The 72,089-nt window shown below is 43.2% G+C and overlaps 2 protein-coding genes across 2 annotated transcripts in view; both read left to right on the top strand.

Moving 5' to 3' along the window:
• The first annotated feature begins 29,703 nt into the window (after positions 1 to 29,703).
• ARIH1 (ariadne RBR E3 ubiquitin protein ligase 1) lies at positions 29,704 to 64,341 on the top strand. Its single transcript, XM_063449373.1, has 14 exons — positions 29,704 to 31,050; positions 38,955 to 39,022; positions 47,588 to 47,732; positions 48,445 to 48,537; positions 48,766 to 48,821; positions 51,062 to 51,128; positions 52,846 to 52,952; positions 53,748 to 53,790; positions 56,782 to 56,853; positions 57,032 to 57,162; positions 57,801 to 57,858; positions 59,036 to 59,296; positions 60,533 to 60,645; positions 62,158 to 64,341. The coding sequence occupies exons 1-14, from the start codon at positions 30,766 to 30,768 to the stop codon at positions 62,240 to 62,242; spliced, it is 1,584 nt and encodes a 527-aa protein (XP_063305443.1). The 5' UTR covers positions 29,704 to 30,765; the 3' UTR covers positions 62,243 to 64,341.
• Positions 64,342 to 70,037: 5,696 nt separating this feature from the next.
• BBS4 (Bardet-Biedl syndrome 4) overlaps positions 70,038 to 72,089 on the top strand; it is a 25,256-nt gene continuing 23,204 nt past the window's right edge. The window contains exon 1 of the mRNA XM_063449372.1: positions 70,038 to 70,163. Within this exon, the coding sequence (XP_063305442.1) occupies positions 70,140 to 70,163 (24 nt within the window). The 5' untranslated portion in view covers positions 70,038 to 70,139. The remainder of the gene's footprint in view (positions 70,164 to 72,089) is intronic.

Raw genomic sequence — 72,089 nt, 5'->3', positions numbered from 1 at the left:
ACAGGGGTTAGGGGGGTAGTGACAGGGGTTAGGGGGGTAGAGGGGTAGTGACAGGGGTTAGAGGGGTAGTGACAGGGGTTAGGGGTAGAGGGGTAGTGACAGGGGTTAGGGGGGTAGTGACAGGGGTTAGGGGGGTAGTGACAGGGGTTAGGGGGTAGAGGGGTAGTGACAGGGGTTAGAGGGGTAGTGACAGGGGTTAGGGGGGTAGTGACAGGGGTTAGGGGGTAGTGACAGGGGTTAGGGGGGTAGTGACAGGGGTTGGGGGGGTAGTGACAGGGGTTAGGAGGGGTATGGGGGCAGAGGCAGGGTGGGGGGGGCAGTGAGTGACAGGGGACAGAGGGGGGTTAAATACCTGCCCTGGTGGTCCAGTGGGCGCCCTCTCTCTTCAGTCTGCAGCTCCGCCGGGAGTGAGCTGCAGACCACATGGTGAGTCTCGCGATCTCCAAGCAGAGCGTTGCCGCGGCAACGCTCTGACAGGCTGGAGATCGCGAGACACCTCAGTCTGCAGCTCACTCCCGGCGGAGCTGCAGACTGAGGCCGGATCTCCATCTGGGCAGACGGACTAGAGGGGCCTCTCACCCGGCGGCATTGTGGGCAAGCCGCCGGGCCCCCTCCTGTGTCGGGTCCTCGGTCATAGACCGAGGACCCGACATGTCAGTCTGCCCAGAGGTAGTGCAGCACGGAGGTGTGATTAGGGTGTGCCCAGGCACACCCGGCACACCCCGTGCGCACGCCTATGTGGGGGACAGAGTTTTGCTTTCCACGCGGAATATTCGCCTCCGGGTGCCTTCTATGAAATTGGATCCCCGCTTCATTGGTCCTTATCGTATTATACATAAGGTTAATCCCGTTTCTTATGCCTTGGGTCTGCCTAAGAATCTGCGCATACCTAATGTTTTTCACACCTCGTTGTTGAAGCCTTACGTGCGCAACCGCTATACCCGGCATGCTCCTCCTCCTCCTCCTGTCTCTGTGGAGGGTCATGAGGAATTCGAAGTGTCTGCTGTTCTTGACTCTCATTTCCTTAGGGGTCGGCTTCAGTACTTGGTACATTGGAAGGGTTATGGGCCTGAGGAGCGCAGTTGGATTTCTTTTTTTTTTTTTTTTTCATTCTTTATTTTGATTGTGCAACAAGGTTAACACATGGGCCCGCAGTGCCACAACGGCAATTGCTGGCTATTCAATGCATACGATGTTGTAATATAAGCTTGAGATGCACATTTTGATAGTTTAACTGGTCATTTCAAAACATATTATAGGATAGATAATGGTTATTAGTGGGAAACAGCTACATATGGACTCGTTAACAGTAGTCTTCGTTATTTATAATGCAATGTTTTGAATTAATAAATCATAGCATGTAAGTAATATATTAAAAGTGTGAAGCTGGTGGGTATAATTATGGAACTTCCTTGAGTGTGGGCGACTTAAGGTCGGGATGTGAGTTGACCTCTGTCTGGGGGGTGAGCGGGAATACTGTCATGCTTTTCTTCAGCCTCGGAATGGCTGCCTGGGGATGGCAACTGTTACTGCCTTTCAAGCAGTCACTGCTCAGGATAATTATGTGACTTGTCGCTTAGCTTTACGCTGCTGCTGCGCGCCCAGGCTCATCATGCTCGGCAGACGTTATATTACGTCCGTTCGTATTGTACGACTCACTTTATGTCCCTTATTGTCTACTCCGTTACATCCACATTCTCGCATCCCTTCCCCCAGTGCAGTGGTCGCTCTCACTCCTTTATGCCCTGTCCCCATTTGTCACTAGTCCTCCCCCTGTCTGTGAGGTGGTGTTGTGCCTATTTACGTTCATGTGCCCTATTCTTTTTCTTTCATTTGGTCGCCTGTGTGTGAGTTGCTGTGCTATGAGCCCACTGCCCAGTGTAGTCTAAGGGGGATATTTTGTTCCCTCCTCCAGTGTTTCTCAGAAGGGCGGCCATGGTTCCCAGTGGAGTAGGCTATCTGTTTGGGTCTAGTGTGCATCTTTAGCTGCTTAGGGGCTGTCGTGCGCCCGGGTCTGCTGTCCCGTGTACCCTATTGGTATAGAGTCTGCTCACTCCCTCCCCGTGCTGTGTCCCTCTCATTTCTCCTCTCGCTGGTGAACTTGCCCGTCCCCGCCTTTCCCCACGTCTCCGTCAGGGGCCGTGTGGTGCAAGTGTTGGGTCTGAGGTGTCCGGTACAGTGTGGCTACCCTTGCAATGTCAATTGATGCGCCTCTGAACAAAATACATTTTAAATTGAGAGGGAGTAAACAAACAAGAAAGAGAGGTAAATAATAATAAAAAAAAAAAGAAAAAAAGGAAGAGTGATAACCAATTGGGGTAATTGTCAAGATAGACACCTGGGGGCCCGTAAAGAGCTTAGTGCACCCAAGCGTCTCCAACCTGCCAGGTAGGCTGGCGTATGTTCAGATCTCTAGCGTGTTAACAGTCCTATGGAGGGTTCTGTGGACGTGGCCTTCTCTGTGCCCCTGTTCCCTCTGAGCCTCTCTCCTGTGCTGCTTTGTCACTGGTGGTGCTGGGGGTCTTGCCTCTCTCCTGTCCAGGGAGTCCGGGCTGAGGGAGTCGGAGCTCCTGAAGGAAGTTTGTGGGGTCTTCCTCTGCTGAAAGCGAAAGAACTCCGTGTGGCACTACCAGCGTGCCAGACGCCCCCCATCTGTATCTAATGCCGCGGTCTCTCAGCTGTCGTGTGATTGGCATGAATCTTCTTCTTTCTAGCAGCGTTGCAAAAGGTAAGTCATCAAATACCTTGATGTGAAGGTTATCTACCGTGGTGGTGGGCGTCTTCCTCGTTTGGGCCATTATTGCCGCTTTTACCGCTATGTCTCGGGTAAGTGCGATAATGTCCCTGGGGGCGTCCGCGGGGGCGGCCACGGCCTTCCGGATCCTGAATGCCGCTGTAATTGGCCATGTTTCGCCATTTTTCTTTGCTCCCATCGCGGTCGCCATCTTGTTGGTAAACTCTAGTAAGGCTTCTGGGCCTATTGTTTCTGGTGCGCCGCGGATTCGAACATTTCTTTTGCAGTGCCTGGCTTCCATCGCGGTCACCGTGCGGGTAAGTCGTAGGAGTTGCTGGTTCAGGGAGGCGACTTGGGTTTGGGTCTCTGCAATGAGAGTGTCTCTGTCCCCTTCCCTAGACTCCACTGCTCCCAGGCGCGCTGTGACTCCGGTTATCTCAGACCGCACCACGTCTAGGTCCGACTTCCAGACCCTCCGTAGGTCTAGCAGCAGCTTTTTAATATCGCCTTTTGTAGAGGGCGAGTCATCAGAGTCGGAGTCTTCCATCTGGTACACTGCGTTGGTGGTCTGTGTGGTCGGGGGGCCCCTTTCTTGGTGCGATGCCTCTGAGTCACTGGAGTTTTGGTCGTCACCCTGCGCCATCTTAGGTTGTAACTGCTTTTGCGGCCTATTGAAAGACCGTCTGATGTCGGGCGTGTATGAGCCCTCCAGGCAGGTTATTTTCTTATTTTTTCGCCCCATCTTGACGTCGGGGTTATCTGGATCAGTATTAGCCTGGTTTTCTTGATCTTTTTCTGTAAATTCGTGGCAGTTTGTCGGTATAAACAGTGTGTTCAGCCGGAGCTTCACACCAACACGTCTTATCTCCAGTGTCTGCCAATTTCACAAGTCTGGATTTCTGCTGATGCTGTTCATGCTCCCCGCCTTGTGCGTTCTTTCCATTCACGTTTTCCTGCCCGACCTAGTCCTGCCCGCCCGGAGGGCGTGTCCTCAGGGGGGGTACTGTAGCGTTACTCACCTTTCCCAGGGGCTGGCCGCGGTCCTCTCTTCAAGCCGCGCGCGGTCCTGCGGCTGCATCCGACGCTTCAGACAGGAAGGCGGGCAGTGACCGCGAGATGCGGTCACATGTCCCGCCTGAATCTAAGAGCGCGCCGCGAGTCTCGGGTGCACTCTTAAAGAGACAGTGGGAGCCTAAATTGCCAAAAGGCTCCCATTGGCCCCTGTTATCCCACACACCCCATACACTTACCTTTTGGGGGTGTGGAAATGACAGGAGCCAATCACATTAGTTTTGAACCTATTTATACTTACCCTTTTCCCTTAGTTCCTTGCCCTATCGTGGTTTCTGCTACAGTTCCCTTTAGCGCTTGTTGTGTTCAGTTGTGTTCCTCCGTACTTGACCTTGGCTTTGTATTCTGACTTCGTTTTCGCTTTATCCTTGTCTGTTCTGTTTGCCGGCTTGCTGTTTCCTGTGTACCAGACCCCGGCTTGTCCTCGTTTACGCTGTCTCTTTGTGCCCTTGACCTCGGATTGTTCCTGACTCTGTACTTCTCCTATATACATCGAGTCCGGCCATTCTAAGGTCCGGTAGACGTATCTCTCCTCTGTTCTGCCTTCTGTTTAGCTGGATCCTGCGTGTAGGGGTATATTCTCGTTACAGCATTGAGGAAAGTTCAGTGTCTCCATGCAGAGGGTGGAGACACTGAAGCACCTCTAGTAGCCCAGGTAGCACCTCTAGTGGCCATCTGAAAAGTGGCCAGTGGAGGTATCCTTAGACTGTAATGTAAACAAGGCTTTTTCTCTGTTTACTGCAAAAAGCCTGAAGGTAATGATTCTACTCAACAGAACAAATACAATAAGCTGTTCTGGTGACTATAGTGTCCCTTTAAAGGAAATTTCAATTTACTTTATTGCTATAAAATATGTTGCAGTTGCGCTAAAAAATTGAGTCACTGCGGCACCGGTTGGCGGTAAGGAAATTTTACTATCAACAAAGATACAAAAGTGGTATATATCTTGATTTATGTGTTCCATAACACATGATTGAAATAAGTCTTGTATATATCTTTTTCTTTCTTCTTGTTGGGAGGCTGGCCGTGGTGTATATATATACGTCTATATTGTAATTCTTCTGTGCGTCAGTTACAAACATCAATACGCATCAGATATACTTTTTCTTCAGATTTATTCTTACAGTTACAGGATGTTCAACAGCAGATGGTAATTGCTGGACTCCTGAAGGAGAGTTAGATTATACATAGTCAGAGAACAGACAGACAACCAGAAGCCTCATGGTCCTTTGTCCACTGTTCTATATAGCTATGACCATAATGATGTCTGCCCTATTAAATATAACTTTGGCTATATAAGGACAAGACCCCCAATTACAACATTCCAGAGTTTTCATGGTACAGCATAGTAAAGTACCATCTGTTCTCTTTAACCCATCTATACCTATAGACATGTATACCTACTATGATTATAAATATGAACATAGAATAAGTAATATTCTGCAAGTGGGCAGTAGGTATTAAAATATTGACTATCCATGTGCTAGATGATGGACTGTACAAGAGCACTGTTTTTTCTTTATGAAATACTCCTACACTTAAAAAAAAGGTGAACCTACCTTTTATCAAGCCTTAACAAACCCCCATACGTCACTAATGAAGGATGAGGGGGAAAGGCTCTGTGTATTGAGGATCCAGTGGTCTCGAGTGACCCAGTGCCGATCCTCCACCGCTGACATCACTCCCCCTTGATGCTAATCATGCCCAATGATGGATCCAGAGGTGGAGTTACACCTCTGGCAGTAGAGGGTTTAAACTCTTCATAGAAAATGCTACATATACGAACTCCAGGTACCATGACCACTTTAAATCACTGAAGTAGTCATGGTGCTTGGAGTAACCCTTTAATGAGCTGTTTGAACACAGTCGCTATTGTCCCAAATTCGGATGGGAATTTCCATTTTTCGTTAATTCGTCAGAAAGACAAATGAATGAATAGCAATTTCAAAGAACGAATGAAGACCGAATTTTAATTCGGTCTTCATTCGTTCATTTAGTTTATTACAAGGAGAGAGATACCGGCTCGTGACTCCCTCCTTGTAAATCAGGTGATACTCGAAAAATTGGAATATCATGCAAAAGTTTGTTTATTTCAGTAATGCAACGTAAAAGGGGAAACTAATATATGAGATAGACGCATTACATGCAAAGCAAGATAGTTCAAGCCGTGATTTGTCATAAGTGCGATGATTATGGTTTACAGCTTATGAAAACCCCAAATCCACAATCTCAGTAAATTAGAATATTGTGAAAAGGTGCAATATTCCAGACTCACAGTGTCCCACTCTCATCAGCTGAGTAAGCCAAAACACCTGCAAAGGGTTTCTAAGTCTTTAAATGGTTTATCAGTCTGGTTCAGTAGGAATCACAATCATGGGGAAGACTGCTGACCTGACAGTAGTGCAGAAAACCATCATTGACACCCTCCATAAGGAGGGAAAGCATCAAAAGGTAATTGCAAAGGAAGTTGAATGTTCCCAAAGTGCTGTATCAAAGCACATTAATAGAAAGTTATGTGGAAGGGAAAAGTGATCCTGGTCAGATGTCGTATTCCTCTTGTCAAGCCGCTCCTGAACAACAAACAACGTCAGAAGCATCTTACCTGGGCTAAAGAAAAACAGATGTGTAGAAAAACAGGAAATAGGGATACAGCTACAAGCTGGTCTGTTGCTCAGTGGTCCAAAGTCCTCTTTTCTGATGAGAGCAGCTTTTGCATCTCATTTGGAAACCAAGGACCCAGAGTCTGGAGGAAGAATGGAGAGGCACACTGTAACGGATCACCTGGCACCCCGACTGGGTACCTCCGTTAAAGGATGCTCCTAGCGCTTCCTGAGGACTTCAAGCACTGCAGCAGACATCACAACCACCGAATCTGAGAAGCATTTGAATCCTCTCAAGCATATGAATGCTGTAGACAGTTGAATAGGAAACCATACGAATAGGTTTACACTCCTAGCAGTCAAACTGGAACAGCATACCATAAATCCTCCCCCAATAATGAGATGACACTTCACTTTGAGGTTTAAGCAGGAACTCTGGACTGGCACATCCAGCCTGGCTTTTATTGCAGTTGTTACAAATACAGGTCCGCCCACAGGGAGGTATAAAACAACCACTCACACATCAGTTACATCCCACATATTCCCTCCCCTTATCCTGAGAGGAAACTCAATTATACATAGAGTTAAAACATACTTTCTACCCAACTTTCATAACTCTAAAACCATACATCACATTCACATAAAAATACATATCCATAATCAATCCATTCAGGGGAACAACATATTAAAAAATGGCATGAATCAGACCAGGGGTTCAAAAGTTAGTAAAGTATCTTTTAAAACCCCTGCCAGCATAGCTTTCCGGCTCAGACCGGTTTTACAGAGCCCTCTCTCCTGGAGAAGTAATCCAATTACCTCCCAGGACAGAGACAGACTCCATTGAGCACATGGGGACACAAAGACAGTAAAACACTTTAAAATACATAAAGTCACCTTTTACACATAACACACAGACATTTCACATATCCCCAGATAGCTGGGATCTGAGCGCACAAAACTACCGAATAGCGCGCAGATCCTATTCACACAGTTCAATTGCCATGGAGCTGAACTTTAACTACACGAATGGGCTCCATGGCATAGCTATCTGGGTTAACACATTCACATAAAGTCTGGTCCATAGTCCAAAGGCAAGAGGCGGGCAAGCAGCCCCCTCCAAGGACACGTGGTGAGGTCGGTTTCGCCACACACACACTGCAAGATGCTTGAAGTCCAGTGTGAAGTTTCCACAGTCTGTGTTGATTTGGGGAGCCATGTCAATTGATGGTGTTGGTCCACTGTGCTTCATTAAGTCGAGGGTCAACGCAGCCATCTACCAGGAGTTTTTGGAGCACTTCATGCTTCCTTCCGCAGACGAGCTTTATGGGGATGCTGACTTCATTTTCCAGCAGGACTTGGCACCTGCCCACACTGCAAAAAGCACTAAAGCCTGGTTCAATGACCGTGGGATTACTGTGCTTGATTGGCCAGCAAACTCGCCTGACCTGAACCACATAGAGAATCTATGGGGCATTGCCAAGAGAAAGAGGAGAGACATGAGACCGAACAATGCAGAAGAGCTGAAGGCTGCTATTGAAGCATCCTGGTCTTCCATAACACCTCAGCAGTGCCACAGGCTGATAGCTTCCATGCCACGCCGCATTGAGGCAGTAATTTGCGCAAAAGGGGCCCAAACCAAGTACTGAGTCCATATGCATGCTTATACTTTTCAGAGGTCCGATATTGTTCTATGTACACTCCTTGTTTTATTGATTGCATGTAATATTCTAATTTACTGAGATTGTGGATTTGGGGTTTTCATGAGCTGTAAGCCATAATCATCGCACTTATGACAAATCACGGCTTGAACTATCTTGCTTTGCATGTTATGCGTATATCTCATATATTAATTTCCCCTTTTACATTGCGTTACTGAAATAAATTAACTTTTGCACGATATTCGGATTTTTCGAGTATCACCTGTAAAAGTGGCAGGAAGTTGTGCTCTCTACCACTTCCTAACCTCCCCATGTCCCCCATCATTCTAAGGAGGTTAATAGCATAAGGGAGATTAAAACCTCCCTAATGCCCCTACTCACTATGCCGTGAGTAGGGGCATGTCTACTAAACGGTGAAAAGCCAGTTGCTGCTCACTGTTGTAAACGCCCACCCCCCCCCCCCCCCCAGATCGAATAAAGTGGGACCTACTGCCCCCATGCCTCAATGGTGTGGTATCTATTAAAATAATAATAAAAATGTATTAAAAAAAAAACATAGTCCCCACCCGTGCCCTTCAAGTGGATACTATTCAGCTAAATGGGGGACCTAGGGTTCCCACCGCGGCCCCCACCCATGAGTGGAGGATGGTGGTCCTAAGTGGCAACAGGGTTGGACCTATTGCCTTCCCCGCCTCCCCGGCCCCCACCCATGAGTGGCTGGTAGAGGCCCTAAGTGACAAAAGGGGGGACCTACTGCCTCCCCATGGCTCCCACCCTAAGTATCAAAAGGGGGGAGGAACCTATTGCCTCCACCGGCCTCTGCCCATGAGTGGCGGGTGGGGGCCCTAAATGACAGCTTTGATTCCTCGCTGGGTGATGATAGATTATTATTTATCTTCTGGATTTATTTTATTTCCAGCATGCTTTTGTTTTTTTGCCGTCGGGTCTTTATTTCTTTTATTAGTACGACAGGATTTATAGACTTTTTGGAGGCTTAATAAAGAAGATTTCAGAAAAAAGAAGATGTCTAATGGTGAGTATGATTTTTTTTTCCATTTTCAGGTAATTTAGTTTATTGTTCGCTCCTCACAATTATTAGGGTTTAGGGGGTAGATAGGGTTTTATTTTATTGGGGTGTGACTAGGGGCTTGGGGACCCCTAGTCACTTGGGATGTGTTTATTCTTACATTTAGCCCCTAATGTCAGAAGGTTTACAACTCCTTTGAAGGTGTGAAATGTTACACATGAGTTGTCTCTGACACTAGGTCAAGATAAACTGACTAGCTTCTACCACATGTCGGTATCTCCCCTTAGATAGTGGGTTCTTTTTTTTTTTTTTTTTTTTTATTCTTTTTTTTGGTTGTGCATATAGGAAAGCGTACAAACTTACTATGCCACAATAAACACCTTTAAAGCATTAAGTGACATATGAGGAACATTCACATTTTTATAGTCATATATAAGAGAGACGTGAGGGTCAATTTAAACGGTAAAAAAAAGGGGTAAACTATGCTTGGTGCTCCAACAGGTTTATACTGAGCTTAGATCGATGAGTAAACAGCAGTAGCTGTATTTTGTGAGTATAGAAAACATGTCAGAATGACATGTCTGTCGCTGAGTGCCTGAATACATAAGATACAATAAGCTAATACATAGATCTCTGTTTATAGTGGGTTCTTTTAGTATGCTAATGACCATTAGTAGTGTATTGAAATTGCAGAGATATTGTGCTAAATTGTATTTAGTGGGTTTTTATTGGGTGACCAAGGCACCATATCTATAAATTGTCTTGGTTTATTATTATTATTATTATAATGATGTGTGGGTGGTGTTAAGGGGGATTTTTATCCTTATTTTCAGTCTAGTGCAGACAAATAGTGGATTTTAACCCTTTCACCACCAGAACCAAGTTGCGTGCACACTAGGAGACAAACCTTATGTTCGTTAATAGGAAATAGAGAATCCATCATAGCTACTTTACCAACAGCAAGATTGCACATAAGTTATCAATTTGCCAAATTGCAGGTTTATTAGCAGTCAGTAGAAGTAGTGAAAGTAGTGATAGGATTACAAGTAAAGGGGACCGTTAGCGACTGGATTTTTAGTAATGGCTGCCAGTGACTTCCTGTCGCACACACATAAAAAAGCATTTTTTTTTTATTCTTTCTTTTTGTAGTGCAGGAAGGTACAGGACAGTAACAAGCGCCACAACAGCGTGCGTATATATAAAGAGTTACAGACTTAACATTGGCAAGAGTATATGCACATTTTAGGATATAAAATGAAATACAAGAGGGGGCGGAGCCTGGCAGCCATCCTGTACAGACGCCATCAAACCTTGCTCCTCCAAAATCTACAACAATCTGCCAAAAATCAACCCCATCAACCCTCCAAAAACACCCAGCACCTACCAGCAAGCACCCTGCACCGTTTCATGCCTTTCTTCCAGGCACCCAAGCAACCCAGACGTAAACACAAAGCTGCGGCCTACCACGCCACTCCAATCCTGGGCCTAGAGGCCTTCCTCGGCGGGATCTACCCGGAACTCCCTCCTCTCAACGCGGCTGCAAGCAAAGCAGAAATGGGCCGCCGCTCACAAAAACCCGCAACCGGCCACTGCACACAAGGTAGAGATATCGGAGAGATGCTCCTACGGCCTACACACCCTGAACTGGCCCAGGCCGCTCAACTCCACGCCAGCAGCCCGACCTCCGACCCGCACGGAGCAGAGCCGATCACAGCGGCGACCCCCCTGGCAGACCAAACCACCACCACCAGAACTCCTAGATGATTCAGCCCCCACCACCAAAGAGGACTTAAAAGCACTATGGGCAAACATACAAAACTTACTAGCGGCGGATGTCGCAAGGGTTAAGGCAGACATAACACAAGTAACGGAACGTGTCGGAACGGCAGAGGCATACATCAAAGCCGTTCAGGATGAGGTCTCCAGCCTTAAAGACACAGTCCAACAAATACAAACGGAGCAACATGTCCTAGCTGCTCAACTCATGTCCCTTGAGGATAAACAACGCCAAACCCACATTAAAATCAGGGGAGTACCCACCACAGTCCCAACCGAGGAACTAGCACACTACGCGAGGCGACTCCTCACCATGATCCTACCTCAAGCTATCACCAAGAAACTAGTCCTAGACGGGATTTACCGGGTCACAAGCACGGTACGAATCCCCCCCAGCACACCCAGAGATGTAATCCTGCACTGGCACGTCGATACAGGACAAGATACAGATAATGACAGCCCTGAAGGGTAAAACGCCTACTAAGGCGTAAATCATTCGGGCCAGTCACAGCCTCACTACGCGCTGCTGGCATAGCCTACAGATGGGGACGCACTGGCTCACTGCCAGTACACCACTATGGGACTACTCACAACCCTGTCCGGAGCACCAGCCTTCCTATCTGCAATGGGACTGCAACCTTCGCATCTTAACCCCACACCTGCAAGTCAAGTAGAGAATCGGGAACCAGAGGACGATCCAACGCCGACCCAGATAACGATAAACCAACAATCTACAAACACCTAACCATGTTTAAAGGCTGAGCCTAAAAACAACACACATACCACGGGAACAATTTCCGATGCAGACCAAGACTTTACCGATACTCGGTTGAGATCCCCTCGAGTGCCTACACCATTGCATAACCCCTCACATGCACCCCTTCCTCCTCATGAGATGTATATGCACGTATTATTACTTTTTGTTTCCCTGTTAACACCTGTATAATTTTGTTCATAAACACTACCACTATTTACATGAGGTACCCATGCGCCCAACAATACCAAACAGACCTACACAACAGACAAATTGATGGCACCCACCTTAGACACACCCCTCCGTCTCCCCGCCACCCCCAAGGTAAGGGGAAATAGTCAAGATGCCACAGGTAGTACCCTGCAACGCGGAACCCCACACACACCTGATCAAACACAAACTAAAACCTAACGGGGGCCCATAGACAGGTACTCACTGACATCTGACACCACAAGCCTGACCCAAACCTGTAGCAAGCATGTATGCTCTTAGGCTCCCAACTAAAGCCACATTTGGTAACCACGAGCATTCACAGACACCCAAACCTGGAGTATCCCAGGGAACTAACACACAACCTACCACGCCTGTCTGAAATAGCACAACCCTGGGCGTGTCACCTAACTTGTCTAATATAAAAAAAAGTGCTTAGTTTAACTTGTGTACCAATCTTATAAACATGTACAATGTTTTCACATGCTTTGACACCGTATCTAGATGTATACTTGAGATTGCTTGTCACAGTTGTCGTGGCAAGACAAGCATGTATGTTATTAAGCCATGCACTAGGAAAATAAAGAATAAAAAAAAAAAAAAAATGAAATACAAGTGAGATCAACATAGCAGGTTTACAAGGGTGAAGCGTTACTGCAATGTAGGTCAGCATGTGTGTGAATTAGGGTGCTTTGCTGTGTGCTACTACTGCAGTATTTTGGGGTGCTGGAACATGCACGTCTGCCTGAAAAAGCGGGCCGAAGTGTCAGTCGTGAGGAGCCACAGGTCTGTAGAGTATCAGTTGAGTTGGTTAGGTACATAAGTGGATATTCTGGCTGAACTAAACATTTATAACAGCGAAGTGAATATTACAAATAGGTAAATAATTAAAACATATAATGCGTGACAACACTAGTCTATCTATATCATTATCTTTATTTTTATGTCACCTGCTGGACATGCAGTTTCTGTCGTTCTGGTCAGGAATGTGTGGGTTGTGTTGGCTTGAGGTAGGTTTCTAAGTAGTTCCGTATTAGTGGTGGTAGAAGAACAGCATAAGAGAATGATGATACTTGGTGTTGCATGATATGCCTATGCTAGCGCATATGCTGTTGCGGAACATTATGTGGAATCTTATATTGAGCCCACAGTTCTAGAGGCTCGTTGCAGCCTGTCGTTCCAGAGTTGTGTGGGAGGTTGTGTGTCATCGAGTATCATATCTCGTGTACTAGCTTAACAGTTAGTAATTTAGCTTAAGTAGTAGGAGCCTGGCAGTCCTGGCAGTGCGGTGAAGCTTCCCAGCGTCTGGACAGCCCTATGTACTTGCCGCTAGGCGAGTGCCTGGGCTTTAGGGTATTGCTAGCAGTGGTCGTGTTCCCTGAGATGCGTGAGGCAACCGTTATGGTCTCGGGCTGTGCGCCTGTAAGGATTCCCCTTTCAGTCTACACCTATCGAGTTGGTAGGGTAAGATTAGCGTGGCCGTGGTTACGGGTTACAGAGGTGCCTGTTGGCAAGATCCCCATGGGCATAAGGTTTTGCTAGTGAGTCGAGGTGGCCACGAACTTTACAAGTGAGAAACATGTTTGGTGGTCTCGATGGGTTTTCTCAATTGAGTGGGCAGTCAGTTTGTCTGGGCTCCTGACTGAGTGGATGGATAAGGCCCCTTCCTGAGTTGAGATGAGGGAGTATTCTATCCGTCTTGGCTGGGGAGGGGGGGGGAGGGGGTAGGGATGGTCTGAAATATGGACCCCTGTGTGGGCCCCAGTAGCTAAGGACGTATTATGGTCCCTTCGAGGGGCCTTAAAGAAACATGACCTGTTGGTGGCAGAGGAACATATGTAAACTATAAAGGAAGAGAAAGCAAATAACAATAACAACTTGCGGTAGCGTGTGTCTTAGTTCAGTGAACCGTGGGGTCCTCCCTTGGGTCTGACCCAAAAGTGAAAGTCCTGACACTAGGGCGACAAAGTTGAACCTGTGCCTGCTGCGGAACTGGGCACAAAAGGAGTAATGTTAGCGACGTCCCATGAGCTTCCAGCGCGGGTGCTGGGACGGGTGGTTTGCGCTAGCCCCAGGTTGTTCAGGAAGGCACCGGAGTCATCGGGCGAGGTGAGTTGGAAGGTGTTGTCTCCTTTGGTGGCAGTGAGGGAGTGGGTTGGCCCCCATCTGTACCTGATGCCGGCTTCCTGGAGGGTTAGTGTCACCCGGCGAACTGAGCGCCTCCAGTCCAGTGTGGCTTTGCATAAGTCCTGGAATACGGTGAGCTGCATCTCTTCGAATGTGAAGGGGCTCTGGGTATTGAATGCTTCCACAACCGCCATCTTGTCGCGGCAGGTTTGGAAGCGAAGAAGGACATCGCGGGAAGCTGCTGTTGGAGCCCTTGCGGATTTAGGGAGCTTGTGGTAGCCCTCTAGGGGGGTATGTTTTGCTTGCCTGGGCTGCAAAATCGTTGATAGTAGCCTTCAGAGCAAGTGGGGGAGCTCTTTGTCATCTATTGTTTCTGTTATGCCCCGTATTTTCACATTGTTCCGTCGCCGTGCGTCGTCCAGCATGTCCAGTCTGTCTTGCAGCGACTTGTGTGCTTGTGTCTGTTTGGCGTTGTATGACTGTGGATAGGTCCTCTTCTGTGACTCTTACCCGGTCAGTCACCGCCGTCACGTCTTCTCGCAGTATTGCCATATCGGCGTGGAACCAGGAGCGCACATTTTTCAATAGGTTTACTATGTCGCCTTTTGTGGCTGGAGCTCCCAGGTCGCCCATGGGGGCTGTCGCAAATGGATCCCTGGCCTCTGGTATGGTGTCAGGTGCGTCCAGTGTTGAGCCTTGGGAGTCTGTTGTGGCCGCCATCTTTGAGGTAGGCCTCACTGGAAAGAGGTCTCCAATCTTCCTGCTGCCATCTCCCGGGTGAGTCTTTAGCTTTTTAAGCTTCTTCCCCATGGTTATGCACGGGTCGGGAGTACTTGCGGGTGTCGGTATGTGCCGTATTTCGGGCTAGTTATGTTGGTTTTTCCGTTTAGTGTACGGAGCACTGCTGACATGCGACTGCTCGCTTCGCTTGTCCGGCCACGCCCCCTTATAAAAATGCATTTTTAAAAATATATATTTATTTATGGTGAGCAAGAGATATAAACGACAATACAGGTCATCTATAATGCATTACAATCAACGTTCAGGCACTCGGTAAAACAAAGCTCAAACGTGAGCAAAATACGATTGTGTACCTGCATGTAAATATTAAACTCAATCTTAGTTAATATAGGCAAAACAAGAAGGCGTAATCTGAATAACAGTGTATAGTAATATGATAAAAGGGAATCTATGTGAGATTGTGGTTAATTTATTCATTCCTACTTTGGGAAGTACATTATACAAAGGTGGAAGCAAGGACTTAAGGGCAGCGAGTAAATATACTATGAGTGATGTGCTGTATAAAACCAGAGCAGGGTGGGTGGAAGGGAGAGGAGGGGGCACGTAATATGCCTAATCATGCCAGCATCACGATGATAGCGAGAACAGACAAATTGACCAACAGAAATAAAAAGAGATATATATTCAACAGAACAACATTATGAACAATAGAAGTACGCAACCACTCTGATACAGTCCGCCCGGGACGTCCTGATCTCCTCAGCCCTCATTCGCTGCTGTATGAAGGGTGAAGAGGACTACCAGTGATACGTCCCAGGAGTGACTGGGGCCAGCTGAGGAGTGAGGCCTAGTGCTAGTAAGAAGGCAGCAGATTCAGCTATAGAGGAAATGTGATGAGAGCAGCCATCCTTGAGAGCTGTCAATGTGCAGGAGGGACCCCGTCTGTAAATGATATTTGCTGATCTAAGGGTCTTCGTGATCTGCGCGAAGGACCTTCTCCAGCTCAGGGTAGGTCGGCAGAAATCCTGTAACAATAGAAGCTGCATCTCCTCAAACTGATCTTGTCTTGCCCCTCAGAGCCTCTAAACCACCATCCTATCAAGAAACAGGGGAAAGCGGACCAGGACATCACGTGGGACAGCAGTTGGAGCTTAAGATAAGTTAGGCAGCCGGAAACAGTTATCAATTTGTATTCCTTTGGCTTGTCATTGGGGTAGAAGTGTTTCTAATAAGCGCCTAATAAAGTGTGGCAGTTCTTGCCCATCGATGGACTATCCCGCAAATTTTCAAGTTGTTGCGCTGCTGTCATTATTCAGGGCTTCCATTCTGACCTGCATGGCCTGATGGGAGGGTTGTAATTGGTTCATCATCTCCTTGGTGACTGTTTTCCTTTGGTCCATGGCGGAGACCTCTTCCCCCATCTTCTGAACTGTGGGGGTGACTGCCGAAAGCTCTTTCCTTATAACAGACAGGTCAGCATTAAAAAGTGCCCTGATGTTTGGCATTAACGCTTTAATGTTGCCCTTGTTTACTGGAGCCGTTAGATCCTCCTCCAGCAGTGGAGCACTAAGGCCCCCTGTGCCTGGTATGCCATCTGAAGCATCCAGTATTTCATCCTCAGAGGAGGAAAGACATGGATCTAGCTGCACCACCATTTTAGTTTTACACCATGATTGCAGAGGTCGCCGATGTATCGGGAACATTATCTCCCGAAGGCTTTGAGCTTCTTAGACCATTTCCCGATGTCGACCCAGAGAATCAGTAGTGGATCCTGGGGGTGTCTGCGGACGGAGAGGTGATAATTGCAGTGGAAATCAGGTAAGCAGTGGGAGCTCGGCAGACATGCGTCTATGCTCCTCTAGTGCAAAGCCCCACAATTAAAAAATGAAATTTTACATATTATAAGGCTACTTAATATCACTTTTCTCAGCAAACAAATATGGGGATTCAGTTCCACCCCATGGCCATGTAGAGCTAAGCCCACCACTACGTCACAGTACCCCAATATCAGCGGGTCCTACATATCCTACACTAATTCCAACATGGGATATAAATTAAATCAGGGGTCGGCCCTCCAGAATTTGTGGACTACATCTCCCTTGATGCTTTGATAGCATTATGGCTGTAAGAGCATCATGGGAAATGTAGTCAAAAACATCTGGAGGGCCGAAGGTTCCCGACCCCTAAATTAAATAATGCTAAATAAGATAAAGTGTATTTAAATAATTCGCATAATGGCTAAATCCATTGTGAATTAGGATTATTCTCAATATGGCCATACGGTGGAAATGAATCCCCATGTTGTTTGCCGAGATAGGTGATTTTCAAGTAATCTTGTAAAATGTAAAACTATATTTTTATGTGTGTGCTGTTCCTTAATCTGTATTATGTATATATTTTGGTCACTATGGCAGCTCCATTCCTGCAAGATGCATGGCCCGGATGTGTCCCCAATTCCCTCTTTGTCTTTGCTACTAATGAAATTAGAAGACAGTTAATGGCCACTACTTACTTAAAGAAGTGAGAGGTATTTTCACATGTAACTGCTGGCCAGTAAAAAGAAGCGACCGGTATGAGTTACGCCAGCCTTATACCTTCCTAGGTTAGGCTGTAACTGTCCCCATTTTCCGCATGTAAGTTGCTTAGTCTATCCAATAAATAAATACTATTCCCCATCACTATATCTTTGTTTCTCTGTAAGGGTTTTGCAACTTACTTGGGGAGTTGTCTATTCCAGAATAGCTAAAGCCTAAGGTAAAACGTCTCAAATTGCAAAACATTGCACGTTCAACAAAACTGAAGTGGGCCTCTTATTTGGCCCTGTAATTTGGCAATGGTAAACATTGGGGAGTTATCTCTTTGCTCAGAAGTAGTTTAGCATAATTCAGGGATTTTTACAATATAGGAAACATCTAGTATATGAATGCACAGCAAAAATGCAACGTGCGCGTCATAAATGCAGAACAAAAATGAATATGAATGAATGTCAACAGCAGCAGTAGTGACCCATTCAACTTCAGCTACCACTACTTCACCTATTTGATGACAGCTACAGTAGCCGCTATGAGTAGGCTGGCAAAGGGGCAAGGGGTAATTGCCCGCTGGGCCACTAACATGGAAAACTGGCAACGGGCTTGTGGACAGCAGCCTCAAACCATTCTCATGAAAATTAAAACATTGTGAGGTGTTTATGGGATGTCTGGTTGCAAAGTTCAATAGGAGTAATGCAACAGGCAGGAGTAGTGCATGTGTCCCGGTTCAGACTCAGGGCTGCGGCAGTCCAGGCATGTGCACACTTGACCACCAGGGGTAGACTGCAACCTCCGGCCTGTCTCTCAACCTCCAGCCTGTCTCCTGAGAATCCAAGACATGAGGGAGATATGTGCATTCAGAACAAGATGCAGAAAAGACCAGTGGATGTGGCCATATTTACAGTACCCTCCCCTGGCCCACATGACAAACCCAAGCTCCCATATGTCCTCAAAAGTACTTGGTAAGTACGGGGGGCATGGGGTGTCAGAAGGGGCATGACCTCAAGTAGGCACTAGGGTTTCCACCATTCTTGCAAACAAATACCGACCATGCTAATTTGCATAATTAATTGTATGTGTGTGATATCACAGGGACACCACCCTGGCATTTCCCTAAGTATATGCCACAAATGCTCATGTAGTTTTGAATATAGAAAATAATCCAGGCACTCCAACGAATTCCAAAGCAAAGGCAATTTTATTAGAACCAGGAACCAAAAGGCAACGTTTCGACCCCTTAGGGCCTTTGTCAAGCTTGAAATATCAAAAGGCAACGTTTCGACCCCTTAGGGCCTTTGTCAAGCTTGACAAAGGCCCTAAGGGGTCGAAACATTGCCTTTTGGTTCCTGGTTCTAATAAAATTGCCTTTGCTTTGGAATTCATTGGAGTGCCTGGATTATTTTCTATATTCAAAACTCCATGTTTGGTCCTTCCTGGTACTGGGACTTATCCATTAGAGCACCATGACGAAGGGTTGAGTGCACTTCCACTATCTACATAGGACAAATGCTCATGTAGGCAGCTTTAGAAGACAGGTATTCAAAGCACTTTTTTTGTTTTATAGTTCTAGGAATGGTTCTCCATCAGGATATTTGGTTTGATATACCCGGATCACAATGTCCCTCTGAGCAGGCGTCCTTGCGCACACATCCATAGACCTCATTTTAGCCCTGTGTCCTTCATGCCTGCGGTGTTCTGATTTCTCTGATCTGTAGCTTTTGCAAACTCTTTATTCATATACACCCTGTTCCAAATTATTAGGCAAATTCTATTTAAGTGTCACAAAGATTAAATATTTAGTTTTTCAGTTTAGCTCATGGATGGCATTGTGTCTCAGGGCTCTTTTGATCACTGAAAACAATCTCGGACACCTGTGATAATTAGATTGCCAGGTGAGCCCAATTTAAGGAAAAACTACTAAAGGAGGGTGTTCCACATTATTAAGCAGAGCACCATTTTCATGCAATATGGGGAAGTAAAAGGATCTCTCTGCTGCCGAAAAGAGTGAAATAGTTCAATGCCTTGCACGAGGTATGAAAACATTAGATATTTCACGAAAACGTAAGCGTGATCATCGCACTATTAAGAGATTTGTGGCTGATTCAGAGCACAGACGCGTTCGTGCAGATAAAGGCACATTGAGGAAGATTTCTGCCAGATCCATGCATCGGATCAAGAGAGTAGCTGCTAAAATATCATTACGTAGCAGCAAACAGATATTTGAAGCTGCTGGTGCCTCTGGAGTCCCATGGACATCAAGGTGTAGAGTCCTCCAGAGACTTGCAACTGTGCATAAACCTTCGATTCGGCCACCACTAACCAATGCTCACAAGCAGAAACGGCTGCATTGGGCAGAAAAATACATGAAGACTTTTCAAACAGTCCTGTTCACTGATGAGTGCCGTGTAACCCTGAATGGTCCAGATGGATGGAGTAGTGGATAGTTGTTTGTTTTCATTGGGGCTGTATAAACTAAATAGTGATTTAAAAAATTGGCCAATGGAGTCTTCCTTTAAAGTACAGTTGTATATATACCATATGTTTAGGACATATATGTACTTTTTCTGTACAGAGCAATTGCATTGCCGGTATTTATAATATACTACAGGCATGGCACCCTCAAATACTGACTGTGCCAATAAAATACCGGCCAGGTTGCAACCCTAGCAGGCACCCTATTTAAACACAGAACTCAGTTGTTCTGAGCTGTTTCCAGTAAACACATGGCTACTTGTGTACTACTAATCTGAATATTTCACTGAAACTGAAACTTTTCTCCCTGGATTCCTAAACCTTTGGGCTTGTCTTGACCTTGCCCTTTGCCTTGCCCCTTTCTGGATTGGTTGCTTTGGACTGTATTAGCCCATTATTCACCTCAGTGAGTACTACAATTTGGATTTCATACCTCAAGTATGAAAGTAGGGCCTTCGCTAGTCCACATTGTGATGGTTTGTGCATGAGCTGGTAGCTTGTGCCCTCACCCTTTCCAGGCCTAGACTGGCACACTGGCAAATGTCTTGGTAAACTGTTGTATCTGAGGCTGACTAGGCAGCCAGACTATGCTGAGTGAGTATGATGTCACTGGAGGTGCTTGCCAGAGTCCACAGGTTGAAATAAAATGGCGACCGTGAGTGTCATAATGCATGCCAGTTGTCGTTGGTGGAAATGGAGTCTGTGGAATGTTCTGTCATACTGTGCAGGTTTTATTGATGGGTGTTACAGGGATATATGGGGACACACCTTGCCACACCAGCAAACTCCATCTGTCAAATCTATATATATATATATTGTATATGCTCCATGTGAGCCATGTGAGTAAGACCATCCACACTGTGTGAAGAAAATAACAAAACAAAAACAAAAGAAAGCTGAAACACAAAACAGACAATCATTTGTACTCCCCACCCCGGCTTACAGTTGTCAGCCATTTCTAGTAATAGCCTTGATCTAGTCAGCTACACAAGCAGCAGGTGACCTGGGCCTTTGGATTACAACAGAAGCAGTCATCTAACGTAGACAATGGCAGAATGATGACCTTTATCTTAACCTTATGATTAATAGATACTTATTTTACTTCTATACTGTCTCAGTCACGTGTCAAGCATCGCAAAAATTACATTACATGAATCAAGTCCAACGATAGAAAAACAGAACATTCTTCTCTTTTGTTAATTGTGAATTTTTTTTTATTCTAAGGGATAAGCAAAAACCAGTTTGACTTGAAATGTCCAGGATCTTTTTCTATATATTCAGATTTATTGATGACCTACAAAAGTAGAAATTTTCTTAACCATATGATTGGTATTTTTTTGTTTTCTATGCTAGGAAAGAGTTAACCCCTTAAGGACCAAACTTCTGGAATAAAAGGGAATCATGACATGTCACACATGTCATGTGTCCTTAAGGGATTAATAAAAGGTGGGATTGTACTTTGTACTCAATGGGTAAGCCTCCTTTTAGAAGAAGGTAAGGCAGTCTGCTTTTATTTAACCTGTATGCTTTGGGAAACCTGAAGAAATGCATTGATAGAAATAAAGAAACCATTTCTATTTCTGTGATGGAAGCCCCTAATCTCGTGGAGGGGCATGGAGGCCAGCCTGCGGACCACAGACTATGAACCCTGTTCCGGGACCCTCCAAAGGATTGGAGATACCCTACATCGCTGTGATACTGCGTCGCAATCTGGTAAATCTTTGGTTGGATGTCACTCGGTCCCCAGATTACCAATTACAGCGCTTTTTGGATAGAATGACGTGGAGGCACGATTTGGGGGCACTAACTTCCTACAGACTATGAGAACCCCTCAAGAAAGACCGGGAGCAACCGGGAACTTTGTGGAACTCTTCCCCATATCAGATGACGCGGTGGAACTTTAAAGTATCGTAGCTTGGACTGGGAGCCTCAGATGGAGGTACTTTTTAGACAGTGGGTAGCTCAATTGGGGGTAGTTTGTGAGGATGCTTTGTTGGTAAAGGGAGATTTTGGGCTCTGCTTCCCTGACCCCGTCTATGGGAAGGAAGGACCCAGCACTGGGGCAATTTTGATTAGCTCTGGACTGATCATATTAACAGCCAGGGAGACACCAGGTAGGGGACTGTATAGAATTATTTTGGCTTGTATAGTTCACTCATCTGGGGTGTATAAATGCAGATGGCATGTGTTCAATAAAGCAGTTATGTTTTACCCTTACATTACGCCTCAGCTAACTGTTTGGGGGAAAGGACTATATCTCTCGGTGCGAAGATGATGATGGGATTCAAAGATAGCACAGAGAGAGCTGACCAGGAGCTCTGTCACAGTGCGTTTGTCCAAAACACACTAGCTGCCATCTTTTTAGTGACCTCATTAGTAGGTTCTCTTCTCTTTAATGTCTTTATTAATGACCTTGCATTTGGCAATGAAAGCTGTATGTTAATATGTTCAGATTGCAAAACATTAGGTAAAATATGAATTCAAAAATGTAGGTTACCAAACAGTGATGACATTATGATTGGCAGGAAGACACAAGTCTGTTATATCCCCATCCTCGTTACACTATCGCTGAAAACTGTGACATTAATTTCCACCCAGTGTAGCTACATCTGGTGATGCTTAGGAGAAAAAACACTTGGTAGAACATTTGCTCATAGAATGAAAAACACTAATGTTTTTAAAAGTATATGATAACATTCTATCAACATTTACAAAGCCAACTGAAACAACTCTAGCGACTGGCTCGTTAAAGAAAAACTGTTATTAAATTGTTATTGCTTTCATAATAAAAGTTTGCCATTTTATCCTATGTGTATTTTAAAAATAAATAAATATCTATAGATAAATATCTATATACACTTTGAGGAGGAGACTATATTTAAAAGAAGAAAAACTACCACAACAAGAGGACATAGTCTGAAATTAGAGGGGCAAAGGTTTAAAAATAATATCAGGAAGTATTACTTTACTGAGAGGGTAGTGGATGCATGGAATAGCCTTCCAGCTGAAGTGGTAGAGGTTAACACAGTAAAGGAGTTTAAGCATGCGTGGGATATGCATTAGGCTATCCTAACTATAAGATTAGGCCAGGAACTAATGAAAGTATTTTTAAAAAAATTGGGCAGACTAGATGGGCAGAATGGTTCTTACCTGCCGTCACATTCTATGTTTCTATGTTACAATCAAACCTGCTTTCATGCAGAGTCTTGGTGTCTATCACTCAGTGAGTGTGGCCCATTTACTCAACTAAAGATCATCCTCCTAGCTCAATCTCATTTTATTGTGCATTCACAGTGCAATGACATAAGGTGACATCCTTAGGGAGGCATGCGTAGTCTGCGTAAGTGAAACTGGCTCTGAGTTTGAAATTGGTGTCTGCCAATAATGCCCAAAATCACCTGGCATTTGTAGACAGGGGAAATGGAATCTTGTGGACAGGACCTGTGTGTCTCAGAACTCCTCCTGCCTGTTATGCTACCATTTTCACGTGTTGACACAGCATTATGCACATGAGCAATACCTTTATGGCTTGAAAGTCCCGAGTACCATTCTCACCGCATGAGGTTTCTCTCATGATGTTTTTTTCCTCTACCTTCTGCTATAAAACATCACACACTTTAACCCCTTAAGGACCAAACTTCTGGAATAAAAGGGAATCATGACGTGTCACACACGTCATGTGTCCTTAAGGGGTTAAAGGACCACTATAGTGCCAGGAAAACATACTTGTTTTCCTGGCACTCTATTGCCCTGAGGGTGCCCCCACCCTCAGGGACCCCCTCCCGCCGGGCTCTGGGATGAGGAAAGGGGTTAAAACTTACCTTTATTCCAGCGCTGGGCGGGGAGATCTTCTCCTCCGATCCTCCTCCTCCTCTCCTCTCATTCGGCTGAATGCGCACGCGCGGCAAGAGCTGCGCGCGCATTCAGCCGGTCTCATAGGAAAGCATTATCAATGCTTTCCTATGGACGCTTGCGTGCTCTCACTGTGATTTTCACAGTGAGAATCACGCAAGCGCCTCTAGCGGCTGTCAATGAGACAGCCACTAGAGGATTTGAGGGCTAGATTAACCCATTTATAAACATAGCAGTTTCTCTGAAACTGCTATGTTTATAAAAAAAATGGGTTAACCCTAGCTGGACCTGGCACCCAGACCACTTCATTAAGCTGAAGTGGTCTGGGTGCCTAGAGTGGTCATTAAATGGTGTAATATTAATAATGTATTATGGATTTCCCCTTAGACTTTGACATGGATACATCAATAGGTTCTACAAGTTCACCACTGGAATTATCCTTGGGAGACCGGTCAATATTTGACACACCTTCAAAGGGTAGATTGCTGCAGAATGACTCAACCTGACAATCATCAAATCCAGTCTCATATATGAAGGGGAAAGAGGAAAAAACCCTCCTTTCTCATTGCTTTCCTTTACAATAATAATGGAATGTAAGCATTGTCATCCTGAAGCTGTAGGAATCCCAGCAAAGCAAACAATTACATAACACTAAAATAATATATATAATATATATAACATATAAAGGTAAAGAGGGGTTGGTAAATTGTTACCTGTGCGTGCAACAATAGTTTTTTTTTATGTCTGACAGACAACAATGCGTATTAGCAAATGAAAAACCTCTTGAAAACAAGGTTGTTAAGTTCTCAGATGCCTCGGGCTCCTGTAGGCTGTGAATGCAAATATCATAGTGGTGCACCCGGTTCTTCGCTTGGAGTCTTATCACCAATAACAGCCTTATGTGTCCGAAGTTTACAGAGTTTGCTGTGGCTTGTTGATGAAAGCAGCACTGCTTTTCTATTTTTAACTATTTTTTCGTCAATCTGTCTTTTATTTGAGGCATTATTATTATTATTGTCATTTATATGGCACCAACAGATTCCGTAGCGCTTTACAATATTATGAGAGGGGGAATTTAACTATAAATAGGACAATTACAAAAATAAAAATCTTACAGGAACGATAGGTTGATGAGGACTTTGCTCATGAGCTTACAGTTAGTGATGTCGCAAACATAAAATTTTCTGTTCGCGAACGGCGAACGCGAACTTCCGCAAATGTTCGCGAACGGGCGAACCGCCATAGACTTCAATAGGCAGGCGAATTTTAAAACCCACAGGGACTCTTTCTGGCCACAATAGTGATGGAAAAGTTGTTTCAAGGGGACTAACACCTGGACTGTGGCATGCCGGAGGGGGATCCATGGCAAAACTCCCATGGAAAATTACATAGGTGATGCAGAGTCTGGTTTTAATCCATAAAGGGCATAAATCACCTAACATTCCTAAATTGTTTGGAATAACGTGCGTTAAAACATCAGGTATGATGTTGTATCGATCAGGTAGTGTAAGGGTTACGCCCGCTTCACAGTGACAGACCAAACTCCCTGTTTAACCCACCGCAAACAGTCCATTTGCACAACCGCAAACTCCCCATTTGCACAAGGTTGGATACCAAGCTAGCCATGTCCCGTTCCTTGTCCTCACTGATGTCATTGAAGGTCTCTTCCTCCACCCAGCCACGTACAACACCAAGGGTCCCCGAAAGGTGACAACAAGCCCCCTGTATTTTTTTTTTAAATGTACTGTTACACCAGATATGAGTTGCACTGGTGTGACACTGTGCCCTAGCAGGCCCTGAAACGCACACGTGTGAAGTAAACTGACTGCTATTATTTCACAGTCAAATTTCTAGTTTTTTTTTTTTTTTATGTACACTACTGTTACACCAGATATGAGTTGCACTGGTGTGACACTGTGCCCTGGCAGGCCCTGAAACGCACACGTGTGAAGGAAACTGACTGCTATTATATTACAGTCAAAAAAGGTTTTTTTTCTTTTTAAATGCAAGCTATTGTGACACCAGCTATGAGTGGTGGCACTGGGCAAGTGGGCACAGTATACACTGTGAGCCTGACACACACGCTGGCAGGCAGGCAACTGCAATTAGATTACACAGGAAAAAAAAGCAGACTGATGTTCTAGCCCTAAAAAGGGCTTTTTGGGGTGCTGTCCTTACAGCAGAGATCAGATGAGTCCTTCAGGACTTGAGTGGACACTGAATACACTAGTCTAGCTATCGATTTCCCTATTAAATCAGCAGCAGCTACACTATCCCTCCTCTCACTAAGAATGCAGCTTCCGGGGGGCAGGGCCTAGCTGTCATGGAGGAAAGATGCACTTCGTGTGAGCTCCCTCAATATCTCACTTTAAGCAGCTATCAACAAGCGAATTTCACCCCAGAAGGGGATGACTCGGCAATGTTGCTCCTACCTGACCGACCCGACATGCTCAATAGCGGTCAGCAACTCGAGAGAGTCTTACTTACCTCCGCGTGGCAAGTGTGGCCTGGTGCTCACCGGGCGGGAGAGGCGGACGATCTCCCGATCCTGGGATGCCCAGGAGCAGCTACTTCCCAGCAGGAGCTCCGTTACCCCCCCCCCCCCCCCCCCGGACTGGTCGGGATTATCCCGGTCCACCCTTGAGAGGCTGTCTGGAGCTAATGGATGCACAGAGCACAGCCGCCCAGACTGACATACTCATCTGCGACTCTCCCAATATGGCGGCAGCCGCGTGTCCTCCTGGTACCAGCAAAGCATGGCAGAATATTGAGTCTAAGCTAGACAGACTCTTTAATCAATTTTGGAAGCAAATAACAAGCAGGAAGCCCCAACAAGCTCCACCACAGCCCCAACAAGCTCCACCACAGCTAAGCGAAGCAGTCTCCATTAAAATCCACCAACGCAAAAGGCGTCGAAGACGGGACCGGAGGCACAAACAGAAATGCAGAGCCTGCCCCATGTTAAGCACTCGCCTCCACCTTAAGCCACCACAATCCCGCTCCGGACGTGAAGCACCACCGGGACAGATCCGACCACCCGACAAAACAAGCTTCCACCACCTCAAGCCACGAACCCAGCACTCAGCTGGACTTGCCTTTGTTGTTCCAGGTATCAGGTACTCCCAGGGTCTGCACCTGGCACCCAGAAAGGAATGGATGAGCACAAGCAGTAAACAGCAGCCTGCCAAGCATGTCCCACTATAGCCGATCCTCCACACCATGCCTTTGATCACATGAACTGCTCTCTGCACATTAACTAATCGTAAAGTAGCAAGCGTTTAAACATGTCATTATTTCACCTCCTAAAGAGTTTATTGTCGTAGTTCCTTACATGCCTTTACCTTAACCGTTCATGTATTATGTTATTCACTAGTCTCATCTCATGGGGCGACTCACACTTGATTTATAACTAGTGGTGGAGCTGCTGATATACATACACAGTTGATAACGTGCAAGCTACACCCTAAACATGACAGCCATCTTTCACAACAATGTACTGCTATATACTCATACCCTCAGTGCAACTAGCCATGATATACGCACGTTCAGCCTAGCATGCTCAAATATAACACACTTCTGTCTAAAAAAAAAAGAATGCAGCTTCCGAATGAATCTAAAATGGATGCTGTCCAGGAGGTGGGAGGATCTGGGAGGGAGGGTCTGCTGCTGATTGGCTGGAATGTGTCTGCTGACTGTGAGGTACAGGGTGAAAGTTTACTCAATGATGATGAATAGGGGGCGGACCGAACATCGCATATGTTCACCGTCCATGGCGAACGCGAACAAGCTATGTTCGCCAGGAACTATTCGCCAGCGAACTATTCTGGACATCTCTAGTCAGGATAGATGCCTCTGGAATGGGAGGTACGGGTTGAGATGGTACGCATACCAGTGTCTCAGGTGCCAAATAAGCATTTCTCGACAAAAGTGTCTGATGGGCCTGGGCAATCTGGTCCATATGGTGATCTTGTTCTTAAAATCTTGCCTCATAGGAGGCCATTTGCTGTCCTAAACCTGCAGGGCCCATGGTCCTATCATATGTCATGATGTAATACTCCAACACGCAGAGTTTAGGATAGCAAGGGACAAGACTAGGATATAACTTATTACCTGGACTTAGAATGGCCAGACTAAACGTCAGACAGAGATAAAGCGTAATCAGAAACGAGACGAGGTCATGGTAACAGAGAGACTACGAAAACGAGAACAAGCCAGAGTCAGGTAGATGGTAATCAGTCACACGGGCAAACAAGACAGGAAAGGGTTTCAGATAAATTCAGAGTCAAGAACAAAGCCATGGTCAATACCAAAATAAACAAAATAGATCAAGGAAAGCACTAAAGGGTACTGACACAGAAATCACGATAGGACAAAGTGGATAGGGCTAGGGAAGTTTAAATATCCTTTAACATTTGATTGGCCCACGTCATGCCTACGCCCCCAAAACGTTTGTGTGTGGGGGTGCTGGAATGACGTGGGCCAATGGGAGCCTGAATAAACTTTTGGCTCCCACTGCCCCTTTAAGAGGGAGCTTGTGGAGCTGTGTGGGCATCAGGCTTCATGTACTGAGATAGAAATATATCTATATCACTGTATGAGTGGAGCTGTGTGGGCATCAGACTTCATATACTGAGATAGAAATATTTCTATATCAGTGTGTGAGTGGAGCTTTGTGGGCATCAGACTTCATACACTCAGAAATATATCTATATCAGTATATGAAGTCTGATGCCCACACAGTTCCACTCACACACTGATATAGATATATTTTTATCTTAGTATATGAAGTCTGATTCCCACACACCTCTACTCACACACTGATATAGATATATTTCTGAGTGTGTGAAGCCCACACAGCTCCACTCACACACTGATATAGATATATTTCTGAGTGTGTGAAGACTGGTGCCCACACAGCTCCACTCACACACTGATATAGATATATTTCTATCTCAGTATATGAAGTCTGATGCCCACACACCTTCACTCACACACTGATATAGATATATTTCTGAGTGTGTGAAGCCTGATGCCCACAAAGCTCCACTCACACACTGATATAGATAGATTTCTATCTCAGTATATGAAGTCTGATGCCCACACAGCCCCACTCACACACTGATATAGATATATTTCTGAGTTTGTGAAGCCTGATGCCCACACACCTCCACTCACACACTGATATAGATATATTTCTTAGTATATGAAGTCTGATGCCCACACACCTCCACTCACACACTGATATAGATATATTTCTCAGTATATGAAATCTGATGCCCACACAGCTCCACTCACACACTGGACTCATTGCCAGTCTCTACGTCCAAGCTGGGCGACTCCTGGATGCGCCGGAAGCCGCGCGCCTGTCGCACAGCCGATGACGCGCCACGTTCCTCCTGTACGTGACGCTAGCCGCCCCTTTGTTGGCTCAGCGACGGGCGCTGCGCGGTGTCTCCCGGAGACCGGAACCGGGGGCGGGGGGGGAGCTGTCCGGGAGCCAGGAAGCCAGGACTGACCGACGGAAATCCCTGAGACGGACTGTCTGTGTGCGGCGGCAGGAGGGGAGCGGCCACCATTCACCCCCCGGGAGTGCGCAGTGACCGGAGCGCGCACAGGGGAGGGGCGGGGACTATCCAGGGGGGCCACAGGCCTTACAGCCCCGGGGATACCGGAGATACCGAGTGAGGGGGAGAGACAGGCCGCACAGGGCCCCAGGCACTCAGTATACAGACTGCAGCCCATAGACCACCCCAGTATACAGACTGCAGCCCATAGACCACCCTAGTATACAGACTGCAGCCCATAGACCACCCCAGTATACATACTGCAGCCCATAGACCACCCCAGTATACAGACTGCAGCCCATAGACAACCCCAGTATACAGACTGCAGCCCATAGAGCAGGCACTCAGTATACAGACTGCAGCCCATAGAGCAGGCACTCAGTATACAGACTGCAGCCCATAGAGCAGGCACTCAGTATACAGACTGCAGCCCATAGACCACCCCAGTATACCGACTGCAGCCCATAGACCACCCCAGTATACCGACTGCAGCCCATAGACCACCCCAGTATACATACTGCAGCCCATAGAGCAGGCACTCAGTATACAGACTGCAGCCCATAGACCACCCCAGTCACTCAGTGTACAGACTGCAGCCCATAGACCACCCAGTCACTCAGTGTACAGACTGCAGCCCATAGACCACCCCAGTCACTCAGTGTACAGACTGCAGCCCATAGAGCAGGCACTCAGTATACAGACTGCAGCCTGGTATCAGGGATCACAGAGAGCAGGGTACCCCCAGCCTGGTATTAGGGAACTCCAGCCTGGTATCAGGGATCACAGAGAGCAGGGTCCACCCCAGCCTGGTGTCGGGGATCACAGAGAGCAGGGTCCCCCCAGCCTGGTATTAGGGATCCCTGGTGCTATTCACCCTGTGACCACACATACATTGAATTAGGGGGGTTTCAGAAAGGGAGGGTGGGCCACCTTTCAGAACTATACTTTTGTATTAGTAGGTGGGGTGTGCTTCAAGTATTTTGGATCTTTCCACTCCATTGTTATAAGATTTCATTTACTGACCCCCCCCCCCTTTCCATTCCTGTCTATATGGAGACATGTGGAAAGGATATTTACACGTATTTATTGAGGTTGGCAAGTTCTAGGAATTCTAATCATTATAAGACATAAATCTGCTCACTACTGGGTAGTTTTTTTTTCTCTCTGCATACTTATCACGATAAAGGTTAAAAAAAACAAAAAACACCATTCCATTGATAAAGGAAATCTTAGAACCATTTACAGGGTCAAAAAAAACGAAGAAAAAAAGAAATCTTCCTTAGGCCTTTCTTTATATGTATTATTGCTCCGCTCTAGATATTGAAACTGAAAAAAATAATACTTTTACAGATTCCGTGTGATATAGGAATTTTTGAGGTGACCTTAACCAAAGTAGGTGACCTTTTTCAACTGATTGTCAGTTTGATACTAACTGGAGCAGTGTGATCAGACCTAAATCAAGAAAGTTAACTCTTGTGTGTGGGAGGCAGGAAAGTCCATCATTGTTAGAATTTGATATCACATCTGTGTTCTATTGCTTCATAGTATTCATTTTTATGATTCGTGACCATAGCCATTTGTGAGCTATCCTATAAGTTAGTGTCAGGAGTTGGTTCATAGCAATTTCTGTTTACCCTTATCTGGGATCATGGACTCAGATGAGGGATACAACTATGAGTTTGATGATGAGTGTAGTGAGGACAGTGCAGCTGACGAACATGATGATGAGTTGGAACTGGGAGAAGTAGAACTGGTGGAAGCTGGGCTTGGTGGATCAGAGCGAGCCGGGCTTTGTGGGGAAGGAGGGGGGAGTGCCCTTGGGCCAGGCCCTGGTGGAGATGAAGATGAGGATTACCGTTATGAAGTCCTCACTGCTGAACAGATACTTCAACATATGGTGGAATGCATCCGGGAAGTGAATGAAGTCATCCAGGTATATATACAACTTGAGTTTTGTGCAAAATATATATTTAAAAAATATATATATATATGTATGTATGAAATTGCAAATACACATGTATTGGGTATTATGGTCTGCCACTGCACTTTGTTCTGTCCTCAACATATAGTCGGGTGGTTCTGTAGAACTGAATACAGTGATACTGGTTTAATAGAAAAATATTCATGTAATATAGCAGGACTCAAATTTTCCACTCCCCACTAGTGATTGGTGAAATTCAATTTTTACCCTGGTAAGTAGAAAGCCACTCTTGGTGAGTGTGCCATGGACTCTTCTGGTTTGCATTGGCAAGGGGACTTGATCGCATCTGATTGTGCAATTATACTTCCAAATAAATTTCATGATGATACAGTTTGAAAGTATTTAAAGGATAACTGTTACCTCAAATTTCTTTAATATCCTTTCATCAAAACTTTTTCAAAACTCATCCCTTCCTTAAGTATATGACCGGTTCCTTTAGCTATATATAGGCACTGTCAGACACAAGTGCTTGAAAACCAAGTCTCTATGGTTTTCCCTGCTTCTGTGCAGGGAGTGAAGCAAGTAAGACCTCAGAGACTGTTGGTGTGTGTGTGTTGGTATGTGTATAATATACTTATATATACTATACTTTATTTAAAAAAAAACAAAAAAAAAAACAATTTCCTTCAAAACTTGATTAACGTATTATTGTATTAAAACATTGTTTTGAGGTAACAGTTGTCCTTTGACATGTTTTATGGGTATTTGCCTAAGATTTAAAGGTTTGTAGGTTTTCTAACATGCTATTTGCTTGTATAAGTTAATTTGTGAATTTCTGTCAAATATGATAAGAGTATAGTTTTGAAAGAGCATTAGTTGGATATCTTTTGTTATCAGTCGGCAGCAGCAAGTAGCTGGGTGGTGCACTCAGATGTCTGCCATTGACCATTTAACATTATAATTGTCACATGCTTTTAAAGCCTTCTTACCCTCTTTCAAATACTTTTTTTATACTCTTGGCGAACTATGTGCATAGATAAATGGGGTAGCCTGACTTGAAGAATTTTGATGCAGTCTAGACTAAACAGACAGCATTTTGATAAAGCTAAAATAAATCTTCTGTGTTAGTGTAAGACAGCGGTAACATTTGCAATACATATGAGGGAAGTAGATTTTTTTTTAAATAGCATAGCAATGAGTCCACAATCCATTTGCCAAACAAATTTCATTTCTACTAAATGAATTAACTGGTTACTCCAACCACCATGGCCACTTTTGGTTTTAGAAGTAATCAAGGTGGTTGAAGTCTGTATGTGCCGTGTTTCTGCTTGAAAAGCTACATACTACGATTTTTGCACTTTGTTGCTGTGGGATAGTTACTCACTCCAGGCACCCAGACCACTTCTCCCCATTGGAGTGGTCTGGGTGCCAACTCCCATCACCCTTAACCCTGCAAGCGTAATTATTTTATGCAGATTTTATAAACTGCAATAATTACCTTGCAGGGTTTAGTCCTCCTCTAGTGGCGGTCTACCAGAAAGCCATTAGAGGGACTTCCGGGTTATTAAAACATGAAAAGTGTTTTAAACTACGCTGGACGTCCTCACGCTTTGCATGAGGACCTCCAGCGTCGCCAAAATTCCCATAGGAAAGCATTGCGCGGGTATTGCCTCGCACGCGCATTAGGTCTTCCCAGCCAGCTGACGTCGGCGGGGTAGGAGCGTAGGTGGAGCCTGACACAGCTCCCAGGGACATCGGCGCTGGATTCAGGTAAGGCACTGAAGGGGTTTTAACACCTTCAGCAACATGGGATGGTGGGTGGGAGGGAGAGGGGCACTGCAGGAACCTGCAGTGCCAGGAAAACAGATATGTTTAAGCAGCCTGGAACTGTGTTCGGGGCTGCCCAATATAAAATCTGTGCAAATATTACATCTGCTGCAGTGCACGCTTCACAACAGATGTTCTCAGCTTGTCTGTCCCCTCCCTATAATCTTAAAGGGACACTGGAGGCACCCAGACCTCTACTTCATTCTTAACCCTAGAGTGGTAATTATTGCAGTTTGTATTAAAAGGATTCTCAAGTCACTGTAATTCCCATAGGAAAGCATTATATAATGCTTTCCTATGGTTAAATCCGAATTCGAGCAAGGCCATTAGGTCTCCCCTGTCGGCTCACATTGGCAGGGGAGGAGCGTGGGCAGAGCTGAGCCAGTGCTGAGAGACATTGGCGCTGGACCCATGTAAGTGACAGAAGGGGGTATTAACCCCTTTTGCACCATGGGGGAAGGCAATGACAAAGTGGGAGCTATAGTGCCAGGAAAACAAACACTGGCACTATAGTTTCCCTTTAATTCCCCCTCTCCCCCCACCTTGCTGGCTCTGAGTGCATGCCTTCACTCTACGCCATTAGAAAGGTACAAACAAATGCATCTGATTGGACCACAAGTGGGCAGCAGTGACTTAGACGGACGTTTGTTAACCAGCATGCTAAGCTTTTCCTGGCATTGGATTCCAGGTAAGTAATTTTTTTTTCTTTGCAAGTTTATAAAGGGGGGTGGATAGTTAATAATGCTGTTTTGGCTTTGTAAACAAAATTAAAAATGTTATGCTAATGTTGACAAGACCAATAATTCTATTTAAAAAGTACTTTATCTTGAGTAAAAGAGTAGTTTTTTAATGTCCCTTCTATTTGCATCAATTTATTATTTTAATAACACCCTTGCACTATTGTTTAATATTATTAGGCATGTTCCCATGGTTTCTCTGTCTAGTCCAGCATTTTCCCAAAAAAAAGAATCTCTTTTAAACACTCATTCATGAACATGCCCCAGCACAGCTAAATTGTTTGCGTTTGTTGATTTATAAAACATGGAGAAAATGTTTATTTTTGTTTGTGTCGTTTCTCCAAATACACCCAAGATTTTTAAATCCTCATTGACTGCTGATTCAGCCACTGTTTTGTATCCTCTTCATGGTGTTACTGGTTCAGATGTTCACAAAATAAGGCCTATGTCACCAAACTGTTAAAGGGATCTGGTCATACAAAGCACGTGTCAGAGTGCCATTTTAAACGTCACTTCATGTCCACATAGTGCTAGTCAAACAGCTAGAATATTTATAGATGAGCACTTATTTAGAATTTTTTTTTACAATTACTGCTTCCTGCTCAGACAACACCGCTAATCACCATGAAGTCGCATATGATCATGCACTAGACTTGGCATCATTTGCTTTCAGTTCCATATGCAACACATTCTAAGAGGCTTAAAACATGATGCCACAATTGGCACATGGAAATTCCATGTGGCTAACTGTGTGATCAGACCATGTATTTCTAAATATATTTCTGTAAATTTATTTGCTAGCAGTTTGTCTTGCACAATGTTTGGATGACATTATTAATAAATTAAAATGAAATGATCATATTATGCATGGCATTGTCTCTTTTGCTGCTTGGTACATTGGCCAATCTCCTTATGTGTGTGACGCACTGGCTAATCACTGTGCCCTATCTCCATGTCAGGAATTTTGCTCATCCTGTTTCCCTGCTTAATCAGCTTTTGTACAGCAGGCTTCAATACATCTAGGACAGTTGCAACATTTGAGAGCTAGTGTTTTATGAATACTATGAGCCTTTCTAGTTTTTTCAATGAAGAGCCAAAGCTTATGTCAGGAAAATTGTGCTATTCATCCCACTTCCCCTGTGTGTTGCAGAGAAATATAATTTCCTAAATAACTAACTCATCTAAAGAGAACAATATTTTAAATTGGACTTTTTTGTCAATGTATTTTTAGAGCACATTTCTAAATCCAAACAGTTCCTGTGGTTTGTCTCCACTTTCACAGTTTTTTGATATCTCATCTCACTCCATACCTAAAATAAAGTTCCAGCATCGGTTGCCTGGGTGCTATTTGCATGTTTGACATATTATCTAATTTAATTTGTATATTCATTACAGGCCCTTGGTAGGTCTGTGGCATCATCTCAAATTGGACAGTAGTTTTTCACTAAACTGGTAAAGTAGGGCAATGTCCAGAAACCACCATGGAGTGAATTTGAGTGTAGGAAATATATATTTTTAAAGACATTTGATAGGCATAGCTAAAATGAGGATATGAAATTGTGTCAAATGATGATCAGTTGTCACTTATTTGATGGTCACTGACATACTTTGTTGTCCTAGCACCCTGGGAGGAACACCAGTAGCATTTTTTTCCATAGGTGAGACTTCCTTCTGTTACCAGAATTGTAAAAGATAGTTGAGAAGCTCGTTCTATATCTGAAGTGTGACTGTATTTGTTTTTATTTTATTTAATCCAACATTAGCTAAATCACCTATCTTGGAACAAAATGTACTTTTATTATTATTATTATTATTATTATTATGTTTATATAGCGCCATCAAATTCCACAGCGCTTTACAATGGGTTGAGGGCGCTGCTCAATGAGCTTACATGCTAGAGGGAGTGGGGTAAAATTACACAAAAATGTAAGGACAGTATTAGACTAGTGACAGTTGCAGAAGAGGAATCAGTCGGGAGCTGTTAACAGTTTAAATGATAACGCTTTTATGAAGAAGTGGGTTTTTAACGATTTTTTGAAGGGGTGGAGACTGGGTGAGCATCTAACGGAGGAGGCAAGCGAGTTCCACAGGAACTTTAAACGATGCATACCATTCTGTCCTCTACCTTGGAGCCTCCGTGACTTACCCTGGCAGATAGTCACAACTATCTACAGCGAGTAACTAGTTTTGTATCAATTTTTGAGAACCAAACCAACAAAGTGAATGATCTTCACATCAGTGGCTAATCAACTCAATAGCATTCAAAGCACATTGTGCAGTCTTTTACTCTATATTTTCATTGTGTGGTAAATGGAATGGAAAAATAATTTAATATAAAATTAAGCCAAATAATCAAAAAGGCTGATGGCGTGTTATAGGGAATTGTGAGCGATTTAAGATAGTTTTTGCGTACTAATTAAGAATAAAAATTCTAAATGTAAACTGAGAGAATTGTTGGAGAAAAGTAAAGTTATAATGTGTGGCGTGTTTTTATGTCATCAAAATTTGGCATTTATAAACATATCTGATATATCCATAAATGGCATCAAAATAATAAAATTGGAAAGTTTACAGAGCAAATTTTGAAGATGTCGGTTGACCACTCTCGAAGAAATTCAGCTTATCAATATATTATTACTTTTTGTAAATGGGAGTATTACTACCTGGTCGTACTAGGATTCTAAAAAGAGTAGTTGTCTGTATCCGTGTATATCATATGTGTTTTGTCTCTGCAAGTAACATTTTATAGAAGAAAGAATATTGTAAAAGTTGTGGGACAGGTTAGGGGTCTTCATTTTCAGGCTGGCTATGCTCAAGTGAAATCATATTTTTGTGTGTATATTTTTAATTTTTACATTTATTTCATATTTTCAAAGTCCATTGATGGTTAAATCGCAGCTTGGTTTGCGATGGCCCAAAGGTGCAGGGGGAGGTTGGTTTTACCTACCTGAAGCTATCCTTGGCAGCCACCAACCTGTGCATCTGGTGGAACCTTTTCAGCTCCTGGCTTTTTATCTGCCAGGAGACCAAGTCAGTGCTGTACACTCGCGCATGCACAATATTACAGCACTGGCAGTTAGATCTGTTGAGTATCTCTCTTGACTTATAGGCCTTTGTGTTCTGCAAAAGTACAATAGCACAGAGGGCTCCTGGTGAATGCTGGCCCAACAAGAAAGATGGAGGAATCTTCAGGGGATAGCTTCTTCCCTGGGCTGCTTTAGACTAAGGAATCATGTCATCGTTGGGGGGCCTTTGCATAAAATGCAGACACCCCCAAAAGTGACAGCCACATTAAAATGCTAATCCTAAATCAAAGTGGCCAAACTGGAACATTTCTACATTTTGCAGTACCAGTTCTCTGCATTTCCTGGTTAGGTGAATATCCCCAACAGAACAGAGCTAGTCACATGAGTGTGCACCTTAAACCTCCAGGAGGCACGCAGAAAGATTCTGAGACATTTCTAATCATTGCGCACATAGTAAAGTACTTTCCTAAAGCAAATAATAAATATTTCTGATCGTGAAATCTTGCTCTCTGAATCAAGAAAATCACAAAGAAGAAAAAAAACTTGTGGTATTTGTAGAACAGATTTGTATGAGTCACTTTTACAAGCAAAAATTACAAAGCAAGCTAAAGAATATAAGCACATGCGCCGGAGTCTACCACACCTCCCAGCAAACACAGATCGTCACTTGCCATATTTAGTGAATTCCTAACACAGGGGAACCATAATATAAACTCAGAGTAGCTCTGGCCCTCTGCATTGGTTTTCCCTTCCTGTACCTGAGAAATGAGTGTTGGATATTCAGCCTCCGGCTGTGTCAGGTGTCTAAGTTGTGCACATGGCGTCCTTGAAATCGGAGAGGCTGCAGCAAGCGAAGATGTCCACTGAACGTATTAACCATTCCACTGCCAAATGTTTCAGCTGTCAGCAGGCCGTAAATGGCTGAAATGTGTGCTGACCTCATTTTCTTCCCATGTAACCTTCCCAAATCTATAACAGAGGGGTCAGTCAGAATTACCCATTTAGCAGAGAACTGGTAATAAGTTGCAAGCAGCACAATTTGAAATACTTTGAAAAAGGAAAAATGTCTTCACGGAATCAATGTGATATAGCCTTGTGTTTTGCGTTCTTTTTTAATGGATGCATCTTCATGACTCTTTAGTGCATCTCCTGGCTTAAACTTGCTCACTGATTTTTAGCTGTCCTTGGTCTGAAGCACCTCTTACTTGATAAGATTATGCAGAATTTGAAGGTCTTAGATCACCCCAGAGTGAGACCTTGGGATGTCTGCTGCCTGCACATGCCAGGATTTGTGAATCCGTGCTATATTACCTGCCCAGTTTTCGAATAAACTGTATTTCAGACTAAAGATGGCTGCAGTTCTCCTTTAACATGTTTTGAGTTGAATAGATATTTTTAATGATATTGCCTAGGATTACTTTCACATTTCATCTGTTGTGCTGTAACTAAGCAATTCAGGTTTAAAGAACAGTGTCTGGTAAGCTATCATGGTTTATTCAATAAAGTGTGATTTGTTGGAAATTCAGATTGAATCTCAAATATTAGACCAAAATTGGCAAATTAGAGAAATGATCTAATATTTGTGTTGGTAGTTACCTCTATTACCGATGATTAGGTCCTAATAGGGACGGGAACAAATAAGATTGTGGTTTTAGATATATAATCCACTGGATTCTATATTGGCTAACAATAAAAGTGTGTGTGTGTGTGTGTGTGTATATAAATAATACAATTTTGGGCTCTGGAAACCATCCAGGATTACAGTATATATTAATTAAGTCTTATTACGCATTTGTATGGCAATCAGTATGGTGTTAATATTTGCAGTGAGCACATATATTATTATTTATAAAGCGCCAACACATTCCGCAGCGCTGTACATCAATGTCAACCCATGTGTTTATATATGTCTCGTGTCATGTATGGGCAGTGGCTGGACACTGATGCATAGCAATATAGCAGTGACCTAGCAAGGCACTTTATTAAGGCACTTATTGCAAAGACCAATAAATCTGTATATTGATATATGTGCAACCTGGACCAGGGTTTAGAGCATTTATATAGATAGCAGCATCACTAGAAACATGTTTTCATGTATAACAAATCTTATACATGCACGAGTTTATGTAAAAATATCTATCTGTCAGTCTGTTGCAGTCACTGGCTGCAGTAACATATATGTTAATTATATGCTTATTCACCTTGCAGAAATACCTGTTTTGTTTTTTTTCTTTGTAAGGTTCTCTTTTTAATTGTTAAACTTTTATTGTACTCTCTAACAGAAGTATTTATAACATGCTTTTTTTACACCCTTGTCTGTGTACAGAATCCAGCTACTATCACTAGAATACTTCTGAGTCATTTTAACTGGGACAAAGAGAAACTAATGGAAAGGTAAGAACATAGGGTCGTCATCCTTCTCCTGTTTTGTTTATTTTACATCTGTATAAGGTGAGAAATCGACCTTTGCTATCTGGTCAGAAAAGCAGAAACACCCAGGTTTTATTATACGTTGGGTCAGAACACAGAATGTGCCAATACTCTGTTTAGTTGTGCAGATTACAAGCCTGCCTCGCCAAATGTTAACAGATCTTATGAACTGCAGTTTTAACAAGCCCTCCCCTTTTTTCAGTCTCTTCACAGGGAAAAAACTTCTCATTGAGACACCTTTAAATTGTTGCTCGCGTGCACCTCTGATCTGAGTGGGAGGAGGCAAGTATGCTCTACTTGAGCGTGCCTGCCACTTCCGTTGGCTTAGGGGAGTTGACGGAAGTAGGCTGCCTACCTCTCTGGCTCTTTGTTTGACAACCAGTGGGGTGCTCCCTTGTTAATTTATAAAAGTGTTGATTTCGCATAGAAATCGGTACTTTTATAAATTGAGGTTAAACTAGGATACTCCTCACCCATAAAGCACTTCAGCAAGCTGAAGTGATTTTGTGATGTGGAGTGATCCTTTTAGCTGCATATAACTCCTGTTTTAGATACAAAATATGATAAATTTCCAAAGACACATGCTCATATAAATGCTTAAGCCCTTTGTGTAATTCAAAATACTGCAATCTTGGTTGGTCATAACAATGTCATGTGAGGGCTGAAAGATTTAAAGGGAACCAATAGTCTCAAACAAACAAAACAATAGTTATTTCTAAAATGTAGGCTCCCTTCAGTCCGGGCTCCTTTTGCTTTTTTTTTTTTTTTTTTTTTTTAAAACATACAGGATTATTCACTGTAGTTAGAATTGATGGTAAATTTCAAATTCTAAAAAGCTGCAATGTTTTGCAAAATGAAAGGACCACTGCACCCAAACCACTTCATTAAGTTTCTTGAGTACTTATTTCTGTCTGCATGATATTGTTTGTAAATTACTTGCTTCTATGCATCCACATTGTATAGTGCAGCGGATAGTGTTGGTGCTGTAAAATAATGCCTATATTATTAAAGGAACTTTCCAGTCATTATAACCACTATAATGGTCAGGGTCCTGGGGGAGGGGGAGGGAGCTCCCTTCAGCAGCTCCCTTCAGCAGCTCCCTTCAGCAGCTCCCTTCAGCAGCTCCCTTCAGCAGCTCCCTTCAGCAGCTCCCTTCAGCAGCTCCCTTCAGCAGCTCCGCTGTGTAACTCTCACAAGTCCCGCGGCCTGTGTGAGAGTTAGACAGGGGAGCTGCTGGGAAGGTAAGTAAGAGTGTTGCTGGGACTGCCGCGGGCCCCCCAGGGAATGCCATATTCCCCCTCCCTGGCCAGGTAAGAAGCAGGGAGGGGGGACTAAAACAAATTTAAAAATAAATAAAATAAAAATGCCCCATCCCCATTTTACACACATTACATACCTACACAATCTCGGCATTCATTATATATACACACACTACACACACACCCTGCATTCATTATATACACACTACACAAACACACACCCTGCATTCATTATATATATATATATACACACACACACACACACACACACACACACACACACACACACTCACTCTGCATTCACTATACAAACACTCTGCATTCATTATATATACACTACACAAACACACTGCATTCACTATACACACACTACAGGAACATACACTGCATCCACTAATCAAATACTCTCACTGCATCCACTACACACACACATTTTCTTAAAAACATAAAAAATTCTGACTGGCATGTATTTTTTGTGCATTTACCTTAATAAAAAAAAAGATTTAAAAAAAAAAAATAATAAACATGTTCAGTTAACTGTAGATTTGTGTGGAAATAGTTTTTTTTTTTCAAAATGGTAAATGTACAGAATATCAGAATCGGTAAGTTATCGGCTACACATTTCTTTTTTTTTTTTTTATAAATTCTTTATTTTTGTTAGTGCATGAAATAACATTTCGGTTCTCTGAACCACAATAGTTGCAGAGAACCCGTGAGTAACAGTACATAACATGTTATGTCGATAACAGTGCACACATTTTTTATAAAATAAAGATTAAAACTATGAATGAGCATGACCGAAATTGTCAGGCGTTTGAAATAGTGGGTAAAGACAATGCATAGGGTAAAGTAACTGTTGGTAGGGAAGATTATGCCATCTCAATGGTATTGTAATTGTAAGCCCGGGTCTATCTAAACGGGATACTTATTGACAAACAATTTCAGTTAATATGTACGCTTTTCCAAACCTTAATTTGTATATCAACAGGTATGTAGAAGAAAACTTAGGATGGATTGCGCAGAAGCCCATGCTTTTGTGGTTGCTTAAGCGGTATGACAGAAAGGAAGGTTTGGTTAGTAGCATGTGTATCGATTTTTGGTGTCATACAGTTGGCTTGCGCAGAAGCCTTTTCTGTGGGCTCATATAACCTTGCCCGCCGTGGGTATTTATTTTCTTTTTGGTTTGATTTCCATTATTGTATGTACCTGTGAAGGCGTTTGGATGCGGTGTCTAGGTTTCGTCGGGGGGGGAGGAAAATAGGTAGAATAACTCGGAGGTGGGGGTAGGGTTATAGAGTTTGTATATCGTAGTCGTATGTTCTATCGTCGGTGTTACGTCACCACCTCTTGTCTGCTTCAGGTGCTTTAGATATCCGTCTTTTATGTGGCTTTTAGTCGCTGGTACGACAGTTTCTGTTGTAGCTCTGGGGATTGGGGAGAGGGGTACAGAACTTGGTCGAGGGTAGGGTAATTCTCTGTCTGGCGGCGTAGCCGGGGAGGTTAGGGTCTAGTCTCCTACGGTTACGTGGTGTATCTGTTGTAGTAGTTTAGTGTTGTATCTTAGTCGATGTTGTTGGGTGTGGGGGGTAGGGTGTGAGGTGGGGTTGCCGTGTGCGTATATGTTCGTGGGTACTTTTTGGGTGTGTTTTTGGGGGGTGGTGGCGTGGGGTCTGTCTCGGCGGGTGGTTCGTGTGAGTTTTGATTTGGGTCGGGGAGGGTAAGTGTTGAGTGGTGTGTGTCGTATGTAGGAGTGTGGTGGAGATATGTCTTATCGGTGTCTGTTTGGGTGGGGTTCTTAATGTGGCCATGCCTGGGTTGGGGGGAATGTGTGTGAGTCTGTCATTTTTTATCCGTTGTAGGTTAGGGTGGTGTTTGTGGTGGGTTGGCTGGTGGGTTGTTGGCTTGTGGTGTCAGTGTGGTAGTGTTGCAATGTTGGGGTAGGCATGGTTGAGGTGTGTGCTAGGGGGGGGGGGGGAGAGAGAAGGGGGAGAGAGAGAGAGAGGGGGAGGAAGAGGAAGAGCAGGACCAGAGAAGGGGGAAGATCGCGCATCCTCCGCCCCCCCTCCCAGGGGAGGAGCGGGGGGGTTTGGGTGGCAGGGGTTATATGTGAAGGAGGTTATGGCAGTGTTGCCACTCTCATTATCCAAGGGTCCCATACCTTGTGGAAAGATTTAGTCGTGTCATGGATCAGGGCTGATAGTTTGTCCATTTCTACGGCTTCTTCTATGCGCCTTTGGATTTCGGGCATGGAGGGGGTGGTGTTGTTGCCCCAGTGTCTGGCTTTGGTTCTTCGTGTGGCTAATGCCACCCGGGCTGTGAGCTTATTTTGGGCGCGTGTTAGGGTGTTGTGTGGTTTAGAGAGAAGCCATATCCAGGGGTCTAGTGGTAGATTGCTGTGGAGCATTCTGTTTATCATCTGGGCTATTTCTCTCCAAAGTGGGGTGATTTGGGGGCATTCCCACCAGAGGTGGAGGTAGGTGCCTTGCTCCCCACATCCCTTCCAACAACGGTCTGAGGTGGAGAAACGCATTTGTTTCAGCCTCAGGGGGGTGATGTACCATCGGAACATCGTCTTGTAAGCTTGTTCCTTGTGTGTGACACAGATTGTGAGCGAGGCCGTGGCGTCCCATACATCTTTCCAGTCTGATGGGTCTTCTGGTTGTCCTATATCTCTTTCCCATGCTGCTGTATATGAAAGAGCTTCATGGGAGGTGGAGTTGTGGAGTATTCCATAGATAGTGGATATCTGCCCCTTTTGTATTGGGGAGCGCATGCACATTTTTTCAAAGGTCGTGGCCGGTGTGATGGCCGATTGGTGGTTAGGCGGTTGGGACAAGAAGCTTCTGATTTGCAGGTAGCGGAAGTGGTCGAACGTGGTAAATGGTGTGGTGTTCGGTAGCTCCGGGAAGGGGAGTAGTTGTGGTCCTCTGAAAAAGTGGCAGAATCTGATCAGTTCATTATCTTCGAACCGTGCAAAATCCTGTGGGGTCATTCCTGGTTCGAATTGGGTGTTGCGTAATATGGGCGTCAATGGGGATGGGAAGTTGATAATTTTATGTTTGCGGGTGGCTTGGTCCCAGAGTTGTATGGAGTGTGTTAGCGCGGGTGTTGTGGGGGGGGTTTGTGGTCTGTCTTTTTTTGGTAGCCAGAAGAGTAGGGAGGGAAAGTCCCGACCGAGCAGGTCATCCTCCAAGTCTACCCAGATTTTTTGTCCCGCTGGGGCGTGTATGTTCTGTATTTGTGCGAGTTGGGCCGCCTGGTGGTAGTCCCATAAGTTGGGGAGGCCTAAACCCCCCATTTTATGTGGTACGTACAGTGTTGCTCTTTTGACCCGTGCCTTTTTCCCCGTCCAGATGAATTTGTCTATACGTGTCTGTAGAGATCTGAAGTCTGCTTTGGATATGGGTATAGGCAGGGCCTGAAATAGGAATAGGAATCGCGGGAGGAGGTTCATCTTTATAGATGCCAGGCGGCCCAGCCAGGAGATGGAGAGATTTTGCCAAGTCTCCAAGTCTTGTGTCGCTTTGGTTAGTAGTGGGCGGTAGTTAATTTGATACGTCATGTTTAGTTCTGCCGGTAGTCGCGTTCCTAGGTACTGTATAGACTGTGGTTCGTATCGGAACGGGTGTTTTAATTTAAGTGCCTCTAGAGCGTCGTGAGGGACGTGGATTGGTAGGGCTTCTGTCTTGCTGAGGTTCAATTTGTATCCTGACACTGTTGCGTAGTCTTCTAGGAGGGTCAGTAGTGGGGGGAGGGATGTTGTGGGTTCTGTCAGCGTCAACAGGAGGTCGTCCGCGTAGGCCGCCACTTTATATTCTATGTCCCAGTTTTTAATGCCGGTTATGGTTGTCGGATTGCCTGTAGGAGGGGTTCCAGGGAGAGGGCGAAGAGGAGAGGGGAGAGGGGGCAGCCTTGTCTTGTGCCGTTGTGGATCGTGAAGGTGGGAGGTTGGGCGTTCGGGATAAGGAGATTTGCTGTGGGTTGGGAGTACAGTCCTTTGATCATTCCGATAAAGGTCGCGGGGAAGCCCATTTTGTTGAGGGTTGCGAATAGGTAGGGCCAGAGGATGCGGTCAAATGCCTTCTCGGCGTCTAGGGAGAGGAGGAGTGTGGAGTGTTTGCGTTTGTTTGCTAGCCAGATGAGGTCAAATGTTCTCCTGGTGTTGTCGCTTGCCTGGCGGTGTGGGATGAAACCTACCTGGTCCGGGTGTATCAGTTTAGGTAGGAATGGGAGAAGACGGTTGGCAAGTAATTTCGTGAGGATTTTGATGTCGGTGTTGAGTAGTGATATGGGTCTGTAGTGGCCCGGGTCTTGGTGGTCCTTATCAGGTTTCGGTATCAGGCATATGTTTGCCCTCAACATGTCTGGGGGGGGGGTTCCCCGTCCATGATAGAGGAGAATAGTGTTAGTAGGTGCGGGAGGAGTTCCGTTGGGTAAGTTTTGTAATAGAGGCCGGAGTAGCCGTCGGGGCCTGGGCACTTATTCGGTTTTAGGAATTTTATAGCTTGTGCGATTTCCTCGGTGGTGATTGGTGTGTTGAGTGTTTGACGGCCCTCTTCTGTCAGTGAGGGCAGAGGAATGCGTTCCAGGAACGTTTCTATTTTCGTATGCGTTAGGGTGGGGTTCTGTCGTATTTCGGGGGTATGGTCGTAGAGTGAGGCATAGTATTTTTGAAAGGCGTTCGCGATTTGGTGTGGTAGCGTGTGTATCCGTCCGTCGGGTGTTTTTATGCGGGTTATATGTTTGGCTCTCTGCCGACGGCGCAGTCTGTGGGCCAGTAATGTGTCCGCCTTGTTAGACTTTTCATAAAACATTTGCCTCGTCCATTGGAGTGCTTTTTGGGAGTCTTGTGCCATAAATTTTTGTATGTTGTTTCTATGCGTTTGCGGTTGGGCTGCCAGGGCGGGTGTAGGATTTGTTTTGTGTAGAAGTTCCGTCGTCCTGAGGGCCGTGAGGTGTAGTTCGAGTTCCGCTTGTTGTTTCTTTTTATGTGCTGTGGCTGCTGCTATTAACTTGCCTCTAATAACGGCCTTATGCGCCGCCCATAGAGTGCCCGCCGAAGTCACTGAGTTTTTGTTAAGTTCAAAGTAGGTGTTAATGTCCTGTCTGATGGCTTCTTTAATGGATGGGTTGTGGAGGTGGGTTGGGTTGAGTCTCCAGGACCATACTTTGGTAGTGTTTGGGATAGTGAGTTGAAGGAGGATCTCTGCGTGGTCTGACCACGTGATCGACCCTATCGATGCTTGTGTTATATGTGGGAGTAGGGTGGGGGAGATGAGGAACATATCTATGCGTGAGTACGAGGTGTGGGGGTGTGAGAAGAAAGTGAAGTCTGCCGTGGTGGGGTGTAGTGTCCTCCATATATCTACTAGTTGTGTTCGCGTGGCGAATGCTTGTAGCAGTTTGTCTGTACGGGCGGTTGGTGGGGGCTTTGTGCCTAGGGTATGAGTCCGTTTCCTGTCTATATCCGGGGCCAGGGTCGCATTGTAGTCCCCACCTATGATCATATGGTGTGATGAGAAAATTCGGAGGTGGGTCTGGAAGGTGTCCCAGAAGTTGGGGTCTGGGAGGGTAGGGGCATAGATGGAGGTTATTGCGTACCTATGGGGACCTATGTGTCCTGATACTGTGACGTATCGGCCTTGTGGGTCAGCTACTGTGCGTATAATCGTGAGTGGGCAGGAGGTGCGAACCAGTATGGCTACCCCGTTTTTCTTTTCGGCTGGGGAGTTCGCTAGGTGACAATCCCTATAATATCTATTGCGGAGGGGGAACGCTCTGGAGTTTTCATAGTGTGTCTCCTGGAGCAGGATAATGTCGGCTTTGGTTCGGTTCGCCCATCTAAGCAGGCGGTGTCTTTTGGTCGGGTTATTTAGGCCTTTACAGTTTATGGATATGCAGGTGAGGTGTTTAGGTTTGGTTTTGGGTCCTGGATTGCTGACGGGTCCCTGTGGGGGTTCGTTTGTTGGGCTCCGCGGCATCTGGAGGAGGGAGCGAGGAGGAAGAGGAGGCGCGAGGTGGAAGTGGGTGGAGAGACGAAAGCTGAGAGAGATGGGAGGAGGGAAAGAGGAATAGAAGAAGGGAGATGAGGGGGGTTGTTAGGTAGTGTATGTGGTGTGTGTGTGTAGGTGTTTGTAATGAGGAGTTGTCTGCACGGTAGGCCTGGTCTTATGACAGGGTTGCCAGGTCGTATTTGGGGGTGGCCGTGGACGTGGGTGTCTCTGTCCGTTCTGTGTGGACCTTTGGTCCTGTGTAGGGGGTGAGGTGGGCGAGGAGTGGTGCCTCCCTCTTCCCTACTTTGTTTTTGTTTTGTGGGTTATGAGTTGTTCGTCAAATGTTAGAAGGTTGGCGACGTGGGTCTCTAGGGGTTTTGCGGTCGTCCCATGTGGGTAGTGTTGGGTGGTGTCTAACTTGTCCCGTCCTCCAGTGGTGGAGGCGGGGGTTTGTTAGAGGTTAGTGGTGTAGGGTGCGTCAGGAGTGCCTGCCTGGATTGGGGGTGTGCTCCGACCTGAGGTTAAGTGTAGCAATCAGGGTAGTAGTCTTACTTTCGTGTCAGTGGGACTGTGGGGTCCCATGGACCGTGTAGTGTAGTTGGCGGTCATCCTACCTGTCTTTGCGACCAACAGTGATTCAGGGGGGGTTGTGCGCGTTGTATATCAGTGTCTCCTTGGGTCATTGAGGTGTGGTCTGTGGGCCGGGGGTGGGCGTCTCTCTTGTCTGAGCTTGTCTCTTCACAGTGTCCTGTGGATGGTTGTCGGTGTGTCATGGGGGGGGGGGGGTCGTAGTACCTAGGGGTCGAGCCTCCCCCTTTCTTATGACTCTTATACCATGTTATGTGAGGTGCTGCGGAAGATGAGACAGATAAATACATTAATTTTGACAAGGTAACATTACATATAGCATGAGGAGATTACTGGTTGGTGGAGGGGTTATGTTGTAGGGTAACCTCTGGGGAGGGGGGGGGGGTGAGGGTTTGGGTCCCTTAGTTGTATAGGCGTAATAGTGCGGCATGACATAGGCTACACATTTCTTTTGAACATTTTTCCTGCAAAACTGTCTAGCTCGTTAATTCTCATAGTTTTAACATTGCCCAATATTTCTACAGTACTAGTTGGTCACTATATAGTGGGCCCTGGTCTTTTTGGGCTGAGTTAAAAAGCGCTGTTCTAGTAGGTTTTCAATGAATTCACGTTTGTATGTCCATAATTCTTGATCTAAATTAAAAACTTTTTTCCGGTCTAAGCGAATAACTTGTTGCATGTCTTCACAGGTATTTTGATGGAAACTTGGAAAAACTTTTTTCAGAATGTCACGTTATTAACCCTAGTAAGAAGTCAAGAACGCGCCAAATGAACACTCGTTCCTCTGCCCAAGACATGCCCTGCCAGATCTGCTACTTGAATTACCCCAATTCAGTAAGTGTTTCAAAACAAAATGACCTGGCCTCTCCGTTATGCTGTGGAATTGATCACTACTAGCAGTACTGTATGGCATATACTCCAATCTCTTACCATTTTTATCATTTGCCATGTGAGCAATTTTCAGCAAGGACTCACAGAATAATCGATTTTACTTATAGTTGGAAAATGTCATGTAGACATAAAGAGTTAGGCACAGATTAAAAAGACATTGGATCATGGGATGCACATGCCACTAGGTGTAGAGGGTGCTCCAAACACTGGTCCTAACAGAAAATAAACCCTTTAACCTACGTAGAGGTCCTTCCTGAAATGAACCAACTGCTAACCCCCTCTAATGAGGTTTAAGTTTAACCTAATAAAACAAAAACTTTGAGAAGAACTACTAAATTAGAACTTATCTCTCAAAGGTTTACATAAAACATATTTTTTTTTTGTTAGTACAAGTGCGATATGTAATCCCTTTTGACATTTATGATCAAGTTGTGATCTTATAATAGTTTACACCTTTTTGGACACGTTCAAGAATCTATTGCTGTAATTCTCTGCTTCCTCTGTAAAAGTATTTTATTTTATTTCCTTTACTTGGTTCACTCTCAAATAATCCATCAATGTTGACTGCAAATCGTGTTGATCACTGCATACTTCTTGTTTTTTTCTTCGCTGCTCAGCAGTTTTTAAAGGTCCCATAACTGGTTTTCCTCTTCAGTATTTCACAGGCCTTGAGTGTGGTCACAAGTTTTGTATGCAGTGCTGGAGCGAGTACTTAACCACAAAAATCATAGAGGAAGGAATGGGACAGGTAATATTGGGGAAAACACTTAATGACTGGGTAGCAGGCATAGTCTTGTTGACTTATATTTATTTTCATTATTCTTGGTTTGCCTCTAACCTTTCCCTGTGTGCCTTTAACAGTCTTCTTTTTTTTGCTTCCATTTATGTCTCTTCACTTTTGTATTTTTTTTTTTTTTCTGATCCAGCCTCTATTGTCCAGGATGTTTAATTACACATTTGTTGTTTTCTCCCCCAGACTATCTCCTGCCCAGCCCATGGCTGTGATATCTTAGTTGATGACAATACCGTAATGTAAGTAAAATGAGCCTTTGTGTAGATTGTTGGCATTTTTAAGACAAATTATACAGGATAAGCATAGGCATATCTTTTTCCAAGTAAATGTTGTTGTGCAAGCTAGTCACTGCTTTCTCCTTTTGCTATAAAAGAGTTAGGAGTACAGCTTGATAATGTTAAAAGAAACACTCATCATAACCATTTCAACTCTCTGATTTGGTTATTATGAATGGACAGCCCTGGCTGTCCCTTGTTTCACTACCATTGCATACGGTTTAATAGTAAGCTAATAGTTAATGGTCACTCTGCACTGGCTAATAATACATCCTTGTGTAATGGAATCAAAAGCAATTATTGGGTTACAGGAGTGGATAAAAATGTCGACTCCAACAAAATGTACCATATATGCCAGTAAGGTATAATATAGGTTTAGGCGTATGTTCGCTGCATAAGTCAATACGAAGTCAAAATAATGTTTCTTCTGGGCCTACGCTTGGCCTTGCATACGCTTATGACTTGAACCATGGCTATGCAACACAAGTCAACAGTTTCTTCCGTTTCATACAAAATTATATATGTTTTACTTACTGTATCCTGTGAAATGACGGGTTATTTTTCTATACAATTAATCAGGTGCTGAGAGTTTAAATGTAAACAAAACATTAGCCTGTAGTTTACTTTTTGGCCAATAGCAGGCCTGCTTCTCTTAAACCAGTCAGCTGTGTTTACATATGAATGATAGGATACCTTAAGTTATAATCTTATCTGCTAATTCTCCCAAATGTGTTTTTTAAGAGTAAATAATAAGTCCAAAGTGTACTTTACAGAATGATAAATGTGATGGTGAGCACTCCAGAAATTCTTGAGAAAAGAAGTTGGAAGTGATACCGATATGCATCAACTACTTTATGCTCAACATATTAGTTGAGTTTAGTTTTTATGCCTGCAAATACAGTAATTGTAATATAGTATAAGGAGTCGTGGTAACTTAAAGGGACATTCCAGGCACCCAGACCACTTCTGCCCATTGGAGTGGTCTGGGTGCCAACTCCCACTACTCTTAACCCTGCAGGTGTAACTTTTGCAGTTTTTTTTATAAACTGCAATAATTACCTTGCAGGGTTAACTCCACCTCTAGTGGCTGTCTACTAGACAGCCACTAGAGGGCACTTCCTGGATCATAGCACAGGAAACCTGTGCTAGAGCGTCGCTGGACGTCCTCACGCTGTGTGAGGACCTCCAGCGTCGCTCATTTCCCCATATGAAAGCATTGAAAAGCATTTTCAATGCTTTCCTTTGGGGAGCACTAATGCGCATGCGCATTAGGTCTCCCCGGCCAGTGGGCAGGGTTAGTCTCGCCCACCGGCCAACATAATGCAAAGGAGGAGTGGCGGCGGAGGGAGAAGCAGCGACGTGGGACTTCGTCACTGCCTCTGGTGTGTTACTGAAGGGGTTTTCACCCCTTCAGCAACCGGGGATAGAGGGTGGGAGGGAGAGGGAACCTGCAGTGCCAGGAAAACGGACTGCTTTCCTGGCACTGGAGTTCCCCTTTAAATTGAGGAGTCTGAGTCAAAGGTTTTGTGGACTGACTCCACAGCCCTAGTTTACTTAAGTGGAAGTAGGGGGACCGTGATTAGCTGAGGAGTGCTCATGTGACACTCATCATTCCTCCTCCACCTATCTACTTCTGTATACAAGGAAGTTTTAGCCAGAGCAAAAGCTGCAATGAGTGTCTCTGGCGGCCAGGGATTCAGCAGTTTAACAATGAACCTAGGGTGCCAGTGCAGCACTGCGGTCCAGCCATCATAACCACAAAATATTTTTGTTTATTTCTTTAACCAGTTGAGCATTGGACAAAAAGTTTGCTGAATCAGAGGTGAAATGTGCTCTGTGCGACGGACAACTGTGATGTCAAAGTTTTGGGGGGTGTCTTGAATCTTTGTCTCCATAACAAGTGAAGATACACATAGTTGCTACATCTCTAGTTTCAGAAATGTTTTTCAAATGAGACCGTTTCTTTTATATGATTTATTAAACACACACTAGGTCCCCTGAACACTGGTCTAGGCCATGGGTATTAAATAAAAAATTGGTTATTAGAAGCGGGGCAGTCCCTTTATAAAGCATAGGAATTTAACTCCTGGTCACTCACCACTACACCCTAGAATTTATATTTTATTATTTTGAAACAACAATGTGTTTTTGAGCTTGCCTATCCTCCTGTGTTCAAACATTTTTCGTGTGTGTTTCTTTGTCAGGCGCCTGATCACAGATTCAAAAGTGAAGTTAAAGTATCAGCATTTAATAACTAATAGTTTTGTAGAGGTAAGTGCCTGCTATAAATATTGTGTGGATCGTTGCATGTGTTCATGTATTTGCAATAGAAGATAGAACTTAAGCTCTCCTAATCTGTAATGGTTTAAATGTGATGCTGCATTCCATCTGTGTGGAAATTATAACACCAGCTGATTAATTCTAGACAATTACTTGTCCCTTTTGGCTCAGCATGTTTCACTGTAACATTCTTTGGTGTAAGTAAATAATGAGTGAAACAAAAAAAAGGTAATTTAACAGTGAGTCTTTTAATTTTTTCAACATTTTGGTGCCTCATTTATGTTCTAGTTATATAAATTTCCTAACATAATGAATGGTTATAATCTAAAAGTTTTAATTCCTACACTTCTAACCAGACCTTAAGTTACTCGTCACAGCAACCCTGGAGAGTCCATGGGACACTCACCAGCGATGAATTTCTCCTTGTCGGGGCTAAATGTTCACCCACCAACGGCAACTACTTTTGAGACCTGGTTGTGATAATCCTAATCAGTCTTTATATTGTGATTAGCAAACGGTCTTTTGTACCCAGGTTCACTCCATGCTCTGATTGAAGACTTGGAAGAAACAATACATAGGTTGCATCATCTTGAAAGAATAAAATATGTATTTATCTGGAAAGATGTTTCCAAGTCAATATACATTATAAATTGTACTTCCTAAATGACCATGCACATTTGTCTATAACATAAACCTTTTATATCCATATAAATGTTGCTCTTGTAAAGCGGTGTCTATCCTTTTCTCGTTATTTTTAACATGTCCATGTTTTTAGCTGTTTGTGCGGACACATACATACTTACACGCGCGCCATTTATACATACGTACACAAAGATGAACAGCTAAAAACATTAAAGGACCACTATAGGCACCCAGACCACTTCAGCTTAATGAAGTGGTCTGGGTGCCAGATCCAGCTAGGATTAACCCTGCCTGCTGTAAACATGGCAGTTTCAGAGAAACTGCTATGTTTACATATGGGTTCATCCAGCCTCTAGTGGCTGTCTCATTGATAGCCGCTAGAGGCACTTCTCACTGTGATTTTCACAGTGAGAAGACGCCAGCGTCCATAGGAAAGGATTGAGAATGCTTTCCTATGGATTGGCTGAATGCGCGCGCGGCTCTTTCCGCGCATGCGCATTCAGCCGGTGACGTCAGAAGAGGGAGGAGAGTCCCCGGCGCTGGAGACAGGTGAGTGTTTAACCTCCTTCCTCCCCCTTCAGCCCGGAGGGAGTGGGACCCTGAGGGTGGAGGCACCCTCAGGCCACTATAGTGCCAGGAAAACAAGTTTGTTTTCCTGGCATTATAGTGGTTAAAACTAATGAGAAAAGGACAGACACAGCTAATATAGGCTTGGTAACACAGAATTAGCATTGGGCACTAATAATTTGTCTCCCTGTCTGTCACTGTAGAGTTCAGAAGATTGCCTCTATTGGGACTCTAGCAGTTGTAATGGTGCATCTCTGTATGCACTGTAGCAGAGCGCATTTTAAGGCTCCCTTATACGTCTGCCCTCGAGTTTTGGAAGAAGTGATGTCATATCACTTCATTCTCACTGAATCACGATGCAGCACAGTAGTAAGAGAGTAGCCCAGAAACTGTTGCCTTTTGATACATCTCCAGTTGTTTCTCTGCATTAATGCTGCTGACACTGTTCCTTTCCCATATCTTTTATTTGAAACTTTTTTTTTTCTTTCTTGTTTGTCAGTGCAACAGACTCCTGAAGTGGTGCCCTGCTCCAGACTGCCATCACGTGGTAAAGGTTCAGTATCCTGACGCCAAGCCTGTCCGATGCAAATGTGGCCGTCAGTTTTGGTGAGTAATTGAGGCAAACGGCAGAATAGAATGACCAACTACTCTGTATTAACTGTCTGTTTTAAAGCTTGCATGTTTTGCTTTGTAATCTCAGACACTGATATGCTGCATTTCCTTTAGTGACTACATATACAATAGCATACTTATAGGTACATCCCAACTCTGCCCCCTATGTTTTACAAAGGTTTGTACTTTTCTAAAGCATTTCTCTGTGTTCGACCATTGATAGGCTGACACGCTCAGCTTATCAACAATGCCCAAAAGAAATGCTTCAGCATTAAAGCTGGGGCCAGATGAGGAGACAGGGGGCTGTTGGGAGGACTTAAGATTTAAACTGTTTTACAATGGTTTAACCCAATAGGGTAAGACTGCATCCTGGAACTCCAGACACCATAAAGACTTCACTGAGATGTAGTTGTTACATTGTCCTTAATGGTCTTTTAAAAAAAAAAAAAAGGTTTACAAATATTTCATCCCTATAATGTGACGTAGACATTACCACCATTAACTGGTTACCTCTGGCATCATAGCCACCAGTACCCGTTACACTAACCCTTTAACCTTACCCTGATTTGAATGATCTCTCTCTGTTAAAGCAATGCTGAGTGCACCCAACTGTGTTTTTATCTTTTCTAACTTACAGCATCTCTGACAAATGTTCAGCTTTGATTAATTATGCCTTGTGACAGCTGCCTTTGCCAGGTTTAAGAGCCCTATTGATCACATGCTCTCCAGGTGTTTTTTTTTTTTTTTATATATATATAAAGATCTGATTTTAGTTTTGTGTCTTTACAGTTTTAATTGTGGAGAAAACTGGCACGACCCAGTCAAATGTAAGGTAAGTACAGGCTTAAAGCTGCTGCAGTGATTTGGATGCTTAATACTCCAGCCATTCACTACACTCTCATAAGTTCCAATGAGAAGAGCATTGAGCACGGACTTGAATTGCATATCTGTGCAAAGCTTCTCCCACTGAAACTAAGTGTAAACAAAATGGAAACAAAGTTTGGGTTCACCACTCCCATTTATTCCAATATCGGACACTTGAAGTGAGCGAACTATTCTAGTGTCTAGAAAAATTTATGTCATGCTGGAGGAATGTGGGAAAAAATTATTTCTATTTTACTTGTTGGTAAACAAAATGTGTAATCCAACTGTTTACATTTTGCATGACAATAATGCCTAGAGTTTCACTTTAACCCCTTAAGGACCAAACTTCTGGAATAAAAGGGAATCATGACATGTCACACATGTCATGTGTCCTTAAGGGGTTAAAGGGACACTCCAGAAATGTGTCCTCTTCTTCTTTTTTTTTTTTTTTTTTTTTTCTTATTTCGCAAAGTGTGCTGATTTCAATAGAAACTGACACTTCTATGTTTTTTCTTTTTCTATTTACACCCCCTGGCTTTCAAACTTCCTGGTTGTTTATCTCAGTGGAGCTAAACTCAAGATTCTGTAATTGCTCAGAGCATCTGCTTTGCATAGACTTTCCATTGAGATGCATTGGGGATACAATGGGAACTTGAACTAGTCATTACCTTTATGTTTTTATTTTGATACATAAATGCTGAATTATTTTTTTAACACACTAACAAAATCCAGTGCTACCAGATAGATGTTGGCATTGCCAGGGTTTGGAAGGCTCATACCTGCATTTGTGGTTGAACAGTCCAAAAGTTGAATAAAGAACCCATGTCTCACTGAACACTCGGGGTGATTGCAGTTTTTAATTTCTAGCCATTGTCTTTGTTGAGCTGTTTAGACTTCACCTCCCACTATTTCTAATACAAAATACTCCATTAATTTAACCCTTTACTTACCTTCAATCCAGTGCAGAGAGCGCCACTTCTGAACAGCCCAGTTCGCCACCTGCGCGTTCATCAGGCTTGAGGACAATTTTTTTAATCAAATGCTTCTTTTTGTGAAGCATTGTGGACTTAAAGGGACACTTAAGTCACCATAACAACTTTAACTGAATGAAGTTGGTATACTGCCAGGAGGCCCCCCTGTGCGCGCACTCTTACCTTAAGGGCTTAAAGGGATTCACCAGTGCCAGGAAAACATATTTGTTTTCCTGGCACTGCAGGACCCTCTAGTGACCCCTTTCAGAGACTTACCGGAGTCCAGTGCCGATGTCCCTCGGCGTTGGGTCAGGCTCCGCCTACTCTCCTCCCCCGCTGACATCAGCCGGCGGGGGACACCTAATGCGCATGCTCGGCAATGGACGCGCACACGCATTAGACCTCCCCATAGGAAAGCCTTATACAGTGCATTCCTATGGGGATTACGGCGACGCTGGAGGTCCCTCACATAGCATGAGGCCGTCCAGCATCGTTTTAAAACACTTTTCATGTTCTATGAGCACGAAAGTCCCTCTAGTGGCTGTCTAGTAGACAGCCACTAGACGAGGACTTAACCCTGCAATGTAAATATTGCAGTTTACAATAATTACACTTGCAGGGTTAAGGGTAGTGGGAGTTGGCACCCAGACCACTCCAATGGGCAGGAGTGGTCTGCGTGCCTGTAGTATCCCTTTAAACTGCTCCCGAACAGTTCAACTCCAACGATTGCTTCAAACGCCGATCTGCAGATCCACAGGCAACATCCGGCTTCTTGCTCTGCTGCAGGGCAGAAGCGCATCTGATTGGCTTAGAGCGGTCAGCTGACGTGCTAAGCCAATCACGATCTCCCCATTGATATATTCCTGTAATTTAAATCATGAAATCGGGTGCTGCCTGTGGAACCTGTAGATCGGTGCTGGAGGCAAAATTTGGGGTTTAACCCATTTCATGGTAAGAGTATGTCCCGTGTCTAGTGCCACCATAACTTCATTTAGATGAAGTTGCTATGGTGACCAGAATGTCCCCACATCGGTAGCAATCTCCAGGATGCGAGTGTTGGATGCTTCTATAATTTAAGAACAGAGTCATACTGCTTCCTTGCTGGGTAACCACCCTCAGAAAGACAGCCACTAGAGGTGTGTTTAACTCCACAATGAAAACATTGCTGTATCATTGCGATAGCCAAAGGCCACCACACCCAGACCACTTAATGGAGATTATAGTGGCCCTTCAAATTGTCTTTAGTTGTGGTGGGTTTGTTTTTCTCTCTTTTTTTTTTTTTTTTTTTTTTTTTTTACTTTTTTTTTAAATTCCGTAAGCGCACCATTTCTGCCACTCCCTACCAATCTTTAGTATTTCCCTTTTTTACTACAAACAAAATCTGCTGTACATGATGACATGAGTTAATGTTCAGCTGTAACTGCAACTATTTAAAACTCTTCTGTGAGTAATACATAAAGCACTGTTTATGGGGATTTGTAGCAGATTACTTCCTATGTGAGTATCTTTTTTTTTTTATACTTTTGCATATTTTTAGTGCACACCTATACAGTACATTAAAAATATGCACCATATCATGGCGCAGGGTATCCACTGATGGAGCTCCGTACTTTGAGTACCTCCGCCAAGTCAGCTTACTTGCTGCCTTCAGGGACCCTGAAGTGCCTCAGACCCAGTCTCTGAAGCTTAAATGGGATCCGTGGGGTCCTCTAGCACTGGACCATGCTACAGTGAATATAATTATCGAGACTATCTTTCCTGTAGAGTATTGATGAAAGCTTTACTATAGCCTTTTAACAAATGTAAGGGAGCTCCAGTACATCAACTGAGTATCTGAGTAGGAACTAGTGCGTGGCTTCTTCGTGGTAAAAATCATGCTAAAATGGAACTACAAAAATAGGTTTTGCATGGATACAGAGAATTGAATGGGTTAACAAATTTCATGTGTAAACCAAATCAGTCAGTGACCTACTATTTTCTCTTCCTAGTGGTTAAAGAAATGGATTAAAAAGTGCGATGATGACAGTGAGACGTCCAACTGGATTGCTGCTAACACAAAGGTATACTTTTCAATATATAATGAATGACATGTACATATCTTGCAATGCCTTTACTTCTGGAACAATTTCAAAATGAAGTGAAAAATTAAGAATGTTTTTCACCTTTATATGCTAATATTTCATTAACTCATTTTCATCATTTTGATGTGGCTTCCTTTCTATATATATATATATTTAGGAATGCCCCAAATGCCATGTTACCATAGAAAAGGATGGTGGCTGTAATCACATGGTATGTCGGAATCAGAACTGCAAGGCAGAGTTCTGTTGGGTTTGTCTAGGACCCTGGGAGCCCCATGGTTCTGCCTGGTAAGTGCAAGTTAAGCATCCGTGCCTTTAACAGACAAAGGCTGTTTAGTTTTGTTGTCCTGACAGCTCTTATGTGATCTGTATGTATGCCATATAGATAGTAACTTATCATTCTACAATTCTGGTCTCAAACATATATGTCTTTGAGACACAAATACTACAACTGTGGCTGAAATTCTACTTTCCATGATGGGTTTTGACACTCCTGTTCTTCTGTACACCATTTACTCTGTGTTTGCCCTCAGACGTCTAAGTACAATGGACTACCGCTTTCAATAACCTCGAGGATTCACATAAGTACTTTTAAAACGTAGCATTTATTCGAAAAATATGTCAAATTAAAAATCACCCAAAAAACAAACCCTCTGTTACATCTGCTATGTGTTAATAAAGCATAGCCCACCGAGTAATTTACTTGACTTCTTTCGTGTGTAAACACCACGTAAGCTATGTTGGTGAGGTGAGTCCTACCACTATATCTTTTCTGTATATGGATACAATGGACTTTGTTGTGTAACACTAACTAAATTATAAGAAAAGAAGTAGAACAAGGTCAGAGGAAATAATTAACAATGGGGGAATAAAAATTATATAATATGCAGTCGGACAACCATACTTAATGCCAATCACTTCTGCAGGTATAACTGTAATCGTTACAATGAGGACGATGCAAAGGCTGCGCGTGATGCACAAGAGGTGAGTCAGTGCTCCCAGCACTCATTAACACACTGCGTGTATTCTATGATTCACTTGCATTATGATCTACCACCGATCACAATTGTTTTCTTATTACTTATTAAACACTTACACATTTATTTATTAACTTCTGCGTTTTTAACTTGACCAAACCTTGATAAGTTGTTGAAATGTGTGATGCTTGGAGATATAATACTTGGGTATTTCACTATTTGTAAGCTACCCAATTTAACTTCTGTTCACTTCACTGGGGAATGAGCGTTTTATTTTGTTTTTTTCTTGAGTTCGTGAAGAACAACTTGGTGCAAGTGTTTATATACATATGGTATCGAACTTAAGGTTTGTTTGTTTTTTAGGGATCCATGTAAGTTTTCTCTGCAAGTTAACCTTGAATACCATCAGAATTTTAAGATGATATCCATATCTTGATCAATCACCAGCTCAAAGTGCCATGTAATGCTTATTGTATGCTTATACAGATCTTGAAACACAAGTATTCATACAAGTTTATTTACTAAAGTGAAAATTGTTGGGAATTTAAAGTGAATTCTAAATAGAAGCATAGTAGCTGACTGGGAGAATGTTCCGGTTTAGCTACTCTGGCCTTTAATTTCAAGTTTGCTTTGATGTCCTGGTAATTCTCAAATTAGAAACGAACCCAGTCAGAATGAACCCAACTATGTTTTGATACCCAAGGCATTTGTGCATTTCACCCAAGTAAAAAGTGCTCATAGTGAAAGCTCTCCGCTTTCGCTGCTGTGCACTAAAAGGATCACTACCAGCAGCAGATCTTTGCTCAGTGCATGTAGTCCCCATCATCGTGTCTATGAACATAGCAGTCCTCCTTGGCAATTCATTATCAGTGTTTTAGTTCTACAGATGGTGGCGGTCTTGTTTTTCCACTCTGATCTTACTAATTGAACTTTGAGACAAACCTCTTTAAAGGGACATTATAGTCACTCCAGACCACTTCAGCTCAATGAAGTGGTCTGTGTGCAATGTCCCTCAGGTTTTAACCCCTTCAGCGCCACGGGTGGGGGAACCCTCAGGGCACTATAGTGTCAGGAAAACCGCTTTGTTTTCCTTACACTATAGTGATCCTTTAAGCACAGTTAGCCTTGATTGCAGCTGTTCACTAGTTATACCTTTCTTTCCTTCTGCCTTGTTACTGACGCAGCGATCCAGAGCGGCCTTACAGAGATATTTGTTCTACTGCAACCGATACATGAACCACATGCAGAGCCTGCGATTTGAGCACAAGCTGTATGCCCAGGTGAAGCAGAAGATGGAGGAGATGCAGCAGCACAACATGTCATGGATTGAGGTGCAGTTCCTGAAAAAGGCTGTGGATGTTCTGTGCCAGTGCCGCTCCACTCTCATGTACACTTACGTCTTTGCATTCTACCTCAAGAAGAACAACCAATCTATTATCTTTGAGGTGAGTTCTTCTGTGCTTGGCTCCTCTGTAGTATATAATGTCTTTAGCTTTTGTGATAAGAGCTCTCCTTTAGTATTCTTTTCCCTGACCCATCTACCTAAAGGAAACATTACCTGAACCGCTTAAATAGTGGATGGATGCGTATCACAGATAAAATGTAGAAAGAATTAAATTTAATTCCAAAAGACTTACCGTATATACTAGAGTATAAGCCGACCCGAATATAAGCCGAGGCCCCTAATTTTACCCCCAAAAACTCGGAAAACGTATTGACTCGAGTATAAGACTAGGGTGGGAAATGCAGCAGTGTGTGTATGAATGCCGTGTGTATGAGTGCAGTGTGTGTGTATGAGTGTTGCAGAGCCTTGGTGGGGGGTGGGCAATTTTATTATTATTATTTTTAATTCGTTTAATTTTTTTTATTATAATTTTTTCTTATATTGAATTATTATTATAATTATTATTATTTTTATTTTTTTTCGTCCCCCCCCCCCCTCCCTGCTTCCTAGCTGGCCAGGGAGGGGGCCTCTCCTTCCCTGCTGGTCCAGTGGCATTGGTAGTTCAGTGGGGGGAAGAGGGGTGCTGGCAGGGAGCACTTACCTCTCTTGCAGCTCCTGTCAGCTCCCTTCTCCTCCGCGCCGGTCCATGCATCTCTTCTGTCAGCTCACACTGTAAGTCTCGCGAGAGCCGCACTATGACCCCGCGGCTCTCGCGAGATTTACACTGGGAGCTGACCGAGGTGCTGAACGGACCGGCGCGGAGGAGGAGGGAGCTGACAGGAGCTGCATGAGAGGTAAGTAACCGCTCTGCAGCCCCCACAGCCCCTGGTCTGTATTATGGCAATGCAAATTGCCATAAAACAGACACTGACTCGAGTATAAGCCGAGTTGGGGTTTTTCAGCACAAAAAAATGTGCTGAAAAACTCTGCTTATACTAGAGTATATACGGTATCTTCCTGTCGTCATAGGGACGGATTGGTTGAAACTTTGTTTTTGAATTTGTGATGCTATTGTTACATGATTCTCTGTATTGCCTTCTCTGTTCTGTTCATGTTGTGCTGTATGTATAGTATGTTTTGAATAGTCCATAGAAGCATAAAATCTAAAATTTGTTTTTGAAAAACCTTTGGTGTTTGTAACAATGCCATAATGTACAGCATCATTTTTGATACAAAGGTAGTTGTATATCTTACATCTGTATTGTTCTGCTAATATGTGTTTTATCTTTGTTCATAGAATAATCAGGCAGATTTAGAGAATGCTACAGAGGTTCTGTCTGGATATCTGGAAAGAGACATTTCCCAAGATTCACTGCAAGACATTAAGCAAAAAGTGCAGGATAAGTACAGGTGAGTAACTGCAAGTTACTGTACTGTTGTCATTTCTGCATATATGTATATGAGCCTTTCTCACATTCACTCTTCTACTTACTGACCCATGAGTACGAATGGGATATCATTCTTTCCAGCAGCTCTGTATATGAGTGGTTTTGTGTGTTAATTTATTTTTTGTGTGTGGTTTTATATTTATGAATTATCCCACGTGTTCTCCATTGTCCGCCTATGTAATGCTTACTGCAACCTTCAAGAGTTTGACTTAATGAGACATTATAGGCATCAAAATAATTTTACCTTAAAAGGTAGTCACCAAAACAACTTTCGCTTAATGAAGCAGTTTTGTGTATAGAGCATGTGATAAGAGATAAGAAATTCCAAATGAAACAGAATTTTCAATGACTCTTTACAGGAAGTGTTTATGAAGACTGTGCAAGTCACATGCAGGGAAGTGTGACTAGGCCTGCATAAACAATGGGATTTTCCTACTGCATGAACAGAAGAAAAAAAAGTGATTGAGTGACAGAGAATTGAGCAGTGAGATTTCAGGGGCATTATCTATACACCAAAACTGCTTTATTAAGCTAAAGTTGTTTTGATGCCTATTGTATCCCTTTAACCCCTTAAGAACCAAACTTCTGGAATAAAAGGGAATCATGACATGTCATGTGTCCTTAAGGGGTTAAAGAAGGCTTTTTGTGAATGAAGTAATTATAAAATATGAAACCTATTATGATAAAGTTGTTCAAAGTATCATTTGTTTTTGGGGAGTTGAAAAGACATTGTTTAGCATAAAAAATATGTGCTTGTAAGTGATTACCTCGGCATTGTGATTTCTCTGTCTATTGTGTTTTGCCAAAGTCCAGCACACCAAATGCATTTTCCGCCTCAACACACACACAGGTTCTCCTATAACTTTAGGAGATATATCATTGGTAATCTCTGTTGTAAATTTAATTTAATCCATGCATCCTGTGGGGAATGAATCCAAAGTATAATGAGATTACTTGTGGATCAAGGGACTGAAGGTCACAAAAGAAGACAAGGGATAGCCATGTAAATTAGCTCATTGCCTTTAACACTAAAGCTTTTTTTCTGTGTAAAGTTTATAGGTTAATTCTTTAATCAAACAAAAATTAACTTAGCCTTTTTAAACTTTGCAGAGTTTTTTTTTTTTTCATTGTATGCAACCATTCCACATGTTAGGTACATTTTCACCATATTCTTTCAATTCTTGTCCTTCCCTACCCCCTTCCCCTGTCTCTTTTGGTTTTGTGCGAAAAATGATTTTGTGTGCACTGTAAAACTATAGAAAAAGAATTGGCCAATAATGTTTGGATATAGGAAAATTGTATTTGTGTTAAAAAGCTTGCATCGAGGACAGTGCTCACAAACCACACAAAGTAGCTTAATTTATTTAACATTCTAACTATATTACTGACACATGTTTTGCTTATTTCCAATTTTGCCTATATGCTGCTTTTATTAGCTATGTTTTTCTTAACCTTTTTCCATCTCTCCCTTCAGATACTGCGAGAGCAGGAGGCGAGTTCTGCTCCTTCATGTGCATGAAGGTTATGAGAAGGACTTGTGGGAATATATTGAGGACTGAGCCGTCCCCAGGGACAAAACCTCTGTTGCCACCTGACACTAGATTTCAACCTCCCATTAAATGCAGCTCTGTCCCCTGAGGCTGGCCCCCTGCACATTCAGACGTCTCTCCCTTTTCTCTTTTGCTCTCAACTCTTGCGTGCTCCCGCCTGGCCTTTGGGTTTCTATTTTATTTTTTTTCCCCCCTTTTAATTTTTTTTGGGGGGGGGGGGGGAGGAAGGGTTGTTTTGTTAATGGAAAGTTAAAGTAAATTATATTGTAATAATAAAAGGAAAGCGGCTAGCAGAGGAAATGGTTTGACAGTATTGTAGGCATATTTAAAACCCATGGTAGATAAAGGAGGCAACAGAACTTTGATCTGCTTGGTAAACTGCTAAACAATGCCTTGCTGCCTCCTTGGCTGTCAATGGGATATTGTGTGTGCAGGAACCTCCGCTAAATGCAGAATTTTCCTCCCAATTTCTGCTTCCCTCTGTCATGCTGATTTCCATATCATGGCTCCTTAGAAAGGACAGTCATTCAAAACCAAACAGATTTCCCCTCTGTCTATTTTCCTCAGTCTTCCCTATCTTCTCTTGACCTCTTCTATTACCCTCCTGCATCTTTGCCACTTTCCTAATATTCTACTCATTTACACCCTCCACCCTAACCCACTTGCACCTTTTCTAACCCATGGTTGGAACTGAACAGCTTTCAAAAGTAAAAAAAAAAGAAAGAAGAAAAACAAACAAAAATAGCTTTGTACATGACTTTTAAAAACAAAAACAAGATTAAAATGAAAAGAAGACAGCAGTATTTTTCAAACTTGTAAATAGTGCATCTGCATGAGCAGGGAGGAGGAGGCGGGACGCACGGTGTTTGCATCATGTTTAAGTACAAAACCGAAAAAAAAAAATATTTATTCTTTCTTGAAGATGGCTGGTTCTGGCTGTGCTGTTTATTCCCGGGATGTTGGAGAGCGGACACAGCTTGCCATAAGATGGCACTCACAGTTCTCAAATACCGATTCATACACTGCAACACAACCCCATGATAATGGCCCTTGTATTAGAAGGAGCAGACTGGTCTAATTAAATAAACTAAGGACCAGCTCAAAAGCAGGAGAACAGTAATTCTTTATTTGCATTAAGTTTAAAGAATTAAAATGTTAGCCCACCGTGGAAGAGCGTGGCGTAACGAAGTGTCTATTTAAGGGGTTTTAAAGAGAAGTATATGTAGAGGATTGATGATTTGTATGTTAAGAATTCAGTTAGTTTCCCTCCATGAACCTTTGGGGAAAGTGCTAAGGAACTCTTGCTACAGAGCTGTGTGACCATATAACAGTCACATTTTAAAAGCCTAAAACGTCTTTCACTGATAAGCCAAGGTACTTGGTGTGTTAAGATTGTGTAACAAAACAAACATTTTTTTTGTGCCTTTAAATTGTTTGTAGTGTAGTGTGTTTCCTTTGTTTTGTTTTCCTTTTCATATTGTAACTGTAAGTTTTCATTTATTTACACACATGGTGTTAACTTTTTTCCATGTTAAGGTCAACACTTGGATAGTGCTGAATGATTTATTTAATAGCAGGAATTTGATAAGCAGAGTTATCATAGCCTTGACATATTAACCCCAGGTATAGAATGCATTGGGGGCCTAGAATGTTTTCACCAAAGCTCTATTATATGAGAAGACAAATCATAATACCTAAGACTGCGTTTAAAGCAGAAAGGAAACATTTTAAAATGAAACAAACCTTTATGTTAATTTCCAGTCAACCTTTTACCTTAAAGGTTTAATTTGGATGTACTCATACAAATATATGTACACATCTACTTACACATTTCAATGTTTAAGGCCTTATTGCGTGGAGGTTTTATGCAAAAACAAAAAAAGTCACCAAATTTATAAAAATGTCCCTGTAAAGTGTTTGCACTTTGTATGCAAAAGTAGAAAATATCCTTTAAATCCTTGTTAACTAATTATTTACACTTCTCTGCTTTGACGTGTTTTAAATGCCTTAACTATTCGACAGAAAGACCTAACACAGCTATGAAAAAAAATCTACAGACCTTTATACATAAATCCCCTTTCTAACATCAAATAACAGTGTGGAGAGTGGGGAAAAAAAGCTGCCTTCATATGTCCCTGTCGTGTTTTTTTTTCTTCTTCTATAAGACCAACTGTGTCTTAATGAATATTTCCCCTACCTCCGCTGGATTTATATATATATTTGTTTTTTTCCTGTGCTAGATCTTCATATTGAGATACAGCCTGCAGATTGCCCTTCCGTGGGATTAATTTTACTGATTGTGGGTACACTTGATTAGCAACTGAAGCAGACCCATGCTTTTAAGCTCTGCCCTTTTAAAGATTTTTTATTTTTTTGGGGTCATCTTGACTGATAAAAAGTTCATCCCTTTTCCTTATGCGTTTTATGAAAACAGTGCTCAGGAAACTATACAAACTGATTCAGACACAGGGAACTGTATAGATGTAGAATTAACTTAGATAAAGTTAATATTTGGTGACATCTGCGTTAAGTACAGAACTAAATGTGACAGCAGGGTAGCAGGATGAAAATGCATTGTTCCAAAGGTGTATAGCATTAAAACTTCTTAACTGTTGAAGAAAAAACAAACTCTTCAATAAGGGCTGTATGTTTTCTCACCTTTTGTTGGGTATGTAGTATGCCATAAAACAACCACTGAAATATGTTTGTAATTTTTAAAGGGGGAATATATACCACAGTATTGGACCTACAACCTGTTTAAAAAAAAAAAAAAAAAAAGTCAATTTGTGCAGACATTTCTTTCTCACCTTATGTGTTTGAACACGAGCTTGGAAGCCATAGCACATAAAATGACTTCCTAGTAAGAACTCACTCCAGCAGTAATAACCTGTAGTTATGTCTGCCGTGGCTAAATGAGACATGTTGCTTTTAACATCATAGATGAGTGTTGCAATTTTTAAAAACTTTTTCTATCCAGATACTGTGTAGTATATTACACAGATCATACCCCAGTCGGGGATCACCAAAAAGAAAAACCTTGTTAAAAAGAAAAACACACGTACCTTTGTTTTTTCATAACAAAATGAGACAGACTGTAGACACACAAGGCACATTGAGAATTTTCTATATCTTTGCTCGGTGGGTTTAACCCCTTAAGGACCAAACTTCTGGAATAAAAGGGAATCATGACATGTCATGCGTCCTTAAGGGGTTAAAGTCTATCATTTGGTTATGAAGAAATAAAGGTAGAAATGTTTTAATTTTCTACCAGGGTTTAAGGCTGTGTTTTTTGGGGGGAGAGGGGTGTTGGAAGGACGGAAGGGTTGTCATTCCCCAGCTGGAGTCCAATCAGTGTAATATATTGTTTTTGTGAGATGGAACCTCACGCCACAGCCTCCCATGTACCTATATATATATTTTTTTAATTTTTTTTTTTGATTTTTGTATTATTTTCATGAAGACCTGCATTTACTCTATGCTTGACACATCCAGCCTTTTTTTGTTTTATCCATGTACAGGTACAACACCAGTACCCAATAACTGCTAGTTATTTTCAATTCAGTCTCCACTTGCAGGAGTTGAGATGTGAGCTCTTGCACACTTACAGCACCATTACATGTATGGTTTAGAGTGCAGTGCTCACAGCTACTGAAAGTGAAATAAATTGATTTGAACAGTTAGCACATGCTCAGAGTACTTATCACTTCACTAAGAAGGTCACCGGAAAAAATAAAGATTTATAGCTGTTTGGGAATGTGTAGTGTATAAGTGGTTATTATTATTAGTAGTAGTAGTAGTATTTAAATAGCGCCAGCTTATTCCACAGCACTTTACAAGAAGAGGGGGATTTACCAAACGAGACAATAACAAAATGTAACCGTAACAATAGGTAGTTGGGGACCCTGCTCAAATGAGCTTACAGTCTAGAGGTTATAAGTATATAACAGGTGGTTGGTTTATGCTTCACCTTAATTTGGTTTAGATTGTTATTTTTATATTGATTATAGGGCTAATGTCCTTATTTAAAAACAGAGGATCCAAACAATTGATCTGATGTTCTCATTATATTAAGCTTTCTTTCTTTAGTCTATTACGCTATAATGTGGCAAACATTATATTGAATCAATATATGATGAGAATTTATTTAGATTCAGATTTTAAGAGTCTAAAATAGACTGCTTGTTAAAGATCAAATCGTTTTCTATGTACCTAAATACACATACATCAAGTGTTTTTCAAATATTTTTTTTTATATAAATAAGAGGTAAATAAAAAAGACAAACAGAACGAGAAATTGCAATATAGTGTTTGCATGAGCTGATCTATATAATTTAAAGGGCAATTGTCATCAAATATTTACTTCTCATTTGTTTTACATTTATTATATTTTATAAAGATTTATTTTTGTTTAAATTATATATATTGATTTTTTTTTTGAGAACCTGTATCTGGCTGAGCAGCCATATTGGGTCAGACTGTACTGTTCTGACCAACGTGCTTGCTGCATTGCTCTACGTGAAACTGCAGTATCATACATGGCCAGATTTACATGTTAGGGGACTGAAGACACAGAATTCGTTCTCCCATATGAAAGGGGAAAAAGGGGGGGAAGGGAGATGTGCAGATAAAGTAAGTTTAAGAAATGTATTATCTGGACATATGATAGAGTATAAAACATTTAAATATATAGCGAAATACCTTGCACTCTTGCCAAATGCTACTTTGCGCCAGATATCAGCTTTTAGATACAATGTAACAAAATTGTACATCCGCACTCAGTCTTTTCGTTAAATCGATCTTTATTCCTTTACTTAGAAGCTGCACATATTGTCGACGCTTCAAGTTGTCTGTCCTGAGAAAAGTCACAAACTAGGACTGAGAAGCATCGACAATATGTACAGCTTCCAAGTGAAGCAATAAACTTGGTTTAACTAAAAGACCATGAGTGCGGATATACAGGTTAGTTAAAAAAAAAAAAATATATATATATATATATAAGATGATAGTGTTTTGGGTTTTTTTTTTTTTTAAAGGGAGGTTTCAGGTTAGAGAGAGTTAGATCACATTTGTGGTATAAGGGATGTTTATTACTTGCCATCCTATGTCTTCTGTAGTCCAGTTAGCTTCCTATGATTAATTGTTGAGCTACAGCAGCTGTTGCGTTGTGTGCATCACTCATTGCTATCCCTGCTCCTCCTGCAGGGCACTTCCTGTGGGAGAGGCTGTTAGTAAGCAGATGGAAAATGATTATGTCCACGTCCTGTTCCACCTCACACACAGACAGTAGAGGAGCTGGGACAACACTGTCAGGGTTAGTCACTCAACAGAGAATTTCAGTTGTAAGGTCAAAATACCCAAACCTGAAACATTCCAGGAGTCAGCTGTGCTATCAGCTTGTCTACTCTGGCCTTAAATTTGAAATGCCCTGTGAATTCTCACTTTTTAATAAATTTGTGTGTTTTACACCCTCTAAATCTTTCCCTGTATCTCTGCTATCAAGCATAGGAGGCTGACTGAACTACAGAGGACACTGGCTAAAGGCTCCTGGTATTTGGCTCACCACCAGCCCACTTAAAATGACACTATAGTCACCAGAAGAACTACAGCTTAATGCAGTTGTTCTGGTGTGTATAGTATGTCTTTGCAGGCATTTTCATGAAAACACTGCCTTTTCAAAGAAAAGGCAGTGTTTACATTACTGCGTAGGGACACTAACAGTGGCAGTCACTGAGACGGCCACTAAAGGTGCTTCCTGCGTGCAGTACTGACGTTCGGCATTTTCACACTGCATGAAGACACTAAACTTTCCCCATAGATCTGCATTAATTCAATGTATCCCTAGGAGCAGATGCTAATTGGCCAGTGCTGCATTTGGCCCCCGCCCTACCTCTTTGGCTAAGATCATCAGAATTGAAGATCTCAGCTAATCCAATGCTTTTCCATTGAAAAGCATTGGATTGCTAAAATCATCAGTTGTGATGGTGCTGGAATAAAGGTGAGTTTTACCCATTAGGGGGGGCGGGCCAACCAAATTGATTTTTAACACTATAGGGTTCCTTTAACCCCTTAAGGACCAAACGTCTGGAATAAAAGGGAATCATGACATGTCAGGCACGTCATGTGTCCTTAAGGGGTTAAGCTTCAAAAAGGCACATTAAAGGTGCTGAAGACATGCCCCTGTAGGCAGGTGTCTAAGCTACCTACTGGTAAATACTGCCCTGGCAACGGGCAAGTTAGGCTGAGTAGCAGTTTGTCAGATAACAGTGTTTAACACAACATGGTTGCTCAGGCAGATGAACAAAAACTGATATTTTCTCAATCAATATGCATCATTTAAAAATATGAAATGTTTGAAAAGATATTTAGGGTCATCTGCGCCAACTGTTTTGAGTTTATTAGACCACACTGTAAATTTGAGAGTAATATTGGTTAATCTACATTAGCACTCTTTAAATGTCTCATGAATTGAGATAACATGTCAGATACAGCTGTAGTAGATTTGGTACAAATGTGTGTATTGCAGGTGTTAAACCTAGCATTTTTTCCCCCTATCACATTTTTATAAAGCTTTTTTGAGTTTTAATAAAATACAAAACTCTGTAGTAAAATTAAAAGCAAGAGTGCAAACGAAGTGTGCCAAGACATTCTCAAATGAACACTTTGTTATACCAAGCATTTCATTATGGCTGTTACCTTTCTTTACCCCAAATATATGCACACATCTACCAACCCATGGTAGCGATAAATGTCCTCTAGAAAAGGTAGCTAAATAATTGTATCTTGTTGATTTACTAATGCCCAAGTATTTTAGAAATAATAATATAGTATATTGGGATGTTGGAAAGGCAAGTTGGTCAACTCTTGTCATATAACCTGAATCGATATCTACAAGTGAATTTCTTTGAATTAAGTGGTAAGTAATATAAATATAATTTTTTCAAATTATTTAAATATCAATGTCACTCATACCTTTTGATTGTAGTGACTTATTACTTTAGGAATACAGCCTTTGTTAAGTCTGGTGTGGTACATGATCACCATTCCATCAGTGTTATCTGTGACTGATAGAAGGATAGATTTTACTATGGAGGAATATAAACCCATAGAAAAACATTACAGGACTACTTGTAGGGTCATACTGTTATCTTGATGTAAGACAATATGCCCCTATTTAGGAAGTCACTTTGTGATCCTAATTGTACCAAGGACATGCCCAGCTCCAGGCCCACCTGCCCTATACCTCTCCCAATAATAGACCTGTAAATTCTGGCATGTATGGAAATTGCCTGAGCAGGTTATTTTGACAACACCTCCCAAATGCATGTGAATTATGGCACTGCAATGCTTTGCAGCCATATTAAGTAACATTTTAATGACTTAAATGAAGATGAATCAAAACACTGACATAGTAATTTAGGCTCTGAATTACAGCATAGCTCGGGGGGAGACTGTTTCCAATTCAATTATTTTAGCCCAAACGTTGGAAATGAGTTATTAATTTAAAGTTAAAAACAAAAATGTAGTATCTGCTTTACAATTTGTACAATCGTAAACATTCCTGTATGGTTCATCTAAAAAAAATTGGGAATTCAGGAGAATTAATGTAAGAAATAAAAAAATCAAAATTTGCTATTCTACAAGAGCAATTATTTAAGCCTAAAGTCCATAATTTCCTCCTCAACTATATAAATATTTAGATTTTAAATTATGTATAAAATGTCCACAGTGTTTTGCCCTAATCTCCCTGTGATCCCATTCCTGGGGAGGGCTGTGGATCCCGCGGAACCAATTGTAAAGGGCTCTGTTTCCGCGAGCACCACTCACCGCCGTGCGCACCGGAAAAGCTTCGAGTCTTGTTACCATGGAGATTAAGACGCTACTTCCGTCCATCCGATAAACTGGGGAGATGGCGGAGGAACAGGAGAAAGCGGTAACTGTCAATGGGGAGGGCGCAGCGGGCGACGTTTCGGCGGTCCCCCTCTCCTCCATCTTTCTAGCGGCATTAGTCTGATAGAACAGCGGGCGCCGCCATGTTTTATTCCTGCTTGTCCTCTCGGCCCGGGATTAATGTATTCGTAGCTTTGTCCGAGATAAGGGGTTTAACCAGGGTCACTGCAGCTCGCCTCCATGAGCTATGTGTCTGTAACCCCATGGCTGCCAGGGAGGTGTAACAGTGACATAGTGGGTTAAACCAGAGGGGGTTACTTTCTTACCATCATGCTCAGGCAGCCAGAGAGGTATAACAGGGACACAGTGGGTTAAACCAGAGGGTGTTACTCTCTTCCCATCATGCTCAGGCTGCCAGGGAGGTATAACTGGGACACAGGGGGTTAAACCAGAGGGGGTTACTTTCTTACCATCATGCTCAGGCAGCCAGAGAGGTATAACAGGGACACAGTGGGTTAAACCAGAGGGTGTTACTCTCTTCCCATCATGCTCAGGCTGCCAGAGAGGTATAACAGGGACATAGTGGGTTAAACCAGAGGGTGTTACTCTCTTCCCATCATGCTCAGGCTGCCAGAGAGGTATAACAGGGACACAGTGGGTTAAACCAGAGGGGGTTACTTTCTTACCATCATGCTCAGGCTGCCAGAGAGGTATAACAGGGACATAGTGGGTTAAACCAGAGGGTGTTACTCTCTTCCCATCATTCTCAGGCTGCCAGGGAGGTATAACAGGGACACAGTGGGTTAAACCAGAGGGTGTTACTCTCTTCCCATCATGCTCAGGCTGCCAGAGAGGTATAACAGGGACACAGTGGGTTAAACCAGAGGGGGTTACTTTCTTACCATCATGCTCAGGCTGCCAGAGAGGTATAACAGGGACACAGTGGGTTAAACCAGAGGGTGTTACTCTCTTCCCATCATGCTCAGGCTGCCAGGGAGGTATAACAGGGACACAGTGGGTTAAACCAGAGGGTATCATTTTCTTCCCATCATGTTCAGGCTGCCAGAGACGTATAACAGGGACATAGTGGGTTAAACCAGAGGGTGTTACTCTCTTCCCATCATGCTCAGGCAGCCAGGGAGGTATAACAGGGACACAGTGGGTTAACCAGAGGGTATCATTTTCTTCCCATCATGCTCAGGCAGCCAGGGAGGTGTAACAGGGACATAGTGGGTTAAACCAGAGGGGGTTACTTTCTTCCCATCATGCTCAGGCAGCCAGAGAGGTATAACAGGGACACAGTGGGTTAACCAGAGGGTATCATTTTCTTCCCATCATGCTCAGGCAGCCAGAGAGGTATAACAGGGACATAGTGGGTTAAACCAGAGGGGGTTACTTTCTTCCCATCGTGCTCAGGCAGCCAGGGAGGTGTAACTGGGACACAGTGTGTTAAACCAGAGGGTGTCACTTTCTTCCCATCATGCTCAGGCATCCAGAGAGGTATAACAGGGACACAGTGGGTTAAACCAGAGGGGGTTACTTTCTTCCCATCATGCTCAGGCAGCCAGGGAGGTGTAACTGGGACACAGCGGGTTAAACCAGAGGGGATCGCTTTCTTCCCATCATGCTCAGGCAGCCAGAGAGGTATAACTGGGACACAATGGATTAAACCAGAGGGTGTTACTTTCTTCCCATCATGCTCAGGCAGCCAGAGAGGTGTAACTGGGACACAATGGGTTAAACCAGAGGGTGTTACTTTCATGCTCAGGCAGCCAGAGAGGTATAACAGGGACAAAGTGGGTTAAACCAGAGGGGGTTACATTCTTCCCATCATGTTTAGGCAGCCAGGGAAGTGTAACTGGGATACAGTGGGTTAAACCAGAGGGTGTCACTTTCTTCCCATCATAGATAGAAAGAGAGGGGTGAGTGTAGTTGGACTAACCAACTCCCACACACTCCAAATGGGTTA

This window comes from Pelobates fuscus, chromosome 3 (genome assembly GCF_036172605.1).
Source record: "Pelobates fuscus isolate aPelFus1 chromosome 3, aPelFus1.pri, whole genome shotgun sequence".
NCBI classification, from domain to species: Eukaryota; Metazoa; Chordata; class Amphibia; order Anura; family Pelobatidae; genus Pelobates; species Pelobates fuscus.
This window is presented reverse-complemented; position numbering and strand designations above follow the sequence as displayed.

Bases quoted from the DNA above. Each gene is read 5' to 3' on its own strand.
- ARIH1 (XM_063449373.1), top strand. From the start codon at position 30,766: ATGGACTCAGATGAGGGATACAACTATGAGTTTGATGATGAGTGTAGT. The intron at 39,023-47,587 runs GTAAGAACATAG...ATGTCTTCACAG, and splicing joins AAAGAGAAACTAATGGAAAG to GTATTTTGATGGAAACTTGG. The intron at 57,163-57,800 runs GTAAGTGCAAGT...TCACTTCTGCAG, and splicing joins GAGCCCCATGGTTCTGCCTG to GTATAACTGTAATCGTTACA.